At 45.4% G+C, this 71,196-nt stretch overlaps 5 protein-coding genes across 5 annotated transcripts in view; 4 read left to right on the top strand and 1 right to left on the bottom strand.

Annotated features, from left to right (window-relative positions):
- LOC311184405 (membrane-spanning 4-domains subfamily A member 4A-like) overlaps positions 1-5,289 on the bottom strand; it is a gene marked incomplete at both ends in the record, with an annotated part of 6,284 nt that extends 995 nt beyond the window's left edge. The window contains 5 exons of the mRNA XM_084254389.1: positions 954-1,055; positions 1,235-1,390; positions 2,781-2,837; positions 3,749-3,877; positions 5,155-5,289. Coding sequence (XP_084110515.1) covers positions 954-1,055; positions 1,235-1,390; positions 2,781-2,837; positions 3,749-3,877; positions 5,155-5,289 — 579 coding nt within the window. The remainder of the gene's footprint in view (positions 1-953; positions 1,056-1,234; positions 1,391-2,780; positions 2,838-3,748; positions 3,878-5,154) is intronic.
- Positions 5,290-19,314: 14,025 nt separating this feature from the next.
- On the top strand, positions 19,315-30,838 carry LOC311184399 (membrane-spanning 4-domains subfamily A member 7-like; the record flags this gene model as incomplete). Its single annotated transcript, XM_084254364.1, is given in 8 exon segments — positions 19,315-19,420; positions 22,822-22,997; positions 23,453-23,587; positions 25,204-25,260; positions 26,873-27,274; positions 29,247-29,327; positions 30,753-30,797; positions 30,800-30,838. Coding segments are annotated over 8 exon segments (1,041 nt in total).
- A 3,505-nt stretch (positions 30,839-34,343) lies between these two features.
- On the top strand, positions 34,344-52,287 carry MS4A14 (membrane spanning 4-domains A14; the record flags this gene model as incomplete). Its single annotated transcript, XM_084254352.1, has 6 exons — positions 34,344-34,481; positions 36,507-36,635; positions 39,241-39,291; positions 40,252-40,401; positions 43,009-43,107; positions 52,264-52,287. The coding sequence occupies 6 exons, from the start codon at positions 34,344-34,346 to the stop codon at positions 52,285-52,287; spliced, it is 591 nt and encodes a 196-aa protein (XP_084110478.1).
- Positions 52,288-52,463: 176 nt separating this feature from the next.
- MS4A5 (membrane spanning 4-domains A5) lies at positions 52,464-57,764 on the top strand (the record flags this gene model as incomplete). Its single annotated transcript, XM_084254340.1, has 6 exons — positions 52,464-52,620; positions 52,736-52,749; positions 53,391-53,519; positions 54,607-54,663; positions 55,861-56,013; positions 57,654-57,764. The coding sequence occupies 6 exons, from the start codon at positions 52,464-52,466 to the stop codon at positions 57,762-57,764; spliced, it is 621 nt and encodes a 206-aa protein (XP_084110466.1).
- Positions 57,765-66,874: 9,110 nt separating this feature from the next.
- Positions 66,875-71,196, top strand: part of LOC311183912 (B-lymphocyte antigen CD20-like) — a gene marked incomplete at both ends in the record, with an annotated part of 6,751 nt that continues 2,429 nt past the window's right edge. Inside the window, 3 exons of the mRNA XM_084253605.1 lie at positions 66,875-67,033; positions 67,457-67,576; positions 68,677-68,733. Coding sequence (XP_084109731.1) covers positions 66,875-67,033; positions 67,457-67,576; positions 68,677-68,733 — 336 coding nt within the window. The remainder of the gene's footprint in view (positions 67,034-67,456; positions 67,577-68,676; positions 68,734-71,196) is intronic.

Genomic DNA, 71,196 nt, shown 5'->3' with positions numbered 1-71,196 from the left:
GATTTGGGGGGATGACATTAATGAGAGGCTCTTGGGGTTTTAATACTCATTTGGTCGTCCTGGAACCCTCCATTATTAGAAGACATCCTTGTTCTCTTCTTCCTAGTGACTCTCGGGCTCACTTCCTCTCCCGTTTCCCAGTCCTCTCTCTCTGGTGTTCCTTCTGCTGAGCAGCCGGGAGAACCTGCTGCAGGTCTCATATCAGGCATCAGACAGATGTGCACACAGGGAGAGAGATACGGAAACCCTGACTGTCTTCGGTAGCCCAGGGAAGGTTGTTATCATAGAATTGTGGAGTAAAATCTCGTTCTCTCTGGACCTCTCCACTGAGAAGTGTGCTCTGATCTGGACTGAGAGAGGAGACCCTTTGCGGGAGTAAGGATAGAGAGAAAACAGCTTTTCTTCATCCATTGTGGTAGACAGAATCCTAAGATGACATCTGTGACCCATTGTAATGCCCCACTGTAATCCCCCCCACCCCCGAGCATGGGTGAGATGTGAATATGAGACATGATGATATCCTATGGTGTGACATGGAATGTGCGTGTATGTGATATATTGCTCCTGTGGATTCACTACTAGCAATCAATTGACATGGCGTCAAAAGGATGCTTGACCTAATGGTGTGAATGAACCCTTTCATGGGGCCTTAAAGCACCAGAGACTTTTACTTTCTGTTGGCCCCAAAGTAAAAGTAGATTGTTGTGAGTTTGACAGTTGAATAGAAACAAGATCTGAGGACTCAAGGATCACAGAGATCACAGCTGACTCTGCAGCCCTAGAAAAATCCTAGATGACAGGTTTATAAGACCCTGAGCAGAAGACCCAGCTAAGTGGTTCCCAGACTCCATTCATGGAAACTGTGGGATAATAAATATGCATTGGTTTATGCCTCTAAGTTTGTCCAATTTATTGCACAACTTTAGAAAAGCAATAAGGAATCCAATACTCACTCCACCACCATTACAACAGGATATTTTGCATCCAAAGGCTGAGAGGGACACAGCTATGCAGAACTCCAGCACACTCAAAATCAGCACTAAGCCATCCAGACCCTAGAACAAAGTCATAACAAAGACTCCTAAGTAAAACATTGCCTGTCCTATTTCTCAGTGACTTCCAGCTTCCCAAACTGATCCATTCATCAGGGAGAACTGCTTGTTACTTCCACCAGAGCCAAGGCTCCTTTGACTTGCTTCTACCACACTATCCAGTGTGATGAGGAACCACTCACCATTAAAATGGAGTTGATCATGAAACAATGATCCTTCTGACCATAGTGACAGTAATGATAGTGAAATTGTGATACACTTAAGCTGATTGCCAGGAGTATGATCCCTAATGCAGCAAAGATGGAGCTGACGATATTCACACCCAGGCTGCCTTGGACCTAGAAAGGAATGAAAACCCATTAAACAGCCCAACAGCATCCTCAGTATGTCTTGCCAGTCACTTGCACCCACTACTTCTTGCCTGACATAGCATCTTGTCTTGCTCATTGCACTGTCTTCTAACCGATCTCTTTCTTTAGAGTAGTTTCAACTCTAATCTCTTGCCAAAGCTTGAATCTTTCAGATGACTCCTGTGGGCACATTGAGGTCAATGCCAGACTCCTTTGTAGAACTATTAATACCCTTACTCTTTAGGAGACAACCCTGTTTGTCACATCTACCACACTCAGCTTCCAGCAGGTGGCTTCCTGTGATTTTCTTTTTCTTTTTTTCCTAATCACTGTTTGCCTCTCATGCCTCTTTGTCTTTTATGTGTTATCTCCTTCTGCTGTGAGTTCCCCTCCCTATATTCTCTTCTTCTTCTTCTTCTTCTTCTTCTTCTTCTTTTTTAAGGAGTTATTTATTTATACAAGCACTGGGTGCAGTCAGAAGCGCGGAAGGGTAAGAGAACTCACCAGAGCCAGAGCGGGGACAGAACAGGCAGACTGACAAAATACACTGCTGAGGGGAGCAGCGGGCGCAGCAGGAGAGGTCTGTGGCACCATGTGGGACCCTAGCCGGTGGCCGGGGATTGAACCGGCGCTGCAGAGGCTGCGGGCAGCTTCACAGCCCAACGCTCAACCACTGCACCACCAGGGAGGCCACCCATATTCTCTTCTTATGGTGAATTTATGGAGACTTTGTATCAGAATTAATATCCCTCAAGGAAGTAGGAGAGGAGATGCAAAGGTAGGCAGAAGAAGTCAGATGGTGAGAGTCACATTGATAATTCTCTGTGGTTTGGTATTTATTCACTAGGAAAAGATGATCTTTGGCAAATATGATCTTTGGCAAGGAAAAAATCTCTTGAGATATGGGCTTTGCCTTCTAAGGTGTCCTGGCATGGAAGTTATGTTTGAAATTTGCTGCTTCTTATTTAATAGCCTTATTGTATACTTCTGTTGGTACAAACTAAAACAAAAAATTTTTGCACACAGTTGGAATACATATTTTAATCAAAAAATCAAGAAATATTATGCTACACCAGCATATGGTGTCATTGTCATGGGCTGGAACTCAAGGGTTTGTTTAATGTATCCTGCTTGACATTTGTTCTCAAGATTTTCTCAGCAACTACCTTCCCAAACTATTCACTCTTCTGTCATTAATTCTACTATCAGCTAATTTTATTATTTTTGAAAGACCAGTTCAATGTAGTAAAGGTTAGCATGTCATGTGTTTTGTTTTTTTTTTTTTTTTCCTTAAAAAGCAAACTCTATTCTGGCAGAATACATACTTGGTTAATCCTTCTTTTGGGACAACTCCACCAACAAAAAATAGATTACTCACCATACCTTTTGTAGTTCTAACTCCTGCTGCGACTGATAAGGCTCCTGAAACAATAAACTAGTAAAAAGAGGAAAAATGCAGGTAAAAAACCTTAAACTGATATTTGAGGTCATACGGACTAAAACGTATCCAAAATGTGATAAAGATATACAACAAATCAATTTTGTTAGAAGAAATAGGAGCATTTGTAAATACCTGTCCCTCTTTACCAAAAACAAGAGAAATTCTAGCGGATGGGTTCACAGAATTTATGAAGCCTTTCCAAAAATATTCAACTGCATTGGTATTTAACTGTGCAAGGACATTGAAATCTAGAAGAAAGTTTCTAAATTTCTCATGTGAAATAATCTTAACATAGTACCAAAAATTGAATAAGGCATTATAAAAGAAAAGAAAGTAGAGATTATTTTCATTCAGTGAATCTTCCCAGTCACAGAAATGAATCTTGATTAGTCCAACCCAATAAAGGTAACCTCTTTATTACCTGCTGTTAGTTGGCTTGGAAATATAAGACATTTATGCATATAAAACATTTATTAATGAGATGTGTCTGCCATAAGTCCTCAATGAGACCTCTCTACTACTGAATTAACAACTTCAAAAATGCAGAGCCACTCGGTTTCTGGTGAAATAATCAGTTTTTTCAATGTTATTTCTGCTCTGGCTGGGGCCTTTTGCTATATGCTACTGTATTACATCCTAATTGATACATAGTAAATACTTAATCTTTCCAGCTTTCCGTGAATTTTATATTATTGTTCCCATTTTAAATATGAGAAAATTTAGAAAAATGAGAAAATTGAGTCAAAAGGTTAGATATATTTAAAATGAGAAAACTAAGTCAAAGGTTAGCTCTATTTTTCAAAGTTACAGCGCTACAAGATAAGGTTAGGCTGTGATTCCAAAGCTTAGCATAATAACAATTATGCTGTATTGCCTCCAACCATATCAGAAGGTATCCTACTCACCATCACTGACCCCCAAATTGTGTAGCCTGTATACACTGAAAAGGGTTGTGGTCCGTAAAATGGCAACGTGGCAGTCATTGCTATGATTCCAAAACTGATGTTCATCAGGGCAATCAGGACCTGCACAACCTGGAAATGATGAGCACAGCTTGTCCACTGCAAAGGTGACACCAAAGCTACTTTCCCCGACCACTGTTACCCTCACCCTCCATTGTTTGAAGAGTCAATGGTCTTCTTGCTATTCTCTTGTCACTTATTTTTCACATAAAGAACCATGGATATGCTTTATTTACTCACTTCTTGGACTATTCCAATTGCCTCAATAACTTCAAGGTAACAGTAGCACAAATACCAGGACCTCCCTAGAGAGCCTGCATTAATGCCTGTGGGGCTGTTCTACCACAAATGTTGCTCTCCATTGCACAAGCTCAGACAGAAATTAGGAAGGAAATAATTATTCTGAAAGGATAAATACTCTGTAAAAAGGAGAAATAATCTATACAGGGGAAGAAAAAGAGAAGAGCAATAGGACATTCTCTTGGAGCTTGGGGTTCAGGGACATGAGTGAGCATGGGATCTAGAAATACAGGAGTTGGAGGACAGATACCCTGTGGCATTAAAAAGGATCCAAAGTATCAAATGACTTTGTCCTCCTGGTTTAAAGCTTGAGTTACAGATAAAACTCTATTGCCACTATCCATCCACCTGTCGTAACCTGCCTTTCTTTAAACCATCCATTTCTTTTATACACACTCACCTGAGAATCCAGACACACACAAAGGAGGACTTTCATCCTCTAAGAAGAAGGCTAAGGAAATTCCCCAGAAAGAGACAGTAATAATATGGCCATCAGCTCTAGACCTCAAGAAGGTCTGGAAGGGACACAGCTAGCACATTTGAGACCATTTATTTTGTTACTCTTCCATGTCGAAGCTAAATAAAGTCATCATGGATGACTCACAACCTTAGACTAAATCTGAATCTTAGACTAGAACCTTATACTAATCCCTTCTCTGGAAGGGATTAGATGAACTAATATCTATTCTCAAAATCTTCCCCCCCCCCAAAAAAAAAAAACAACTGAGAAAGAGGGAAAGCTTTGAAACACATATTATGAGGCCAACATTATTGCCCTGTTACCAAGAACAGACAAGAACATCACAAAAATAAGAAAACTACAGACCAATATCCCTGATTCACATACATGCACTGTATTTTAAATGAAATTAGAAGCATGATATAATAAATTAGTGTGTCAGTTTTCAAGAGAATATCAAATATTGATGTCTCCAGGACTAGCTGATATATTGTGAGCTTGGTGGGACAGAGTATTTTTGAGCATTAGGTGTGATCAAGTTGTGATTTTACAAAACCATTTGTTTTCCCCACATTGGCAAATGACTTACCCCAAGGATTTTGGGTTCCCCCTTCAAGAACTTCTCTGACATCTGTTTCCACAGACGTGACTTGATAGTAGTAGGCTTCTCTGGCTGGCATGCCGCAGGGCCATGCTCTGACACCATCTGTTCTAATCCTTGCATGGTTCCCATGGAGTGGAAAAGGTGCTACAATAAGGAATGTAATTTAAGATGACATCTTGGGGGTGACAGGACAACCTCTGGTGTGCCTTCCCTTCCTCTATTATAACAACTATTAGAACATCTTCACAAAATTTAATTATTGCAAAGGGATCCAGGAAAGTAGAACAAAAAAAATCTTAAGGAGAGAGATACACAGAAAAAGAAACTAAATGCCACACGACTTTAAGATGCTAGAAAGACTTGAAGGAAGGGAAACGTGGATACAAGTGAGATGAATATGCTGGGCCCCTCAGCATATTCAGGGAGATGTCTTCAAATTCATATATCAAGTCTGCACTCAAATTTGATCTCTACTCCTATTCTCTTAGTATGGAAATTTCCCCTTTGAAGGATAGCTTTTATAATTGTAATAAGCTACACAGAATCATCTGCATTCTAGGGTATCAAAAAATATTTTCAGTCTGTCCCACATTTCTAATCAGAATACAGTTATAGTAGTATAGGTAGAACCTTCCCCCAAATTCAATGATTTATATCATCTTGGATTGTATCCTCTAAACTCTGGACTTTGAGGATAGAATTATGATTTTGAGTCATATCTCTGCCACCAAGTATTTAAGTCTCTTCTCCAACTAAGATATTTTAAATCTTGACAATGTAAAACAAATAAAATTATTTTCTGAGATTCGAAGCACAAATATAAAACACTTAAGTTGCTTCCTACCCACAATAATGACCCCATCAGTTTACGAGGAGGTAGATTTCAAGCACATGACTATTTTTATCTATTTGTTTAATTCCACATTCAGATGCTGTAAGGCCCACTTCTATAAATTTTGAGGGAAGTGAAATCTGTTACGATTCTGCAAGTAACATTCAGTTCTGATGTTGCTCCATCAAAGCGCCAAATATGGAAAGATGTACCCTTTTGTTGGTAGCACAAGGTAAACAAATGTTCCAGAGGCACACATTTTCTAAGTACTGGAAAAGGATTTGGATTTCTCTGGAAGGGATTAGATGAACAAATATCTATTCTCAAACTCTTCCCCCCACCAAAAAAAAACTGAGAAAGAGGGAAAGCTTTGAAACACATTTTATGAGGCCAACATTACTGCCCTGTTACCAAGAACAGACAAGAACATCACAAAATAAGAAAACTACAGACCAATATCCCTGATTCACATACATGCAAAAATGCTCAATAAAACCTTAGCAAGCCAAATTCGGCAAAACATTAAAATTTTAAATGTATCATACATCATGACCAGTCCAGTCCAAAATCTGCAAAATGAGCAATATAATTCACCACACCCACAAAATCAAGATAAAAACCACATACTCATGTCAATAGACACAGAAAAAGGATTTAATGAGATTCATTTATGAAAAAATTTTTTCCAAAAAATGGGAATTGCAGGAACTTACCTCATTATAATAATGGTCATATATGACAAACCCATGGCTAACATCACACTCAATGGTAGAAAACTCAAAGTTTTACCTCTAAGATCAAATACAAGACAAGGATGTCCATTTTCACTGCTATATTCAATATAGTATTAGAAATCCTGGCTAGAGCATTTAGACAAGAGGAAGATATAAAGGGAATCCACATTAGAAAAAAAGAAGTAAAGTATCACTATTTGCGAATAACATGATAGTACATAGGGAAAAATCCTAAAGACTCCACCAAAAAAGCTATTAACAATAAATCAGTACAGTAAAGTGGCATGTTACAAAATCAATATATAAAAATTGGTCACATTCCCATATGCAAACAATGAACCAGACAAGAAAGTAGTCAAGAAAACAACCTTATTTATAATTGCATCAAGAGGACTTTTGGTACCTTGATGGCAGGTGTGGTTTTGTGACATACACCTAACGTTCCTACACCTCTAAATCATATACAACATTGTAAACCAATGTTTCATAGATAGATAGATAGATAGATAGATAGATAGATAGATAGATAGATAGATAGACAGAGTTGAAAACAAAAAATAGTTGTACTGAAGACAAGGATAACATTTTTTTAACTTATCTTGATGTTAGCCACTGTTGGCTACATACTTAGGCAAAGAACATTTTCGAAGAAAGTATGCAATGACTGATGAGCATACTTTAAATGTTCAACATTTCTCATTAAAGGAATGCAAATAAAAACCACTATGAGACACCACTTCACACCCATTATCATGGAAAAAATAAAGACAAAGACACAAATGGTAGTGAGAACATGAAGAAATTGGAACCCTCAAACGCTGATGCTGAGATTGTAAGCTGGTGTAACCACTTGGGAAAATAGCTTGGTAGCATCTCAAAATGTCAAGGATAGACTTCCCTGGTGGCCCAGCACCCCCACACCCGGGAAAACACCCAAGAGAAATGATAACACATGTCCACACAAAAACAAAAAATGCACACCAAAAAATGTATATGCATGTTGTTAGCGGCATTATTCATGAATATATTTGACTTATTTTAATATGTCCAAAGCAGGTATTTCACTCATTGAGGAGTGAGCCCATTAATGGGAATGGTCTGCCACCTGCAGCAGCAGCAAACTACCCGGTTTGGTTCTTATCCTACGCTGATGGTACTGTAGTCTCCGCTTCTCCCAGGCACAGTTCTCCACCACCCCACATGCATCTTACTCAGTCTACGACGGTCAGGTGCAGCTGAAGAGCTCTCTGTTATCCTCATCTTCCATCTTGGAGGCCAAACGTGTTAACAAAGTAGCTACCAATGGTAATTCTTAGCCCAGTTGAATGTGTGTTTTACTTGATTTCCCTTGAACGCCAACGAACCCATGTATTGCTCTTCCAGACATATATTCAGATTAAGGCTTTAGGAAATGTAGGTTATGCCTTATCAAGCCCCTCTGGGGCTTCTTCCTCTATAATTAATATCACTGAGCTTCTTCAGGACAGAGATGCTAGATTAAAATAACATTTTCAAATGACTCAGGGTATTTCCATACTTCTGACCAGCATTCTGGTCACGCCTCTGTCTTTGTAAAGAACTCTGTCTATAAACTCATGTCATTTCTTCCTACTTTCACACCCAAGACATCCAGGTGTTAATTACATAGGGAGGGCAAATGCCCCCAGGATGAGCATTTGTGCTTAGTCTCCAGGGTTCAACTTCCCTATATCCAAATACCAAGGAAATCAGAACAGCAGAGAACACTGCATAGATAAGAGGGACGTTTCCTCCAGAGCTGGGAGACTGATGGCAACCTGTCACATCGTCTGAGACATGTATTGGGTGATTGACAACCAGTGTCTTTCTGTAGTTGTTCCTACTACAGACACAGAAGAAACCTAGAAAACTCCCCCTTCTCCCTCCACCTGCTCCAACCCCTCTGAGGACCAGCTTTCCACCCATCTTTTGTCTCCTTATTCCTAATCACGATCCTGCTCGTGGGTCACCATTGCCAAACAGGGAGCAGAGAGAGGTGGTCTGAGGCTCTCCCTCTCCCTTGTCGAATCTCCTTTGTGTGAAACACAACAGGTGTCTGGAAGGAGCCTGAACTCGAATGATCTGGAGGAGGAGGATGGAAAGTAGAAATGGTGGCCTGGGCCAGGAAAAGGCATGGGTTAGGAATGAAGGAGTTTGGGTTCAACTCCTAGCTCTTCTACTGACTGATGTGACCTCCGTAAGTCCTTTTCCTTCTCTGGGTTTCGAAAGAATGCACTGGGAACAAAGACTTTCAAGCTTCTCGCTGGCCCCAAGAAGGTGAAGAATTTCCTCTCTTCCTTCAGTTTATGTCTGGGGTGTCTCAGGCATGGTGACAGGTGGTTGGAGAGCTGGGTCAGATCAAGTCTATCTCAGGGCCTGCATAAAACCTGCTCTTTGCCCTACAACTTCTGCACCAAATTCTGCAGGGGATCAACCTTTCCTTAATTGTAGCATTATAAAAACAACACGCTAGAGACGGAAGGAAGGATATCAAGAATATGTGAAGTAATTAGTCAAAAGTAAAATACTGCACTCAGCTTCTTGATAGCCAGGAGATTTATTTACTAAACAAAAGTAACTGAAACAATCTAATACAACAGCTAGCGCCAGCCTTCAGGTGCCGTCCTTACCCAGATCCTCTGCAGCAAAGATTGTTCCCCAGGGCCCCCTAAATGTGTAATTAACAGAGCACACAGCCCACCCCAACCCAGAATACCAGCGTGGGCCCAGGATGGGGGCTCATCCTTTCTCCTCCCACTCCCAGGGGTCCTAGACCTGTGGATGAGAATCCCACCATCCCCAAAGCCTAGGAAGGCACCTCCCTGGACCTACCTTGCTTCAAGTCTGCAGTGCTGCTCTGTGTCAGGGGTACAGGAGACCCTGGCCAAGCGCCTTCGTCCAGATAACAGTCACTTCCCCGACTCCACACCTCACTCCGTTGAAATCTGCATTCCTCTTCCAGTGGTTTTTCTGACCCCCAAAGGCTGTGGTGAGAATTTGCTGATACTCATAACTAGTTCCTTTTTCACGTCGGAAGCGCTAACTGATTTTGTCTCTAACGTGAGTGTGGATGTCTGTTATGAAATTTGCCAAACAAGCAGTGACGGCCTCACACAGTCTTTTCCAGGAAAATAATAGTGGCCGCAGCCCTGGGTATCATGGCAGAGGATGGACTGTGTCACAAGTGCTCAAAGGTCTGTGTGCCCAGATGGATACATGGCACCTGGGAGTCATTTGCAAAGGCCTTTTCATAATGTCACATCTTCACATGTGTTCCTTGTCTCCTGGACAATCGTCGATGCACCTGCACACGTTCTGTATGTGCAATTCCACCAGTGGAGATGGGTGGCAGGAAATTACGTTTCTAAATCAAAGAAGCAGCTGGTGTTTTAGAAAGAGTGTGGATCTGGACTTTGAGGCAAATACAGATCCAGTTCATTCTTATTTTGCTGAACCTAAAATTCTTTCTTTGTAAAATGGAATCAATAATAACGGATGTGGAAGAGGAAAGCAAAGAGGTATTTCCTTCTCATTCATCCACATTTTCCTTTTTTATTTTTTGGCTTCACTGCCCTCTCATGCCATTTTAGTTATCGAAATGCTATTATTTTGCATCCTTGCTGGCAGGATCCCTCCCCCCAGGGCAGTCGGCGCAGCCCTCCCATGGCCAAAGCACCTACGGCCTCCACCACAGTCCATTGTGTTCTCCTCGTCCCTCCTCGCTGAAAGCCATAGAAAGATCCATGGTCAGTTTTCAAGGGTTGGTTTTTAAGTTTACCTTTGTCTGACCTTTTGTTTTGTTTTTCTATTACCGCGAAGCAAGCAGTGTGCTATGGGCTACAGATAAAAGGGTGAAAAATGATGGACACAGTCCCTGTCTCCAAGATGCTGATAGGCTACGGGACACACAGACAGGAAAGCACAGTCTGCTAACCCGGGATCGCCAGAACCTGCCAGGAAACAGGGCATTCCAGAAGAGCCCCCAGGAGGGTCCATTAGCCCAGTGTTGGGCAGGCAGAGGAGGCTTCCTGGAGGAGGGGGCATGTCCCTGGAGAGCAGATGCAGGCACAAGAGGCAGACAGATCACAGACGAGGACGAGTAGGAGATGGTGAGTGAGGGGAAGGAGAGTCAGGGGCTCCAGGCGGAGAGAACAGAATGAAGAGAGGCCACCGTTCAGAAATGGGAAGAGCTTCTAGATCACGGAGGCCAGACCAGGAGTGAGAGTAGAAACAGTTGGATAACTCATGGTTCAGGACTTGGCATTTATTCCATGAATAAGGACAACTCATAAAAGGTCTGCAAGTTCATTGATGTGATCACATCTATATTTAGTTCATCGATGTGATTGTGTCTATATTTTAAATGATTGAATGTTTACCATGTTCCCAGCCATTGCCTTTGGATATGTCTGTCTGGTGTCTGTCAGAGAAACTGAAGTTCAGGGACATTCAAAGAGCTGGTGGAGAGACATTTAAACCAGCTTTGCTTAATTCAAAAACTATGCTGTTTGGACTCTTCTGGAATTACCATTCTCAAAAAAATTCCGAAATATTTCTGACTCCCATGTGAAGTAACAGTGGAAAGAAACAACAATGGACACAGAGTTAGGCTCAAGAGGCTCCAGTTACCTGGGGCCATGATGGTCACCTGGGCTGCTGTGGGTGCTCCTACAGGTGAGATGAGAGAAGGGGTCACCACAGCTCCCCCACCACCAGAGCACCCCTGGCCTCAAAATTATATTTTTATAGAACTGTCTTTCTTACCAGTTTATTATATCGCTGAAGACAGGCATGTACTTTTTTTTTTTTAATTTCTTCATTTAGAAATATCTGTGCAGGAACATTTCCTTGAAATGCTATTGGATGAGGACATTTTAGTCATGGACGGAGTGGATGTAGGAGCAAGCTGAGATACATTATCAGAGAAAATTCCATTTCAACCTCAGCCAAAGAGAAAGGAAAAGCCCCAGACATCTGGTAGGAAAGATTAGGGCACAAGAAAACCTAAAAAACAAATATATTAAGAACTAAGTTCTGGTGACTCGAGGCGCTCTCTTAAAGCACTGCTCCTCATTATTTTCAGTCTAGGAAGGATATTACTTTGCTTTCTCTTAATAAAAGATTTTTTGAGAGCTTGTATAATTCCAAATAACAAACACAAACCTTTTTTTTTTTCCTGTATGGTTAAGAACTGAAAGTTCTATAATAACAGATATGTGGCAAGAAAATTATTATTTTTAAGAAATCAATCTTTTAACTTTATATATGCTAATATATAAAATAAATGCTAGAAACTCCCAAGGGCCCTCTTCTCAGTGACAATAACCCACTGCTTCCTGCCAACATGGAAATGAGGCTCTTCTCTGTCATTATCAGCTCGCTTGATTCTGTTCAAGTTACCCCTCTGCAGCCATTTTACTGATTAAGTCAATTAGTTTCTTAATCTAAATTCTTGGAGAATGCCTTTCAGGCCAATTAAAACACTCAGGTTGAAAAAAATACACTTTTAAAAGACAACAAAGAATTGTTTCCTTTTTTTTCCCGTAAGATGAATTCTGATGACCTACAATTTCAGGGAAATCCGTCTCACTTCCTTTGAACATTGATTTCCACAGGAAGTAATAATCACCAAGTCATTACTCAAACACTTCCATTTTATTTAGAGTCAGAAAAAACATGTTTTGGGTACATTGGGTTTTATCTTGTGATGTTAGAGAAGGGAAAAATAAATGCTACGAGAAGTTAAATAAAATCTCTGAGCTTTTCTTCAAGTCCAACTTCAGCAACAGGACACAATGTTCTCATGGGTTATTTCCTTGGAATTCTGAGCCCAGCATGATCAGCTCTGCCAAGCTTGCTGGCCGCATCTTCTCTAATTGAAACAAAGCTTTTCTTTGGCAGTCGTTCATTATAATTTGTTTTAGTAAACTAATGACTTAAAACTATATTGCGATGTATAAGACATATTTATTGGTCATTCAGAAATGCAAAATATGTTTCTAGCATGTGCTTGGTCCTCATCCACAGTTTCTGCCTTACAGCTCCCCAAAGCCTTGGAACTCCCAAGTGCTGGGGCAGATAAAGGCATCTCTTGCGATGTGAATATGGTGACTTTGGAAGCACCTGAGGATGGGGGCTGGTTGCCAGGATCACCACGGGATTACAGGGCCAGGACTTCTTTCAAGTCAACTGCCAAAGGTCAATGATTCGGTCAATGATGCCTGTGAAATAAACCCTCCATCATCCCCCAAAAGAGGTGAGTGAAGGAGGTGAGCTATGGGGGTGCCTGAAGAGTGGTCTCCTGGAGTGGAATGGCAGCTTTCCCCAGGCATGCCCTCTGCATCTCCCAACTAGCTGTTTCTGAACAACAACACTCTTTGTAATAAGTTGATGAGCTCGTGAGTAAACGGGTTTCCTGAGTCCTGTCAGCAAATTCCAGCAAATTAAGAGAACCTGAGGAGGGTGTCCTGGGAACCATTCACCTGCAGCTGGTTGGTGAGAAGTGCAGTAACAACCTAGGCCGGCTTCTGAAGCAGGGAGGGAGGCAGTCTCAGAGACTGAGTCCTTAACGCGTGGAATCTGGTGCTATCTCTGGGCAGATGGTGTCAGAATTGAGCTGAATTCTCAGACACTGCACTGGTTTTCAGAAATTATTTGTTGGTGTGGGGGAGACGTTACAGACATTCGCCCTGGAATTGGGTCCAGAAACACTTGTCCACATGTGCAAACTCATTTTCCTTAGGAAAGTGAGGCCGTGGATTCTTCCCCCAAATATGCCAGTGCAAATAGGAAACGGGCTGGGGCTTCTGGAATCTGGGGTTAGTTATTGAGGGGCTGTTGTGAGCAGGGAACAGAACAAGTGGCTTTGCAAAATATCTCCTTCAATCCTCATCCTCTACAGGGAAGGTATTAGCCCCAAATTGCTGAGGTTCAGAAAAAGTAGGAGGCAGAGCTACGATCACACAGCAAAGTGTGGAATTTGGAACTTGAGAAATGGCTCTTTGAGGACCCCCCCTCCCCGGCTCTTTATCCGTTAGATTCTCTGCCTCTTTCTTCATAAACCTCCTCCCACCCCCTTAGGAATCTACCTGCCCTGATAACTGGGCTCTGGTGAGGGAGGACTGGTGTTTGTTAATAGAATGAGACAAAGGAAGTGAAAGTGGTTTGTAAATCGGCAGGTGTTCTGTAAACACAGAGGAGTGCAATTTATTTTCCTCACGAGCCCAAGAACTCTACCGATGAATGGTGAGGTTGGATCTTTTAGGCACACAACACAGACACTCGGCATTTGTCCACAATGGGAAGTGATTGCCACGATAAGTCGAGTTAACAGCCACACCATGCACAATTACAACATGTTTGGTTTTTTTTTTTTTTTTTATGGCAAGACCTTTAGGGTCTATTGTCTATACAGACATTTTGATGGATCAGTGGTTCAACTGGAGCTTCAGCTCTGCCCTTTCTTGAGAACCTCCCAGAAGACAGTGAGAAGGGCGTTCACAACACATTTTCTTGCCCATGGACGCCCTCTTGTGTCTCCACTAAATACATGACTTCACTATCAAAGAAATGAAGAGACTATTCTGCCCCTCCCAGATCATAAACCGCGTGATGACAGCGGCCACCATTCTTCAGGAATTAGTTGGCGTCTGCTACATATTGGGGCTGAAAATGTATCAACTAATTAATACCTACAAATAGCATATAGTTTACGTTGGATAGGTCAGGGGAGCACAGGAAGCAAACCACCAGGAGTAACTGTTAAGATAGGAGACAACAGTGGTGTCCTGGAATCTCCAATCTGCATCTGGTGGGTCACAAACACAGGTGACAAACTGGGCTCAAACTGACCCCTGAAGTCAGGGTGGGGTGTGGAGGAGGGCCGTTGTGTAGGCCTGAACCTATAACCTGGGAACCTGGTGCTGCTCCCAGGTAGAGGGGATCAGAACTGAGCTGAATTGTGGACACCCAGGTGGAGTCCAGGGCACCCAGCTGCAGTCCAAGGCACTGCTTGGTGGCGGTGTGAGCAGTGTCCTCTCCCACACGCTGAAGAATTGGGTCCACGAACCCTATATAGCTGGGTACAGGAGATCCTCCCAGGCCCTATTTTCCTTGAACCACACCACACATAGAATGTGCCCTTCTGGTACTGTTCCTGCTAGAGCAAACAACAGCAAAAGCAAACGGCAGGAATAAAAATAAATGGCAGAAAATGTGAATCTTCATTTCTTGTGTCTTAGATGATGCTCCCCGTTCCATCTGCATTCTGAAAGTATCACGCACACGTACCCAAGAGCACCACGAGTGTGCAGGTAGATGAACTTGTGTAGTTCTTATAATCGCCCAGGAGATGGCAGCAGAGTCCTGAGGCGGGGCCTCTGACTCTAGCCCTGCCTAGACCTTGTAAAGCCTGCACTCTGAGCTGTCTGTGTGGAGGTAACACTTGATCAGGCAGGAGAGCCTGGGTGCTCAGTGCACCTGAGGTCCTGAGACCAGATAACAAGGTGTCATGGCAAGGGAGGGGCTGTTGGAGGAATCCGCCCGAGATATAGGTCAATTTTTATCAATAGATTAGAATTTAGACCAACAAAATATTTCCCTTCCCCAGAGTACTTTGACATCAATATTATTTACAATTGCTTACACATGGGTGATAAAAGGCAGATAGGGTTTGTTATTGTTATAGAGGAGTCTGCAGACAATACCACCCCTTATTTCCTGCACCTGGAGGGGCCCCAACCACCACCCCATTTCTGATTTGCCCCAGACAAGGCAGTCGCTCCTTTAATTTATTATAATTATTTTTTTCTCATCCCTTGTTTGACCCCCTCCCCCCCCAACATTCCTTCTATAAGTGAAACCATCTGGTATTTTTCTTTTTCTTTCTGGCTTATTTCACTGAGCATGATCCCTTCCAGCGCCATCCATGTTGCTGCAAATGGCATGAGTTTATCTTTTTTGGTTGCTGGGTAATATTCCATGGTGTATATGGATCACATCTTCGTGATCCAGTCATCTGTTTGGGGGCATTTGGGTTGTTTCCATAGCTTACCTATGGTGCACGGGAGAATTGGTGGGAATTTTACAGGGACTATACCTCAGAGGAGAAAGCATACTTTATAGAGAAAGGAAGAATGATGTCAAATATATGTAAAATTAAAAAAGAACACTTTTAAAGAAATTCAGACTCACAGATACAAACAGAACAAAGGTGTCCACCCTGCAACAAAAACACAAACAGTGTTTTTGTTCTTCATAGCAGTCAAATTAGTGGCCAGTGTCACGAGAGCAAAACCATTGTCATATTTGATAAAATCTAGTTTATAATTTAAAAAAATTAAAATGCAAATTTCTAGGTGGCGTTGTCATCTAGCAAAAGTTAAGGTTAATGTTAAGTATATAGAAGATGAGTTAAAGTTAGTATTTTACAAGATCACTGAGAATATGGAGAGGATGAAACTGGTAACCTACATGGCTAAGAGTTTTGCTGCATCTAATAAAGCAGATTGATGCAAATTGCATTGTTTTGGGGGGAAAATCCTTATTCTTATAGGTGTATAAATGAGAGCCAAGTGTGTCAAGAATGAATGTTTCGAAAGGAGGCATGTTATAAACAAGCCAACGGCATCAGAACATCCACCTTGGGACTGACATCCAGAATCGTTTCAAGATTCTCACAACTGGCCAAGGAACAAATTTTTAAGTAAACCCATCCAAGTGTGCTTAATCTTTTTCACCTCAAGAGATTCACTTCAAATCATAGTCTTAAAATTGCTCTTTTAGCAGTGAGCTGAATGTAGTATATGCACAGGTGGATTCCCAGGACACCCCTCTGAAATTTGTTATAATGCAATGTTACTACCATGAAAAAAAATTTTTTTGAAAATAGTTAAATATTCTTTTTATGTATTTTTGTTAATGGTCGTCAAGAAATTGTCAAGGCGTCATTGAGATAAATACCCCATGAACCTGGCACCACCCCAGCCACTAGCTCCCTGAGTGAACTTTGGGCTTTGGTGTCTTCCTTGTAAAATGTGAGGCTGGGAAAACGTTCTTTAGCTTTCAGTCTGCTGTCTTGAGGTGAGAGTCTAAGAAGCAGGGAAAGCCCCGCGAGGACTGTCAGTAACCACAGTCAAAGGTCACAGAGGACTGTGGAGAGCCTTGGGGGACCGCTCAGCCACACCCCCATCCCTTATTTCCTGGAGAAAAAACCATCTCAATCCTCTGTGTTCAAGGTCAGCAGCTGTCTGAGCTGTACTTCCACTTTTCTTTTTAAGATTTATTTATTTATACATACAAGAACTGGGGTACAGGTCAGAGATGGGGGTGGTGAGAGGATTCACCAGAGACAGAGTGGGGAACAGAACAGGCAGACTGGCTGAAATACACTGCTGAGGGGAGCAGCGGGGAAGACAGGAGAGGTCTGCTGTGCCATGTGGGTAGCTCCCTGGCCTGGGATCGAACTCGTGCTGCAGTGGCTGCAGATAGCCCCACAGTGCTGCACGCAACCCCCTGCGCCACGGGGGAGGCCCTACTTCCACTTTTCTAACTCACGGTCAGCTGGGGATGGGGAAGGTGGGATTCGGGAAATTCCAGGACGGCACCCTTGAGCAGGCTGAGCGTCAGGAGTCCTCGACAGTGAGGGCCTGGGACTCATGAGAGGCGCTGAGGATCTCCCGGTGAACGCAGGCGGGTGGCAGGTGGGGGAGAAGGCATTAAGGTAAACACAGAAAAATGACACAGACCACACATCAGTCTAGAGATAAAGGCAGATTCGTTCTCAGCAGGAGGTCGGCCGAGATGTTAGTAGCAGATTTTCCCTGAAAGTTAATGTACGTCAGATTCTGTGCTGGGTGGTTGTGTACGTGACTTCATCCTCACAAAAACTCTCCAGGCCTTTTCATTCTCATTTGGCTTGGGAGAAAACTGACTGGATATTTAATCGACGTTCCGGCAAACTCCTTCTCAGGCTCGGGTGTGAGAGAAACACAAATCATCAGATTCTTCTTCAACGATATATGTGTGCCAGAGAAGAGCTGGGCTGTGAGGGGCTTGTAAATGAGGACGATGCTGGTCTGAGGGTGAAGTGGTGAACAATGACCTATTGTCACATGTGTGGGGGGAGTGGGGGGGTTGCAGAGCTACTTTGCTCCCAGCCCTGCCTCTTCCCCTAACCTGACATGGGACTTGGCCTTCTTCAACAATACCCTCTCGCTTTATGACCTTCCTGGCTGCCCACCCCCCACCCCCCGAGATTCACCACTCTCAGGGGACTGTCCGGCCTGCCTTTGGGACTTTGAGAAAGTCAGGAGCCATGTTTCCCGCCTGTGCTCCCCACAGCCCTCCTGCCCGCACCCCCATCCTGAGCAAGCGCTCTTCTCTGAGGCGCCCAAAGGAATGTGAGAAGGGCAAAGACTTCTTCTCAGCCAGCCCTGCTTCCCCAAGTGTGAGCTTGTTTGGACCCCCCAAGAGCCCTGCTTCTGATTCCAGTCCACTGACACCCCTCGGGCGGAGCCTGGACTTCCCCAAACATGACTTTGGGGATCCAGGAAGACAGAAAGAATGAAGACACACTCCAAAGTACTAGCCACTGGGCAATGGGTCCCCACAGGTGACCGAGTTTGCCCAGATCCTTGGAAATGGGGAAGGAAATCAGCTCTCCCGAAGGCAACATGAACACCATCGCTGTGAACTGCCGTCAGGTGCCTACTTCTTGTAAACTCTTTCCAGCCTTCTTTTTAACTCTCCCAACAACCATGTGGTGGAATTAGGCGCATCCACCCCATTCAGCAGGTGAGAAAACTCTGGTGAAAAGAAACCAGTCGACCTATTAGAGCAATGGGGGAAACTGCCCTAAGTAGCACAGCTGCTCAGTCTCCTCACGCTCTTTCCCTTCTGCGCCTTCTGTTGCATGCCGTTTTCCAGAACTTGAAATTCAGAAAGAGGAAGCAGAAGTGTTTTCATGTATTAACTGTAAGAACAGTGAAACTTACATCCTTTATAAGTTTCATCGATACTGGTCTGAGGAAGAAGCAGGAAGTCGCGCCAGACGGGAGAGCAGAGCCTCCTGGCAGGAAGAGCCAGTGGGAAGTGCTCCCAGAAGGCGAGCTGCCCCCCCCCCCAGCACAGTGGACAGGCGGTGACAACAGGTAGGCGCCTGGGTTTGGACCATGACTTTGCGGGGTAGGTACTGGCTTGTGACCAGCCAGCCAGGGAATCAGTGTCTTCCTGTCTCTCTTGCTCCCCTAAACAAACCTGTGGGTCAGTCCCCTCGCTGAGCTGCATTTTACTCACTTGCCAAATAAGTGAACTGGGTGAAATCATTCACGATTTTAGGCGATGTTTTCTACAACCCTCTGCATCTCCTGGGGTTGTCCCTGAGTCTTGCGCTCTCAACAGATACTAGACAACTAGGCTGAGTCCTGAGGAGACCCCGTTGTTCTGTGATGGTTCTGTGATGGAGGACACTGTCCCCCAAACTGCCATGGGTCTCCAAAGTGGGAGCGTTAGCACTGTCTTGAGAAGTTGTGGGTTACCCAACACTTTCTCCACTTGGTGAACATGAAGACGTCCTCTCAGACTGTGGGGGCTGGAGGTGACGGCATTGATCTGGAGACACCCTGTGAAGCCATGATGAATCGTGGTGACACAGAATTCCTCCCACAAGGTAGCCGTGTGTGTCAGAATTTGACTGTATGGCCTCGAACTCAATAAGTTCACTCCTAAAAGTTACTCTGAGGAGATCACTGAATAGGTGAGGCAGCAGAAAGGTGCAAACTGGTCACTTTTGCGTTGTTTATAGGAAATAAACAGCATAGAACGTAAACAGTGTAGTAAATAATAGCACAGAAAATAACAGCATAGAAAATGAAACAATTTAAATAACCGGGACTATGGGGATAGCTAAGTTCATGTTGAAACTCCGTTCATTTATTAATTTTCTAGTATTCCATCTCATGGATTCATTTTGAAAATCAATGGTCAGTGAAGTATAAAAATAATATTAAAGGGCCTCCCCAGTGGCGCAGCGGTTGAGCACTGGGTTGCGAAGCTGCCCGCAGCCTCTGCGGCGCCGGTTCAATCCCCGGCTGCTCCCCGGCCCCCGGAGGAGGGTCCCACATGGCGTGCAGACCTCTCCTGCCGCCCGCTGCTCCCCTCAGCAGTGTACTTCGGTCCTTCTGCCTGCTCTGCTCCCCGCTCTGGCTCTGGTGAATTCTCTCACCCTCCCGTGCTTCTGACTGTACCCAGTGCTTGTATAAACAAACAAACAAATAAATAAATCTTTGAAAAAAAAAATAATATTAAAAATGATTAGGTGGAAACAGTTGTTTATAGTTCCAGAGGAGTAGGGTCAAATATTTGTATATACATACATGATCTACCTTCTTTCTTTATTGTGATAAAAGATACATCACCTAGAATGTAGCATCTTACAAGTGGCCTTTAATGCATTTGCATTCCTGCGCAGTCAACTCCAGAAGGTTTCTTCTTCCCAAACTGCAGCCCCACAGGCCTCTCCCCTAATCCCCGCACCTCATCCTGGCTTTGGTCTCCTGACTGAGCTTCTAGCTGCATCCTAGTTGGAGAATCCCACAGGATTTGTTCTCCTGTGATCTCTTCCACTTCCCACGTCAGCTTCCAGGTTCGTCTATGTCATCACCAGCATCAGAACTTACCATCTGGCTTTTAAATTTAGGGTTTGAGTTATCTGCACTCATTAGTCAATGAGGTCCATAGAATAATGTTGAACTGAAAAAGATTTTTAACTGGCAGGAGGGCAGTGGCTGTTTATGCAGAGTTATGAACATATGTAACCGTGGGTAAACAAAGAGGAGACAGACAAAAGGAGAGCAGAGCGAGAATGTAAAGGGTGGGTATCCAACAGTGCTTATCATGTGATAGTCGAGATTTAAGGAAACTTTGTTTTCTTCAAATCTCCCCTTTTTTGAGTGGCTTTGCTGTTTTATTCACCCTTGTAAAGAAAACAATTTAAAAATGATAAAAGAAAAGTAGCGAGAGGGTCGAAGCTGGGCTTCTAAACCCTAGCTTCAGGCTTAGAATTAAGTAGATATTGGCGCTATGGGTGTGAGCTCTAAAAATACAGGAAAAAATTCAGAACTAAGGAGACTTTTTTTTTTTCAATCTTAAATTGAGGTCAATCATTTTTACTTTCTTCTGAAACTCAGCTTTTTAAATGTTTTCATTGTGCTAAGAATTCTTAATATAATATCTACCCGGCTAGCAGGCCTTTAAGTGTCCAATCCAGCGTGGTTCTCTGTGATGGCTACAGGTCTCTGGAACTGATCTTGCAGAACTGGAATCTTATGCAGTGAACAGTCCTGTTTCCCCCGCCCCAGATTCTGGTGACCGGTCATCTAGTCTTTGCACCCAAGAGTTCTAGTAATTTCTATACCTTCTGTAGGTGCATCACACAGTTTTTGTCTTTCTGTGACTGCTTATTTCACTGTCACAAATCCTCAAGGTCAGTCTTTAAAAAGAAGTTAAGTCCTGTAATATGGACCAATATGGATGACCTTTGAGAGGCTGGCTAATAAGACCAGAAAGAAGGGGTCCAATTAGCATGCTGGAACTCAAACCCCAAGAAGCAAGATAGAAGCCAAGTTACCAGAATGTGGAGACAACTCTGGGGATAGAGACCATTGAACCCCATTTCCTGAGATCAGAAATGTCCCTGGGGGTGAATATGAAGCTGAAGAGGGGCAGCCGATGAACTTTGGCTGTAAGGGAGGAAGGATACAGGGGCTGAGGGTCACGTGCAGCTAAATAGCCTAAACCCACAGGGGTAAACACCACTGGCATTCGACTGCCTAGGTCTCATCTTGCCTCCATTACATGCTAGATACACCATCCCATGCAGAATTCTAAACCTCGTTTTTCTTCCCTGCAGAATTCAAGTAAGCCAACACCAACCTCTGAGTATTGTGTAGATGAAATGAGACTCCACAAAAGCTCTTAACTGAGTCCCAGGCTTATAGTAGATGCTCAATAAATGTTAGCAATCATTATCATTTTTCCAGAAACTGCTGCTTGATTTGGAGACCTGGAGTCCTTCCAAACCTGATGCATATCCTACTCTCCTGGCTTCCCATTTGGGCGAGAACACTGAGCACAGGGCCCTGAACTGTCACTGGCTTCCTTGCCCAGCTCTCCTGCGAGGACTGTGTCCACAGCGCTCCCCTCCCTGCTCCTCTAGCCTCATCCAGACTTCTACTTGCAAGAAATGGAAATTAGTTCCTTCGACATAGAGACCTTTATTTTCAATAACTCTTGATGCCCAGGGAGCACAGGGAACCTGAATGAAGGCATAGCTCTAGGAGTGGAAATAAGGTGGAAATATTTGCTCCCAAGCATTAGACTTTCAACGTGCCAAGTGCTGCGTGAGACAACTTCATTTAATGCAGTTCACTTGAATTTATTAGTTTTGAGTTTCAAAAGCATAAAATGGATTTAATAACATCTAAGTTGTAGAGCAGTTGTAAGGATTAGGTTAGTCTGGCCTAGTGCCTGGAAGGCAAAAGGAGCAAAATAAATGTTGATATTAGCAATTATTAGGTTAATTGACAAATGGAGTCCGTCTAGGTGGGACTAGCCCTGTACAGGAACACGGGGAGAGGAACAGGATCATTAGCATCTTAATGGAGAGAAAGTAAGAACTTGAGAGAACACAGACCAGCAGCAGGATGTTGTAAAAGCCCACTCCTGTAAGATGTGGTTTTGGGGGTACCCCAGGTGAAGCAGAGGTGCAGAGTAATGGAAGAAAGCTGGAAGTGGGGGTTATTAGAGGGAGGGGGCTACAAAGCAAGTTCTATGTGAATTGTTCACCTCTCAATTGTGGGGCTCCTTGACAGAACTCCTTCCCCGCCCCCAGACTTGCTCCTGCCCACAGCGGTGGGACGGTGCCAGCATGCCAGCTTCCCCTGCACCCACATTCAGTTATGCTCCTGAGGGGCAGGTCACCCCTGGCATAATGGAGGAAAGTCTCTTTTCAGCTCCTGCCAAGCCTGGTCCGCGCCCTATCTTGAAGTCAACCGTGGGTCCTAACTGCAGCCGCTGGCCCTTCCAGCATCACCAGCGCCATGCCATCCCAGCCCGAGCCCCAGGGAGCGTTGGCGGCCTCCCCTTCAGAGGGGGTTATCATCCCCACAAGAGAGAAACCTGGACACATCTACCAAGAAGAAGACGACTTGAAGGAGAGTCTGCAAAAAGAAGCCACAGTTCTGGGGGTAAGTTTATCTCGTTATCAGGGAAACGCCAGGGAAAGCTGTGTGATCTGGGAGAATCATTCGTTTTTTTCCTGTCTGACTCCACGCTCATTAGGACATGAAAGGGAGCTTTTTGGGAAGACCCTGTCCTCCTCAGGCCTTTCTGTAAACTAACTAAAAATTCTAGGTCTTTCCCACCTGGATGCTCCACAATAAATCTCTTGTAATTTGCCTTTAAGATAGCAGCAACTGTGGGTTTTAACTCGTTTGCTATCTTAATAATCTTATCAGAAAAGAAAAGAGGTTAATGTTGCATGACTTCTTAGAGAATTTTGACTCCTTAGAACACTTTCTCTTTCTAATATGACAAATTATAACATATCTTGATAATCTTTATCATTTTCCCTACACATTCAAAATAATCGCTTTCGCCAGTTTAAAATGTATTCTAGAATTTTCCCTCTTATCTCTTGTAGGTTATCCAGATCCTGTGCTGCTTGATTATTTCAAGTTTGGGGGTCATTTTGGCTTCTGCCCCATACTCTTCCCACTTCAGCGCAGCAGTTTCCACCATTTTGATGTCTGCATACCCCTTTGTAGGACCTCTGAGCGTGAGTAGAATTGGGTCACAAAGAGGGAAATTCTTTAGGAATGGTAACTGGGTGCTAAGCCGTGGACAGAGTGACTCAGTCCCAGGAAGTGACTGGTTGGGATAGGAGGAAAGGTAACACTAGTAGGAAATTCTAGTATAGCATTTCTTATCTGACCTTATCTGACCTCTGGAAATGCGGAAGAGTTTTCACACCCTTCTTTAGGGTTTAAATGAGGCCATTGGATTCCCTCCATTTTAAGGCTCAACCTCTTGACAGGCAGATAGTGAAAAGCTTATTTTTAAAGTAAAATAATGGCCATTAGTGGGTTTCCAGAGAATTGAGCTAGCAATGTGAGAGTCATAGAAGGCAAGGACACCCTTTCTATGTGCTTAGATGCAATCCTCAGCGCTTGAAAACTCTTTTGCAGCCTTCCATCTAAGAAGGACCCACTGGACCCTTTTCTATGGAGAATCACCAGTGTAGGCTTACACATCCCAGAAAGGGTCACCTTTTCCATGTAGTCATCTGTGCAGAGGAGGCAATGGTGCACATTCTAGGCAGATGGATTATGCCAAGTCACCACATCTGGATGATACATTCCTTGTGTGAACATGGAATGCATGGAGCCCCTGCACCTGCCCCCAAAGCATGATTTGTTCCTGACTTCTCTATCTAACCAGAATTCTGACACCCCCGTTCTCATGAGAGCTGGGGTTATCTCATGCAGAACGCCTCTGTCTGTGATTACTCAATCCCTAAGCCACAAAACTTAACCGATGCTTCATCTTCTCAGTACATCTTCCCTCCACCAGCTGGACACTCACCACTGACTCATGGGGCATTATGATAACAGATTCTTCACATCTGACCTACTACTTCCCAGTTTCCTCAGCTCCCAGTCTTACTCAGGCCACTTACCCCATCTCAAGCCCGTGTTTCTGCACATTGCACGGTCATAGCCTCGTTCCTACATGCTGTTCTTGGCTGCTGCCCCTCCTGGCCCTTCAAGCACTGGTCCCTGCCAGCTTCCTCCCTGTAAGTCTGGTAGTTTAGCAACACTCTCCTCCCTCCCTTTTCTGCAGGTTTCCTTAGCTCCTAGTGATTTTTTTTTTAAGATTTATTTATTTATTTATTTATTTATTTATTTATTTATTTATTTATTTATTTATACAAGCACTGGGTACAGTCAGAAGCGCAGGAGGGTGAGAGAATTCACCAGAGCCAGAGCGGGGAGCAGAACAGGCAGACTGATGAAATACACTGCTGAGGGAAGCAGTGGGCATGGCAGGAGAGGTCTGCGTGCCATGTGGGACCCTCACCCGGTGGCCGGGGATCGAACTGGCTTTGCAGAGGCTGCAGGCAGCTTCGCAGCCCAGCACTCAACCACTGTGCCACCAGGGGAAGCCCAGCTCCTAGTGATTTTAACTAACTTCAGTCCAGCCCCTCTGTGCACCTGCTATTCTTCAAAGTCAACGTAGGCACCCTGAAGACAGAGATCAGGTCCATCAGTCCAGACCACATCCCCCAGTGTCATCTCCCTAGAAGTTCTATATTTCTCGTTGATTGAGTGATGGACAGTACCATGGTAGTCCCAGTTGCATAGACAACTGACTGCTTCTCTCTTTTCTGAGCAGTTTGCCATTGCTGGAGCCTTCTCAATTATCTCTGGAAAAAAGTCAACTAAACCCTTTGTAAGTATGAGAACAAACACATCTCAGCCTGTTAGGGTAAAAAGAACCTCAGAATTAATTCTTCCAACTCAAAATTCTTCTGACACCTTAGGGAAATAGTCTTAGAGCAGGTGAGGGATCCAGCTTTTCCCCACTGGCCCATGGGCAGACCCATAAGAGCCTGAATTCCTTGCTTTCTGGACAAGTGCTCTTTTATCTACGAAGTGCTGTGCATGCCCCACACCAGGCTCGGGGGAGACTTGCTCAGCTGCTTAAACAGTGGAAATTGTGATCTATATCCTGAACCCTTTATAACTTGTTATATTGGACCTTAATGGGAGAGGTGACCATCCTAGCTAAAGCCTAGAGGTATCTTTTCTGGAAAAAAATTGCCTGACAATGAGTCAGTTTCCTTAAATGCAAGGGCAGAGGCCAAGGTGTGTGGTCTTAGCTCTGTGGCTATTTCCTGAACCTCCTCAGGAACAGGGAATTATTAGACTGTAACCACTTTGCTGACAAGGGTGGGGGTCAGGGAGGAAGCAGTGGAGGCTTTTGAGCCCGTCCTTAACAATCGCACCCTCTCTGCTCCCACACGCCCACAAAGACTTAGTGAAATGGCACATCCTGACCCGAGAAGATCCAGGCTCTGGTTAGTCTCAGATGAGGACACACAGGATCCATGAGGCTGATGCGTGACTCCAACACGTGCTCCTCATGCTGACAGCCAAAGCCGAGGCCAGAGCCTGTGCAGGCTTCTGAGGGCCTTGGATGGGGTCGGGGTTCTGAGCTGGGAGTCAGGAAGCTTGAACCCCAACCCAGCCCCGGCGCTGACATGTCTGAGTTCTTGAGAAGGTTGCTTCTTGCTCTGGGTTTCAGTTGTCTCATTTATAAAATGTGGGAGATAAACATGTGTATCTCAGAGGTGGCTCCCCAAGTGCCCAGAATGCCCAGAAAGGGAAAACAGCCCTTGGGGTGACCTGACATGATGGGGGGCCCACACATGGGACGCAGGCCAATGTGTGGACTCCACTGCCCAGGTGGCCGTGCAGTCTACTCTTCCTTTGGGACTCGGCCTCTGAGGCTGCGGCTGCAGGGCCAGGGAGAAAGGGCAGGTGGCCGCCCCGGCACCCGGGGCCGCCAGTGGCGCTCACACAGCAGGGAGCACAGACACACCAGTGTCTCTGCAAAGGACTCATGGCCTACGAGAGCCTTTTCCCAGAGCAGTGAGGTGAGTCTGCCACATGCTCGTGGGCCTGCTCCACTGTGAGTCAGGCTCCAGCCTCTCCAGTTGGCCTCTGCTCCTTCCCTGAAGCTGCTTCTCAATGGAAGGAGAAGCCATAAATGGGTTTTCCCAGAAAGGACCAAAATCCACATTCTAAAAGCAATAGAATGGTTCCAAAGCTGTCGAGGGAGGTATCACAGTGGCCTGGGCAGTACCGCCTCTGTCCGCAGCACCGCAGAGAGTGGAAGAGCCAGATGGCCTCCCCTGGAGAAGGAATTACTCCTACGTTTACTCTTTCACTCATTATATCAGGTGTAAAAGTGGGGATACAGAGATGAATAGACCACAGTCTGTGTCCCCGGGGGTACCCAGACTAGAGGGGCAGCCAGGCCCAGGGGAAGCCCCTTGCAGGGCCACGAGGGGAGGGGTGGCAGACCCTGTGCTGCTTCGAGGCTGCATGCCAATGCAGAGCTTCTCCTCCAGGCGCTGAGCAGCGTGGCCTCCAACATGGTGAGCGCCATGGCTGCCGGGGCAGGACTCTGCCTCCTCGCACACAGCCTGGTGGCCCTGTGGACGCTCTCTCGACAGTGTGACTCAGAAAAGGACTCTCCACCCTCATTGCCTCATGCGGGCTACTATCATTCAGTAGCTGAAATGAAGAACTGCCTCCTGGTGGGTGTCGGCCTCACAGTAAGTGCTTCGGATTGCATATCCTGTCATCTGCAGCCTCAGCAGTCTTGTTCTGTTGCTCTGGCTGTCTGGAAGCAGACAGGGAAGAGGGTGGTTACAAGCGACCTGTCAGGAGACTGCGGCGTATGAAGACGCATGTGGTGTCAACTCGAAAGGGGAAATCAAGCAGGGCAGTGGGTCACCTCGCCCCTCCGGAGTCTCTCTTAACTCATACGCCATCTGAACAGGTTTTACTCTCAAAGTGCCCCCTTTTGTTGAGTAGGAATTTCCCCCTTCAAACAGGCAGGTGTATTCCTTTCCATGTGAATTTTATTTAAATTTGGGATCAGTGTATTCTCTATTAAGTTTGGGCACAGAATTTGCACCTTTGGCCTAAGCACACAATTATTGTACTTTGGCCTAGAAGGGCTGCAGAGAATGAGGGGGTGGGAGATGACCCACCAGTGACTTGACTCTTAGCAGAAACGCCTGCATTTCTGGGCAGCATTTTCCTTGCTACCTTTCTCCCGCACTTGACAGTCACCACCTGTTGATGGTGATGGCCTCAGCTTAGTCCGTCCTCTCTCTACAGGCTCCAAGGGTTAGAGCCCTACACCTGGCCCTTTAAGAAGAAAGATTCCCTTCTTTGTGAGTCCTTGTGGCACAGGCAGGGTACGCAAAGACACTGTCTCTCATTCCTCTGGGCCCATCGGCGCCTTCCTTTGGGTCCGTGTGTCTCATGAATGTGTAAGAGTCAGGACTTGCAGCCTCCCCTGGGTCTGCCTACAGGACGAGGTATTGCCAAGAGATCCAGGAGCTTGAAAAGTAGAAGAGCAGAGAGCCCCGCCTGCTTAGAAATCAGCATCAGGAAACCCACAAGGTGGTAAGGCCTGGTGTGGGGCGTCATTCAAGCAAAGCTAAGTCTGTGGGACAGCTGTCTCCCCGCTGGGAGACTGGGGCTTAAACTTGGTACATCCTCCAGACTCATAACTGTCTGCCACATGAGAGAGTCTGCAATTTGGGAGACTAAGTGGACCCCAAAGTTCCATTCTTTCTTTAACACAAAGATTACCTAGGTGAAAGTCACAAAAACATAAAAAGGTATCCAGGTCGGAACATGGCAGGAAGTGTGAGTGGAATGAAGAAACCAACAAGAAAATCAATGCTGATTCCAGAAGTGACGGCTCCTAAAGTCAGGTATCCTACAAGCGCTGAGACCAGAACAGCAGGGAAGCCTGACTGGGAGCGAGGGTGCGAGAGGCTCAGATGGCTGAGCACCCAGTCCAGGATGGGACTTGAGCTGCTCAGGCCCACAGGGAGCCCAGGGTCAGTGCCCCACAGTGGGTGCCCCACAGCAAAGTTACGATTTGAGATTGAATGCTTACCTTATTTGTGAAAAATAGACAAAAAACCCCACAAAAACCTCTGCCCAACCTCCCCAGAAGCTTCTAGAAATGGACATAAAGCTTTCTAGGATGAAATCAGCTCCCCATGCCTGGTGCAGGTATGCTGTCCAAATCTGTAGTTACATATTAAGTAAGAGAACCTCAAATAAAGGGGTTAATTTAAAAGTGGCTCTCGGATCTTCAGAACTCCTCAGATTCTGTCAGAATCAAACCTAAAACACCATTTGGGAGATGTTCAAAAACCCAACTTTTGAATCCCCTGCATAGCAAAGGACACCCCCTACCACCACCACCCACACACTAAAATTCTCTACGAATAAAAATATTACGAATACTGAGGATAGCAGAAAATGGAATACACGTGAAAATGATCAGAATTAGAAAGACTAAATTTCAACCTGAAAGAATGCACTGAGACTAGGGTAGGAAATAGAAAACAAACCCACACCTAGAAACACCATTGTGACAATAGAAACACCAAAGACAAAGAGAAATGAAAACAATTCGAGGTACACAACAGATTCATCTCAGAGTGTGGGATATCACGGTTGAGGTGAAGCTGTCTGCTTATTTACCTTCTGTGAAGAGATGCGAGAGAGGAAGCAGGAAACAGGATCCACCCTTTTCCTCTGTCCCTTCTCCACCTCCCAGAGTCCTTCCAGGCCGGCCAGGGCTGGCCGTGGTGCCAACCGTCCATGTTTGACTTACAGGGGGTGCTGGCGATAATGCTCATCTTCACGGTGCTGGAACTCTTTCTGGCGACATACGCGTCTGTCTTTTGGTGGAAACAGGTCTCCTTGAGCCACCCCGGGTGAGTGCTCCGACAGATCACATGATAGCCATCGCATCCCAAGATTTCAGCTAAGATGCTGCAGGTCTAAAAAGTGGCAGAGGGCCTCCCCGGTGGTGCAGCAGGTTGAGTGCAGTGCTGTGAAGCTGTCCGCAGCCTCTGCAGCATGGGTTCAATTCCCGGCCAGCCAGGGAGATTCCCACATGGCGCGGCAGACCTCTCCTGTCTTGCCCGCTGCTCCCCTCAGCAGTGTACTTAGGTCCTTCTGCCTGTCGGTTCTGCTCCCTGCTCTGTCTCTGGTGAATTCTCTCACCTTCCCGTGCCTCTGGCTGGTACCCCAGTGCTTGTATAAATAAATAAATCTTAAAAAAAAAAAGTGGCAGAAAGAGAACAGTTATTGCTCATGAGTTGCCTGTGGAAGGTGACTCTGCCATGATGACATTCTGGTGTCTGGGATAAGTTGGTGCCCTCTGGAATGCAAGCCAGCTAGAGAATCTCTCTCTTTTTAAATTATTTTATTTTTCACATCATAGTTCATTTTGGGATGGTGTTTGATTTCCACCCTCAGATGTGAACCCCGTAGTTCCACCACCACCATGGCCCATATGATCCATGTCCCCTGTCCCTTCCCTTCCCTATGGTGACCCCACTCCCTCCTCCTCCCCTGCTGCAGGCCTCAGATCCATGGTCAGCTTGTAATTGTCTTTTTCCTGACTTTTTGTTTGGTTTCTCTATATTCCACATATAAGTGACACCATCTAATAGTTATAATTTTCCTTCTGACTTATTTTGCTCAGCATAATCCCTTCCAGCTCCATTCAGCTAGAGAAGTTCTTACTAGAAAGCTAGATGGTTTTAGCAATCAACTGGCCCAACCGCCTATAAAAGAACCAGATCTTGGATGATTCAGGCTGATGAGCTGGGAATGAGAATGTCCATCCTCTCACTCTTGTCCTGAACACAACCACCCCCACCCCAAGAATCACCATAGCCAAGCTCCCTTGCTAATGTGAGTGTTTCCCACAATATTATGGTTCTGCTTGTGCTTTCTAGGTTCTTCCTTGCTTTTCCTTAGGTTATCATTTTAAAATACTTTCATTTCCTCCAAAAACTATGGTAAAGAAGAAAACTTGCAAAGGGACTGAATATTATGTCTCAACTATGATCTTACTAGAAATTGGTGACATGATTAGCTCATTGGGGAATGTGACTTGTCTGAAATAATATTGATGCAAGTGATAGTGCTGAGACTTAACCCCTAGGCCACCAGGAAGGCCCCTGAAATAATATTGATGCAATTATGTGTTATGGTCAAGTTGGAGGAGCTACTACTGCACAGAATTTGGAGGGAATACATTATAAATGTCTATCAAAAAATCCACCAAAATCAGAGTGAAAAGCTACTAACCATTTTTATCTTTTCTAGAGAATACTTTCTTCGCCTAAGTCACAAGATCATACCCAGTATGTCAAAAAGAATTCTTCAAAGTCATGGATATGAATAACTTTTGACCTTCAAGGAAAAAGAAGGAGAAACTCCTGGCAAAGTGATTAATCTTTCTGAAATCTCAGCTACTTTAGACCTCTGAAAAAAAACTTCTTAAAAATATCTTTTGTTTTGTACTAGCTCAATGTGAATAGTTGTATTGCTCCTAAAAATAATTTCCCAAAAGCCCAGGTGAGTAAAATTTTATTAGTCTTGCAAAATTTCTGTGAGATGTATGAACTTTTCTAAGTAAATTGAACATAAAGTGACTCTTCTCTCTACAAATAAGAAGAGAAAAATCATGCTCTATGCTGGTGTGATAAGCCATGTAGGTTCTGTTCCTGTTTTCATTTCATACTGATATTGCTTAAACATTAGATGTTACAGATTGCATAAATTTAATTAAAAATACTTTTGCAGTGTATGGTTCCACCTCTGTCAGTTGAATGGGTTAAATTCTACCATGGACTATGATGCAATATTCTGTCTTATGGAGTGACTTTATTCTTGAATATCTAATTTCAAAGATTATAATTTTACAATGTCTTAAACAATATGGCCTACCTAATAAAGAGGTTCCTAACATTGTCCCCTGGGGCTGTGCTATTAGTTCTATCCTACAGGAGAATGTACAACAGAAAAGCATATGTATATTTTCCAAATGACATGTATAAAAACGATCATAGAAGTAATACATGTAATAACCCTCATTGGAGTCCATCCAAGATTTTCTTCAAATCTCCCAGCCTCAATGAAATCCTCCCACTCCCCCTACTACCAACTTACATGAAATTGCAACCCTGTTTCTCCTTCAATTATTATTTTTCTTCACAGCTCTATTACCATCAGACAGACCATATGTCTTAATTGTTCATTAATTATCTATCTTCCTCCACTAGTCTATAAGCTTCACCAGGACATTTACCCCTCCACGCTAAGACTTTCAGCTCATGCTAGTGTTTTCAATTGTGTGTGTGCATTTTTGTGCATGAAAACATGCGTATGAACATTTTAAGCTGGGGGTGGAGAACCTTGGAGATTCCTCTTCATTCCATAAGCCAATCGATGCAATAAAATCATTATTTGATCCAAGATCTATTTCTTGTTTATTATTTTGCTGTTGTTACAAGAAATTTTCTTTGGAATGTCTAGCGAATTATATACAGAACTATCTGGGATAATATTCCAAACTGAGGAAAGATGCAGTAAGGACACCATGTGTCTCGTTTATGACTCTTCTCCTACATCCCCATGACCCCCGCCCTCCTGTCCTTCACAAACAGTGTGGCATCCACTCAGTTTCCAAAATCAGAAATCTGGAAGTTGTCCTGGACTCCTTCCTCTGCCTCATTCACTGTGGGAACCCAACCAGGCAAGAACCGCTGAAGAAAGATCTAGTAAGGTCACGGCCAGACAACAAGTGAATGGTTTCAACCAAGTCCAGTCACTGAAGATATTTACCATACATGCCAGAACTTTGTGTTCCAACTCGTGATTTTTTTAATGCAGATTCACCCAAAAAGTCATCCAAAATTAGTGTCTGAGTTCATGCCTCCCAAATTCTCCAATCCTCCCTCCCACTGTAGCCAACTCAGGTGGCAATATTCCCCATGTTGGTGTGATGAAGTGAATGCTGAGGGAATTCTCTGGGATCTGATCGCAGCCTCTAACCTCCATCCAGCAAAACCCCAGGCCCTAAGACACACAACCCCAAGGGAATATATTTTGCCAACAATCTGAATAAGCTCAGTTCCCCAGTCAAACCTCCAGATGAAAATACAGCCTGGCTGCACTGAGCCTTGATGGCCACCATGGGGTCCCCTGAACAGGGGCTTAGCTGTGCCTCAACTCCTGACCAGACAGAACATTAATGTAACAGATGTGTATTGTATTAAGCCCCTAAGCCACTGCTTAAATCAGTAATACATTCCTAAAACCCACGCATTCTGCTTGAGGACAACTCTTTCCCATAATTTCAGAGGAGAAAAAACAGCACAGGAGGAGCAAATTAGCATCTTGGCTGTAGAGCGGCTACCATCTGTGAGGCCACGATCACCAGGGAGTTAGAATGCCAGCGGGACAAACAGTGGCTGGGTTTGCAGCTGCAGCTGCTGTGAGTCCCAAAGTATTTAACCAGCAGCGTGTCTTTTCAAAATTTCTCTCCGTGATGGGCGATCCGTTCTGCTTATAATTCAAATACAAACTTAATTTCACATTTTGCTTTATTTAAAATGTTGCTTTATTACACTTTTGGAGCATAAATTAAAATTTGCCTGAATAAAAATTGGCAGCATGGAGAAATGCATACCTTCTTGGAAGTCTGGATGTGAAAAACAAGGAGACATTCTACTAGAACAAAATTGACAGAGGACGCAGTCGCAGTTAGGACTTCACATCAGCGCTTCTCATTCTGGTGTGGTTTGGCGTTGTCTGATGACGATTTGGTTGTTACAGCCAGGGACGTGTTCCTAGAATGTAATGAGTACAGACCAGAAATGCTGCAAATCTCACAACACTGAGAACAACTTTCTACAGCAGAGAGCCAGCGGGTCCAAAGTGCCAGGAGTGCCACAGACGAGGAGCCCCTGCTAGCCACAGCGCCACAAGCTAGGAAATGATGTATTTGTACATAGTGTTTTGTTTCATGGAGCCCTTTATCCTTCTGATTTAGTAGTTACTGTCCTAAAACACGTAGGAACATAAAGGGTTGACTTGGACAACAAAATTCCAAAAGGCATTTATGTTGTTTTTATCATATTGGGTAGCTGAAACCAGGGAAACTTTGAGTGCAATTAATCTCACTTGCCTTTCTGAAAGCTAAAACCTGCTGTGTTTAAGTGGCAGCTACATTGGATCCTGCACCTTCTTATCTGATTTTTGTACTACAGAGGAACATACGACAACAAAAGGAATTTTATACTACAAAAGGAACGATTGAATGGGATGATTCATCAGGTTTAAGTGAAAGCTTTTGCAAGAGGTGGGAAGCATGGTATTTTTAAAGAGAAACAGCAAAGATTTTGGAGACAGGCAAGTGGAGTTTGGTTCCTGCCTGTGTCCCTTGGTATGTGGCCTTGGGCATCTTAATCTTTCCCTACCCCAGTTTCAGCACTGTAGAATTATTAAAAGGATAAACATCAATACGTGTTTAAGGAAAACACCTTCTAAGCCACCTGGAATATATTGGATGGTCTCTAAGTTTTACTTCTTTTGTGTTTCATAAATAGAGACAAGGTTCATTTTTACCTATAGCATCTATGTACTTGGTGTTTACATCTGTTTAAAAATAAATTGACACGAGGGTAAGTCTTCTGGATAACTGGATCCTTTGCCAGGAGGACAAGGAGTTAGAGGTGCTCTAGAATTCTAAGACTCTATGACTCAATGCCTGTGATTCTGGAGTTCTGGTGTGTTAGAGGGTGATTGCTGGGGGCTCTTTGCTTAGGACTCCATGTGAAACTGATGGGACACCATGATTTGGCCTGCAATGCTCACCTACTCATTCTTTTAATAGGGTCTTGCCTCTGAATCATGGAGTCATCCTCCAGGGTCAAAAAATCGACCCATGCCATCACTGTCCAACCAAATGAAACCATATTGACAGCAATTCCTTTTGGACCTCAGAGCTCTCTGCTGGAATTCTTGAAGGGAGAGCCGAATGTCTTGGGGGTAAGTTCCCTCCCATTCTTGAGTCATCATGGAAATGAGAAAAGAAGTCATTTCTCCATGGGTGTCTGCAGAAATGCTTTTCAAAAAGGAGGCTAGCTCCACTTCTTTCCATCGACTCTTCTCTTCAGCCTCTCCTTATTGCTGAATCATGAGTATTTCTAATCATGAGTATTGACTAATCATGAGTATTTCTAAGTATTTCTAAGTCATTTGTTTGTGGAAATAATTGGATCATCAGAAGGGTCAGCCTGTAGCCCAGGACGTCACTTCCCTGAAGTTTAATAAACAAAAAGTTCTGTGTAGAAATACACAGCTCACCCCATGTCTTAGAAGTGCTTCTGAGATGGTATTTCATGCTGAGAAATAGGATATTTAGCTGTAATTCATAACTCCCCTAACCCTGAGGCACCCCTAGAGCTGTTTCATGAGGAGTTAGTACTGTCTTTGAACCCTGACAAGGGGATGCAGGCATCTGGTGAAGTGGTCACCTCAGGGTGTGGTGGCACCTCCCCTGGATCTAAAAGCCACTGGAGAAATTAAATTTCTCCTTGGTGCCATCAAAGGCACTGGGAATTCTTTGAAAACCTTGCAAAGTCCCAGCGTGGGCAACCAGATGGATACACACGCAGCCAGAAACACACCTAAGGGGCAGCCGGGCAGACAGATTCCATCTTTAGTACAACCAAGGTGTGGCCTGAGGAGAAAATCACAGATGGCTAGGGGAGCTGTGCCCGCTGACCCTGTGAGCCCGCCCGGTTCCCTCTCCCTCTCCCCGCGGGCAGCTAACAGGTATGTCTGTCAGCTCGCTGGGTCACTCATCTCTAGTCGGCCCTCAGGGAAGAGATGAGACATAGCTTCTCCCCGCTGTCTCTGCCCTGGAGAGCAAGCCTCAGAAACAGGAACTTTTTAAATCAGATTTCATTGATTTGCCAATGGTTTATGAAACTACACAATTGGGGGATCATTTCCCACCTGAACATATGCACTTGCTTCTCTCACCCTCCACTGGCCCCCCAAAGCCAGTACATGCTCATCTCTCCTCTCTTCTCCTTCCCCCCTTCTCTCCCCTCCTCTTTGGTAACCACCTATTTTTCTAGAGTCTAGAGTTATTTTTTGTTGTGTTTCACCCATTTGTGTTCTTTATTTATATTCCACACATGGAGGAAACCACCAGTAACCTTCACTTTCTAGCTCATTTCACTTAGCATCCTCACCTGAAGACTCGTGCATTTTTTTTTCTTTTTTTCCTCTCTTTTTATTCATTTTTTTTACATTGTTATAGTCCCCACGGTTCTCCCACCACCATATCACCCATAAACCATCACCCCAGTCCCTTGTGCTCTTCCCTCCCCGGTTTTGATGCTTCTCCCTCCCCATCCCCTGCTGTAGGCCTTAGATCTATGGCCAGCTGCTAGTTTTCACCTTTCTTGACCTTTTTTTGTCTATTGATATTCAACATATAAGTGAGACCATCTGATATTTATCTTTTTCTTTCTGACTTATTTTGGCTACCATAAAAAATTCATGCCTTTTGTCTCAAAAGGCACAGTTTGTCTTTTTAATGCCTGAGTAGTATTCCACTGAGTATATATCCCACCGTTCATAAGCATTTAGAGAACTGGGCTGAGCCTCAGTTTCCAAAGCAGATATCGAAGGTGGACAATGTGTGTTGGCGGGTGAGCCTGTGCTTCAAAAGGGCCAGTTGCCAAAGTGAATAGTTTGCAGTCTCTGGTCTTAAGAAACTTACAATGTAGGAGTAAAGTCGGCCTCTACCTGTGTGATATGAAATAAATTGGTAACACCAGGGGATGTAATGGTGGGGCAAGGATGAAGGGAGGGTTTGAATCTGAAGGGCCCAGGTGTGTGCAATGAGGAAGGACACACCTTCTTCCTAAATATCTGAGAGTGCTTAGTAAATGAAAGAAGAAGGTAGTCAGATGGAGGGAGGTGTGATGGCCAAGGGGCCGGGATGGTGCCCAGAAGCTGGGGCCCCTGTGACTTCATGGCCCATTTCTCTCCTCACAGGTTATCCAGATCCTGCTAGCCCTGGTCATGGCGGCCATCGGAACTATATTTCTATATAATTTCATCAGTTTCTCCCAAAAACTTCCTCTCGTTTTCCTCACAGGATATCCATTCTGGGGTGCATTTATTGTAAGTACTGTCAGTTAGGAGCTTTTGAGAAATTATAATTAAGATTGGTTTGAAATCCTCAAGTCTTGGGATAAAACCCTTTACAAAGGTCCCCTAAGAGACTGAACAACCCATTCATGGCAAGAGAAGTGATCCTTAGGCCTCTGCACCACCATCATCATGGTACACCCGCTCTTCAGGGTCAGTGTTTACAAGTTTCCAAAGCCCCGTGTGTGCTGTATGTCATTTCTCCTGACATTCTTCAGCATGTTTTCAACATGTAGACATTGAATGAGCAAATAGCTTTCCCCTTTGCAAATATGAAAATGGAGTTTGAGAAAAACTAATAATTTTATACTAGCTATAGAGTCAGACTCTCAAGGCTTAAGGATAATTTTAAGATGATTGCTATGGTTCAACCTCCTTATTCTCCCCAGAGACTATGTTGTGCGTCACTCACAAAACTATAAATACAATTCTTAGTACAGAGTTATTTCCATCCAACCCCTGCTTCCTATTTGGGGCCAGAATATTTAAGGGTAGAGTTATCAGCGTTTCCTCTAGTAGCACACTCCCAGGAGAACAAGAATATTCTTGGCTTTAGTTGCTATTACATTCTCAGGCATGAATGAATGATTCGATAAACAAGTGAAAGAATCAATGAAACTCCATCTCTGTGAAAAACTCCGCTCCCTTTTGATAAACATAACTATCCCACACCTTTTGTATAATCTGCATTTTCACACAGCTAGAAGTGTTTTTATTTGCAAATATGAATAATATTCTCTTGATGATGATTTTCAAACTCCACATGCCACAGGGCAGCCCATCAAACACCACCTTCTCTCCTCCCTGTTTCACAACAGAATTTTCCTGGGGTGATTTTGTGTAATCTGCATTCACAAAAATTAATGAGGCCCTGGCGTAGTGCTTTGTAATGTTTTATTGCTTTACCCTTGGTTTACAACACTGTGTGAGTTTGTGTAGTAGAGCTTCACAAATGTGTCTATATTACAGAATTTGTTCTCATTGAAAAGGTATTTATTGAGCACCTACTGCTTTTCTTCTAATTAAATAGGGTTTGTCACCTACTAAAGAAGCTACAAATGCTGTTAGGTATGTACGCAAAGCGCGCTAAGCGGAGTCCCAGGTGCAGTGCGAGGGCTTGATGGAGGACTCACCCATGTGGGGGTCAGGGAAGTGCTCGCAGGCGTGGGCCGAGTGAGGTGGGAGGAAATCATCCTCTGGCAAAGACAAAATAGGAGCCCAGCAAGGACGTGATGTGAGAAAGAGCAATAGAAAGATGAGCGAGTGGTGGAGGCACAAAATGAGGCCATCAGGCGGCCTGGAAGCAGAGGAGGCTGGCCCTTATGGGCACACGGAGAATGTGAAACTAAAGGACAGCAAGGAAAGAGGGAAGTGACATTTGAAGACTTGTTATGTTTTAAATAGCATGTGTTTTCTGGGTGGGAAATGAATTCAAGAACCATAACAGCCAACCGGGAAGATCAGGTGGGAGGAGACAGCGAGATCCAGGGCAGGAAATATGGTGCCCTGGCCAGTGGTGGCAGAGCGGGACATGGAGGGGTGTTGCTTAGCTAGGATGTTGATCCTAGGAGGGGGTGGTTTCAAAGACTGTGGTTGCCTTGGTAGCATACATCTAACAGGTGGGATCCTGTACCTCTGCTGGAAACCAGTGTTACCTCAATCAATACTAATAACAACAACAACAACAAACTGCGGGTCACTTCTAAGTCCTTGGAATCCAGCACTCAGATGTCCCCAAGCTCCAATATCAGCTCCCGAGGGAGAGGTTCCCATGCCTGGAATATTAATATAAATACATACATATAAATAAATAAATGGATCCTCTTGGATGACTGAGTTCTCATTTTCGTTAACTGGTACTATGCTTTCTATGTTCCTAAGAAAGAAGCAAGTGAAATCGCTACACTAGATAGCAGCCCCCCCTATGGAGCTGAGAAGGTCCCCCTGTCCACTCCGGGCAGACACAGCTCACCCTCCCCTCTTTGAGGCCCAGTGCCCAGAATTTCTTTTCCTTTTGGAACCCACTTGAGCCAAGCATCTTGGGCTTTTGGACCTTAGGGAGGGAGGGACTTGCCTCCTCCAACTGCCTCTAGCAAGGAGCCTCCTGGCACTGTGAATTTTCTGACATCAGTGCCTACTCTCCTGCCCCCCATGGAATGAACAGATGTTCTGTTCACAGACACACAGACGGCAGTATAATCACAGACACACAGGGCCTCCCTGGTGGAGCAAGGAGTTAAGACACAACCTGTGAAGCTATCCTCAGCCACTGCAGCACGAGTTCAATTCCTGGCCAGGGAGCTACCCACATGGCGAGGCGGACCTCTCCTGTCTCCTGGGCTGCTCCCCTCAGCAGTGTATTTCAGTCAATCCGCCTGTTCTGTCTCCTGCTCTGTCTCTGGTGAATCCTTTCACCCCCCACACCTCTGGCCTGTACCCCAATTCTTGTATGCATAAATAAATAAATCTTTAAAAAAAATAATCACAGAAACACAGAGTGCAGTATAATCTGCCGAGGAAATTACCTCGTAAGGCGGTAAGCGCGTTACCGGTTAACCTTTCGCTCTCTTCTCAACAGTTCATCCTTGCAGGACACCTCTCAGCAAACAATAAGATGGAGAAATGTATGGTAAGTCACTCTGACTTCTACATAAGTTTAAATCTTCTATCTTAGCATATAAAAGTTTAAATAAAAGATCTCCTGGGAAAGTCTTCACTTGGCAGCTTTTCAATTCAGCCCATTCCTGTTTGCCAGCATCGCCGTTGGTCGTCCATCCTGCCTCAGTCGGGTTTCCCTGGGTCAAGAAAACGGAGAGATTCACTCCTTACTGGAGGTCATTCTACTTCCTCTACTGCAGTGGTTCTTGATGGGGAGTGGCTTCCACCCCCCCCACCACACCACACCCCACCCCGGGGAATATTTGGGCACTGAGGTCAAGAAAGGAAACTTTTAAACTTACTTCAAATTTGCTATCCACTGTAAATATAAATATATTAGCTATTGGGTTGGTTGTTGTTTGAATCTCCGTGGGCGTGAGTGGAAGCCACATGAGGGCAGGGCCTCAGCTAGAGTATCTGTCTTTGTGGCTCTGAGGTCTCAGGCAGGGCCTGGCACAGGGCTGCTGCACAGTCGCGATGTCTTCTAAATGAATGAGTAGATGCTGCTCTAAAATCAGGTGACATCGTCCTCATTTTTAAAGATGGAAATTGAAATTTCAAGAGACTAGTTACCTTTTCGGAGGTCCTGGTTTCCAAGTCTAATGACAAGACTGAGATCATTGCTAACATATTGGTTCATTCCGTTTCTGAAAGATGGTGTAGGATAAAATGAACATTTTCTTTGCATTCATTGCAGAGCACCCACTCTCGTTCTTGGCTCCCTGGTACCCCCCAAACCTTGCTTTGTCCTGAGACATTGATGAATCCCAGTTTTACTTATCAAGCCTTTCAAGCACATCCATCTGATGGAGAAATTGGTTCCTGAAGTTTATCTGCAAAGGAAAAAAAAAAAAGCACTGAAAATTTCTTGCAAGGTATTTTGGCTTGGTTTGGTTTTTATTTCCTTTTTTGATTTCCAACTGTTTTCCAGGGACGATCTGCCACTGCCATGACTGTTATCAGTTCCTTGGCAGCTGTCGCTGGCATCGTTTTAACCATTATCAGCTACAAATACCAGCACATGTACTGCCAGCTGCTTTCCCCTGATGGAATATGTGAGATCGGTAGAAGTCTTTACAATGTAAGTGGCCTCACTCTGTGCTCTGAAGACATATCTCACCTGACCTGTGTTTACAATGCTTCAGTTCATTCATTTTGACTCCAATAACTGAATTTATGTGGGCATTTAAAAAGACCACTGAGAAACATATTGCAGGTTGACATTTGAGGAGATCGGGAGCCACAGTGTCTGGATTTGCAGCCTACTGTTGTCACTTATACATTGTGACTTTGGTCTGGCATTTTATCTCCTCAGAACTTCAGTTTTTCTCCAATGGAAAATAAAGATAACAAGAATATCCACCTCCTTGGGTTGTTGTAAGGATGGTTTAAATTAAATTGGTCCCTGCACATAGAATCATGGAGAATCTGTTCTGAAACCTCACTTGTGGAATGCCACCATGCCTTGCCTAACCCAAACTTCATAAATAAGCTAACATATCCACACAGAGGACTTTACCTGTCTCCTGGACTGACCTCTGCCAAAGACCAATCCGTTGGCAGTCTACACGGTGGCCAAAGTCACTTAAAATGCAAATCTGAGTACATGATTCAATAACTTTCTTTAAACATGGAATGGAGACCCAAATCCTAAAGGGCTTCCAAGGCCCTCCAGCAGCTAGCCCGCCTGCCTTCCCAGCTCTGTCCTCAGGCTTTCACCTTCGCACTCAACACTCCTGCCGCTTCCTGGAGTTCCTTAATGTATCAAATACCCAGGTCCACAGCTGCTTCTTGCTTCAAATGGTCCCCAACCCAGTGTCTGTTCCTTCCCACCTACCCAATTAACTTCTCAGTCTTTAATCTCAGTTTAAACATCGTAATTTTGTTGTTGCTGATGTAACATTGGTAAACAACACTCTGTGATTTAGGGGAATAGGATCACACCTCTTCAAATGTATGTTAAAGAGGCCACCCCCACCATCAGGACACCCCTAGTCCTCCACTGCAGCCCACTGGGCACTCCCAGCCTCTGCTCCCCACCATTTATTCCCTCCCTGCCCCAGGAATCTCAGTTCTGTAGTCAGATTTCTAGGGTTTATTTTGGTTTTGTAAACTGGTGTCCTCAGTTTTTATCTGCATTTTTTTTAAGATTTATTTATGCATACAAGAACTGGGGTACAGGCCAGAGGTGCCAAGGGTGAGAGGGTTCACCAGAGACAGAGTGGGGAACAGGACAGGCAGACTGACTGAAATACACTGCTGAGGGGAGCAGTGGGCGAGACAGGGGTGTTCTGCTGCGCCCTGTGGGTCACCTCCCTGGCCAGGGATCGAACTCATGCTGCAGCTTCACTGTGCTGTGCTTAATCCCTTGTACCACCAGGAAGACCCAGCTTTTATCTTTAAAACGATACCACTTTCATTCCAAATGCCATATGTTGGCAAATACTCTTGTTTTGTTTCTTTATATTCTACATATAAGCACAATCGTACAGTATTTGTCTTTCTCCTGACTTATTTTACTTACCCCTCCAGTTCCATCCATAAATATCACTTTTTTAAGAAGGGCCTTCCAATTGTATTTCTACCCTTTCCTGGTGCAGACTTGGTCAGAGAGTACATGGCTTCCAGTATTTTTTTTCATAGTACTTCTCTCAATTTAGTTAAGTAAATAAATGTGTAACTTGTTTTTTTAATTATTTTTTTTATTTAAAGATTTATTTATTTATTTATACAAGCACTGGGTACAGTCAGAAGTGTGGGAGGGTGAGAGAATTCACCAGAGCCAGAGTGGGGAGCAGAACAGGCAGACTGTCGAAGTACACTGCTGAGGGGAGTAGCGGGTGGCAGGAGAGGTCTGTGTGCCATGTGGGACCCTCGCCAGCAGCTGGGGATCGAACCAGCACTGCTGAGGCTGCGGGCAGCTTTGCAACCCAGCGTTCAACCGCGGCGCCACTGGGGAGACCCATAAATGTGTAACTTGTAATGTCTACCTCCTTTTCTATGCTGTAAGTTCTGCAAAAATAACACTAGGTCTGTCTTGCTCAACAGCTAAAGCCAGTAAATTTACAGTGAGCTCCTTATACCTCTCAATTTTACCAACAAATGTCTCACTTTCAGAGGCATTTCACGGAAACCAAGATTCAGAGAGATTCAATCGCTGGCCCAAGGTTAAGTTGACTTTGAACCCAATTATACCCAGCTCTGTCTGTCTGCAGAGTCTAAGCCTTTGTACCAAGCCATTTCTTATCTAAAGGTCACTTTAAACCAGAGTGTGAAAAATGGCATACTCCCCCCCACCCACCGCCCACCATAGCTATTGTTTTATTGCCCCCATGCCTGTTGCACTCATTTAAGATAGTTGCCAGACTCCTACAGGAGTTTGTTACCCTGCTTATCAGAACGGCCTAAGAAGAAAATTCATTCTCTTTCAATCACTGCTGGCTATAGGGACATCTAAAATGGATCTGCCTGTTCTGCTCCCCACTCTGTCTCTGGTGAATCCTCTCACCACCACCCCTTATCTCTGGCCTGTAACCCAGTTTTTGTATGCATAAATAAATAAATCTTTTTTTTTAAAAAAATAGTTTTCCCAGACGTGGTCATAGTGTGTAACTGGTCCTTGGCTTATATCTTTAAAATGATACCGCTTTCATTCCAAATGCCATACACTGATTCTCATTATTTGTAGGGAATCTTGGCAGTCTTACTGATCATCAGCATTGTGGAGCTCAGCATCTCTGTGACTATCGCCTCCTTTAAAAGCAAGTGCTGGACAAGGTCAAATGAGGTGAGTTCATTGTCCTTATAAGAATAAATTCCTAATGGGACTCTCCAAGGTGACTTTGGGCCTATGGGTGGGGGAACAGTATTCTTAGAGGCTGAACTAAAACTTCTAAATTTAAGAAGTTCAGGGTGGGGGTAAGCTTAAAATTGCGGGCTTATTCCTCCCTTTGAGACAGCTGTGCTTCCTTTATGCCCTACCTCCTAGTCACAGTCATCTTCAGTCAGACATAGTCCTTAGCTCCCTGCCAAAGTACACCAAAGACCAGACTTCATGGAACCCCTATTACTTGAATGTGGGGAGCTTTTACCTGGGCCATAAGGGTATGGAAGGTAATTCCCTCATCAAAGAGGAGGCAGTAAAGGAAAAATATTTAATAGATATATATATATTTACATTAATTAATATAGCTTACAATTACTGAATGCTTACAATGTGGGGCATTATGCTAATCACTTAGTACCTACTTACAAAACTATTAAAACATTTATTTTACATATGAAAGAACAAAGATACAAAGGTAGCCTCTCCGGAGTCACAGGACATGACAATTCTGACTCAAGTAACGTGGTTCCAGAGTCTGCCCTCTAAATATCATCCTGGTTGCAAGCTTTGTTGGGTGTTTTCTTCTCTTTTACATCAGTTTCATAGAATTATAATTTACCAAGAATGAAAGTCACCCATTTTCAGTGTCCTCTTCAATGAACTTTGACAAATCGTATATATATATATACGCCTATTTAATTAGCATCACAATCAAAATAGAGTGAGTTCCTATCGCTCTGGAAGTTTCCCTGAATCTCTTTGCAGTCAATAGATCAGTTTCCTCGATTAGTTTTTACTTTCTCCAATTTCATATACATGGAATGGTGAGGACGCTTTGTATCTGGCTTCGTTCACTCAGTGACATGTTTTTAAAATTCATCCATGCTGCTGCAGGAATGAACAATCCATTCCTTTTACGTATCGGTTCACCATTCACCACCATTTGTTTATCCATTTGCTTCTTGATGGACATTTTTTTGATCACCTGGAACAAATTACAAAGAATTGGAACCATTGACTAAAAGTTGTATCAGATACTATTACTTAGCTGTTCAAAAAATTCCAATATATCTCACTTGTTTGTAAGGAAAGACCAGATCTCCTAGCCTAGTATCCTAGTCCATTCAGGCTGTTATAACAAAATACCCTGGACTGGGTGGGTGGCTTTAACAAAAAATATTTCTCAGAGTTTTGGAGAATGGGAAGTTCAAGTCAAGGTATCAGTAGACTCAATGTCTGTTGAAAGCCTTCTTCCTGGTTCATAGACAGCCATCTTCTCTCCTCTCAAGGTTGAGGGGCAAGGGAGATGTCAGGGATCTCTACTACAAAAGCATTAATCCTATTTGTGAAGGCTCCACCCTCATGATCTAATCACTTCCCAAAGGCCCCACCTTAAAATAAAATCACCTGGTGACCAGGTTTCAACAAGACAACAAGGACAAAATAGAATCAGTTCATCTCTAGCACCTGCCATCTACCAGTACCTCACCACCCACTGTCATCACACTTTGCTGTACCACACCTTGCATTTTTGTGCCCACGGTTTCCACTCTGCTACTGGGAATTTCATATCATCTTTCCTCATCTTTTAGCCTGAGGAATTCTGACTTAACCATCAAAACAGATCAAATAAGACCCCTTCTGTGAAGCATTTCCTGTCTCTCTCAGAATTATATCACCTTCTGCAGTCCCACAAGACATTCAGTACCAATTCCTATATTAGCATTTACCAAACAACATTTTGTTAGCTATTTTTTTAAAGATTTATTTATTCATGCATATAAGAGCTGGGGCAAAGGCCAGAGGTGGGGGAGAGGGGCGCGTGGTGAGCGGATTCACCTGAGACAGAGTAGGGAGCTGAATAGGCAGATTTACTAAAATACACTGCTGAGGGGTCTGCTGCACCATGTGGGTCAGCTCCTTGGCTGGGGATTGAACTCATGCTACAGTGGCTGCTGATAGCTTCATAATGCTGAGGCTTAACCCCTTCTGCCACCAGGAGGCCCCTTGTTAGCTATTTAGGTACTGTTCTAACTAGAATTATAAGCACCTTATGGACAAAACCAACATCTAATTATCTTTGACTTCCAGCATCTAGTTCATCTAATAGGTGACCAATCAATGATTATAAATCTGAACACATGAGCATTGAATGGATGATTTTAAATGTCTTAGAAGTTTTTTAATATTATTTTTTAATTATTTTTTAATATTATTTTTTAAAATTATTTTATTTATTTATACAAGCACTGGGTACAGTTAGAAGCGCGGGAGGGTGAGAGAATTCACCAGAGCCAGAGCGGGGAGCAGAAGAGGCAGACTGACGAAGAAGTACACTGCTGAGGGGAGCAGCAGGTGGCAGGAGAGGTCTGCGCGCCATGTGGGACCCTCCTCCGGTGGCCGGAGATCGAACTGGTGCTGCAGAGGCTGTGGGCAGCTTTGCAGCCCAGCGCTCAACCGCTGTGCCACCAGGGGAGGCCCGTTTTTTAATATTATTATGGAGAGAATATTTCAGATAATCAAATTCTCCAATTCAGTATTTGAGATAATAGAGGGGATGCCTTATCCAAAACGAAATCAGTGATGTGATGACCAAGTCAGTATTTGTTTACTGACTCACCATCTAGATGTTATTTCCCATCTGCTGTCTTAGGACAGAGATAAAGTGGTTTGGGAATGCACAAAGAAAAAAATCAAACATGTTTCTGTTATAGTAATGTTTTTCTCACCCCCTTGGCTTTTCAGATAGTGTTTTTCTTGCCTTCTGATTTTGCTCAAGATAGTGAACTATCTGTAACAGATGAAAATGCTGTATTACAATTTGAGCTTCAAGAAGAGACTTCCTCTAGGAATGATGAGATTATAAACATACAACCTGTTTTCTTTGGAGGATATACTTTCTACAAGTTAAGACTCGCAAGAAGTCCATTAATCTGCCAACAGACAAGAAAGAAAAGCAGCAATAATTATTATATGCCTTCCATAAATTTGCTAAATGAACAACAAAAAAATAATCTTTCACCTTCGAAACCTTCTGAGGCAGAAACTGGGATAAAATCTTCACGTTCCACATTACTGAAAACACTCTCAGGAAGTAATAGGAAATCTAAAGAAGTTGATGATGAAGACCTAAAATCTGGTATTGGACAACCTCCAGAAACACAAACCCAGTCATCAAAGCATCAATCCTTGCAACATCAAGTTGTTTCATCCCATAACGTACAACTCCAAGCTTTCCCACGCCAAGAATCATCATCCCAATTTCTGTCAGCTGAAACCCTGTCAGTACAAAAGTTGCTATCAGAAGTCTCAAAATCCCAAATCAAAAAGTCTCTTTCCATGTTCTCTGATGACAAGCCATTCCAAGAACTGTTATTCCAAGACAAACCATCCCAAGTGAGACCATCCCAAGACAAAGCATCCCAAGTCAGACCATCCCAAGACAGAGCATCTCAAGACAGACCATCCCAAGTCAGGGCATCACAAGTCAGAGCATCCCAAGACAGAGCAACTCAAGACAGAGCATGCCAAGCCAGAGCATCTCAAGATACAACATCACAAAGCAGAACATCTCAAGACACAACACAAGGCAGAGCATCCCAAGACACAACAACCCAAGGCAGAGCAACTCAAGACAGAGCATGCCAAGTCAGAGCATCCCAAGACACAACATCACAAAGCAGAGCATCTCAAGACACAACCCAAGGCAGAGCATCCCAAGACATAACCACCCAAGGCAGAACAACTCAAGACAGAGCATGCCAAGTCAGAGCATCCCAAGACACAATATCACAAAGCAGAGCATCCCAAGACACAATATCACAAAGCAGAACATCCCAAGACACAACAACCCAAAGCAGAGCATTCCAAGACAGAGCATCCCAAGATCCACTATACCAACTACAGTCCATGCCAGCAAAGGCCATGATGATTGAAACCCAGGATATCCTGTTAGCAGACAGTGTGCAACATGTAGAGCAGCAATCAGATCTGAAACTACAAAAGATCCTACATGATGACCAGGAAGGTACACATATAGACTATCAAGACATTCGATCAGAAGTAATGTTGCTTACCCAAGGCTGGAAACATAAAGCAGAACACCACAGCAAAAAATACTCAAAACAGAATGCCTTAACTGATAAAGACAAAGATCAGCACCATCCAAAGAGGAGATCCCTAGAACAGCAATACAGAGGCAGAGTGTCGCCAAAGAAACATTCTGCAAATAAGTACGTCCAAGTAGAGCAAGATTTAAAGCAGCCCTCAGATGAGCAAGCTAAGTATTACCTGGTTCAAAGCGACCAATCCCTACGGGAGCAACCTCCAAGTGGGGAGGGTGAGGAGAAGACCAAGATCAGTGAAGAGCAACCTCCTGAACAGGAGCAACAGCCGACTCAAGAGGACAGATACGAAAACTGGCCAAATGCAGAAGAGCAAGCTGAAAAGCAGGAACCTCCAAAGCAGCCAGACCCAGACGGGCAAGCTCCAGACAAGGGGGTGCAAGACTTGCAACAATACCAGAACTGGATAGCTGAAAGCTGGAAAACCACAGATTGGAAAGCACAAGAGTTGCAACAAAAAATGCTGCAGTCCCTAAATGTGGGAACCAAAGACTGGCAAGCCGAAGCTCTATTAGAGAAAGAACTCCTGCAGCAGAAAGCTCTGTTCGAAGAAGCCCAAGGCGCGCGCATAGTAGCTCGACAACACGCAAATCAGCAATTACAGAACATCCCATTTCCATACAGTCTCTATCAAGATAAGGATCAACAAGATGTTCCTTCCAAAAGGATCCAAAAAGAAGATACGCAAACAAGAGACATCAGACTAGGCGACCTACAATTCGAAGACACGAAGTCAGATTTTCGTTGTCCCTCTGGTCAAAGCTCAGTGCAAACCTGTTTGTCCAATACAGATTCGGAACGCAATGAGCGACAAAACATTTCCGTCAGCTCCTCTTCATACAAAGATGATTTGCCTTTGACGTCTACCTCATGCTATCCAAAGGAGCAATCTGAAGACTCTGACTAACACGCAGAATCTATCCAAATACCATGTGGCTTCCAATATGGAACCAAAATGGGGAAAACCAGTATCATCTCCTCCAACCTCAGCTGGCCGTTACCGTATTCACACACGTGAAAATGAAGGGCATGCAGAACACCCAAAGGTTTTGTTCTTAATGAAAATAAAATGGCAACAAACCAAAGATTAACACTCTTAATGGAAATTTCTGGGGGGTGAAGGAATAATTCACATTTAAACTCTGTAATCAATGTTAGTTTTGATTCATGATCACCAGTTTGCTTCACAGCTTTGTGTTTAATGGACCTACTTTCCTGTGGCGCTTACAGCACTTATCCCTCCTCTGAGTATGACAGCTCAGTGAGTCAACCGGGAGGACACTCACGCAGGCTAAGAGCCAAGAGAGTCAGCAAGGAATCAGAATCAGCACTACCATTCCTCTCCCTCGCTGTTTCAACCCCCTGAGCTCCCCAACTATACTGAGGGTAGATACTCTAAATTTCCTGTTATTTATGAGATAGAATGTGGTGATGAACACAGAATTTAATGTAGAGAATTTAACGGAGAGAATGAAACATATACTTAGAGACAAGCACGTGGGGAGCAGGGAGGGACAGAGACGCGGATGCTATAGTAGAAAGAGTAAGAGTCTCTTACTCTTAGGAGTTAGAGGCTCTAACTCCTTTCTTAATGCCTGTTTCTAACTTTACAAACCTTGGTCATATCATTTCAACCTCAGTGGGCCAAGGAAATTGCGTGATCGAGAGCCATCAGGTGCCCTCCACCCTCCAAGCCTAAATACTTTTTTTTGTGTCTTCTTTCTCCTTGATTCTTTGGTACACTTGGAATCATTAACCACCTGTTCTTGCTGCAGCCTTGTTGGCTTCTGAGTTTCTCATATTTCCAGAGTTATTTTTTTAATTCAATACATTACTAACTAAAGTTACCAAGCAGTATGTTACATTCCCCTATGTTAATTTATAACAGTAAGTTTGTGCCTTTTGACCCCTTTCACTCATTTTGCCCACCTCCCACAACCTGCCTCTGACAGCATCAACCTATTCTCTGCATCTGTGAGCTCATTTTTTGTTTTTGTTTTAGATTCTGCATATGTCTGAACTTACAAAGCATTTGTTATTTCTGACTTACTTCACCTAACACAATGCCTTCGAGGTCCATTCATGTTGTCATAAGTGGCAAGATTTCCTTTTTCAGGACTGTATAATATTCTATTGTGCATCTATACCACATCTGTAGCCATTCATCCATCAGTGGACACATAGGTTGCTTCCAAATCTTGGCTACTGTAAATAATGCCATAATAAACATGGGGGGCACATATCAAGTTAGTGTTTTCATTTTCATCCAAGAGTATCATAACAAGTAGCCCATTGAGAACTTTGACAGATAACTATAGCACCATACCGAAACCAGGAAATGACACTGGTATAGTATAGTTAATTAGACTAAAGACCTTACTAAACTTTCGAGACCTGTAATTAGCAAGGAACTAAATTGTTACATTAATGCAGCTCAGAGATCCTCTTTAGAAAGAATTATCTCTGTTGAAGTAATGCCTCCCTTGTGCTTCAGAAGCCTAGAGAGCAGGTAGGTATCCCATTCCCAAAAAGGTAATCTTGCTAGTGGTGGATCACAGAGTCCAGAGGAAGGTCCTTTTTACCTATTAAACCATCAATTCACAAGATACACTTTGGGCATTTGGGAACCTTTATCTCTCACTCTGCTGTCCCCACCAACACACACACACACAGATAAGCCTTTCCTTTCCCAGATAAGTCTCCTTGGTGCTGTTCTAGCCCTCTGCCCTCTCCTAGGATTCAGAAGTGCATCTGCAGGTCAGAGACGAGGTTTTATGTATCACACAGAGATATTTAGGTCCTCAGGGCAAAGCTCTGAAGTATCAAACCGAGTCCACAGCATTAAATCCAAACCAGCTGGTTCATACTTCTGTTCTGACACACTACTTTACTTTGTGGTAAAGTTCCTTAAAATCTTTGTGCCTCCGTTTCAGTGATAAGAGATGAAGAATAGTATAGCCAGCATGGAATTGTTGTGAAGACGAAATAACTGGTACCTCCAGGGTTTGCAAGAGCATCTGGCCCAGGGCAGGCATAGGAGACATCTGTACACTTCTCTACTTGGCAATTGCTGCTGCTCATAGCATCAGTTTCATCTATTTTATGCCAACCAAGTATCTCTTTATTCTGAATTATACAAATTATCTCCCAACTAGGGACTTTATTGTGTCCACCCAAAATTTACCCATCAAAGTCCTAACCCCAATGAGATGCGATTTGGAGACAGGGCCTTTGGGGGGCAATAGTGAGGTTACGAGGGTGGAGGACTTCATAATGGGGTTAGAAGAGGAGACACTGGGGAGGAGTTCTCTCTCTCTCTCTCTCTCTCTCTCTCTCTCTCTCTCTCTCTCTCTCTCTCTCTCTCTCTCTCTCTCCCCGCACACACACTGAGAAAAGGCCAAGTGAAGATGTGGTGAGTTAGCAGCCATCTGCAAGCCAAAAAGAGAGTTTGCACCAGGCACCCAATCAGCTAGCACTTTGACCTTGGACCTTCCAGCCTCCACAATTGTGAGAAATAAATTTCCACTGTTTAAATCACCCTGTCTGTGAATGGCATTTTGTTATAACAGCCCAGCAGTCTACTGCATGCCTTTTATTTCTTGAGGGGTGTGGAAGGGAGCAAAGGGGTAAAAGTCCTGTCTGAACCCATAAAACCAAGTACATTTGCTCTTAGAGAGAAAAATTCCCTGGCTAGTCTCAAAGGGAAGTTCTGATAGCTCCACACAAGGCACAGAACAGGAACTAGAGATTTGATGTCAGCAGAGAGCCAGTGGGAAACCCCAAGTGCCTGACTGTGCAGATGCTGTAGAAGCTTGATGTTATTACTTTTGAAAATATGCTGTATAGGCCATGGTGTGCTGACACTGCTCTAGGGCAGAGAAGATTCTAGTGGTGGCCTGTATCACCACACAGTGAGGGAAAGAGTTGTCATACCTAGAAGCCCGGACAGGCCGTGAAAAACTACAAAAGCCACAGAAGCAGGCAATCAAGAGGCTGAGACCACACGTTTTCCAAATTTCTAGCAAAATAGCAGCTCCGGCGGCTCCCTTCCCTCATGTCTACTTGCTTCTTCCAAGATAATAGCTGGACCGTTGGGGAGGGGGGTGCACCGGGTTTAGCATGATTCATGGGAGACCATTAAGGATTCTATGTCTGAAAAATTGAACAAGAGAAGGTAAATTTAGAGAAAAATTGGAAGGGGGTGGTCCTTTCCAGCCTTCTCACAGGCAAGTGGCGAGAGGTTGTTACATCAGGATTTTTGATTTAGGAAGACCCAGTCTTATCAAGAGGATGACAAGCTGCAGTATATAAATGGACATAGTCCACCTCCCTGCGCCTGTCCTTGCCATATAACAGTACAGACCCTCCCAGGAAAATATGGTCAATTACCTTCCCCTGGAATCGGGGCTGGCTCTGCAAGTTGCTTAGGTCAGAAGGACATTCGGTAGAGGTTTGAGAAACATTTGTGAATCAGAGGCGTGCCAAGAGCCCACCCACTGCCTGACGACTGAAGCCACCCCAAAGTCTGGTGCGGCCACACCCACAGCTGACCGCTGATGGATGAGAAAACCCGGCAGAGAAGCGCTCAGCTGGACCAGATCAGTAGACAGCCCATGTGACCCACAGAATCGTGAGCAAAATCAAACGGCAGTAGTTTTAAGCCACTGTGTTTGGGGGTGGCTTGTTCACAGCTCAAAGGGGACAAAGACCAAAGTCGACAGACTGAAGGGACCCTGTGTGTACTTCAAGAAGGAGCTTATCAATTCTGTGGGATGAGAGGTTTTGTCCTCTATTTGTCTGAAGACAGAGAACAGGAATGAATGTTCATGACACTCACTGGGGAATTTCAGCGTGTGTGCAGGTCAGTTAGCCCAACCTGCTCATGTGCAGAGAAGGAACCGGGAAGATGTGACTTGCCCAATGTCTCAGTGGGGTCCTGACTGAATCAGGATGTTGATCAGGTCCTCTGGCCCCCCTATCCTACTCCTTTTAGTCACTGACGTTCTTGAGAACTTGACTGGTCCAGAGATTCCGTGACTGTGTGACTCTACGGTTCTATAATTCCAAGACAAACCACAGCAATGCCACTGCCCCGCACGGCCTCAGTGCCAGAGAAGAACATGGTCTAGACCAACCAAAGTGCCAACTAAGGCTTTTTTTTTCTTCCCATTTCAAAATATCAACTACACCATCATGTATTCAAGCGTTGCAGACACACCTGTGTTTCTGGTATTTCCTCCAGAAGTCACCGTTCCAGAATTTCAGTCAGTGGATGTTACAGAAACAAGCTATGGTTCTCACATCCCTAATCCAAAACTGATTTCTGCAAAACTGAAAATCCTCGGGGTAAGTAAGGATTTGTCCCGATGTATACTCTACTGAAGTTGTGCTTGGCACTGAGTGCTTGTGGTCCCCCAAATTCATCAGGGAAGCCACAATCCCAGTACAATGGTGTTCGGAAGCAGGGTCTTTGTTTATCGTGAGCAAAGCAGCAGTGAACATGGCAACACAGCTATCTCTTTGAGATAATGATTTCATTTTCTTGACTGGATCCCACTTTGAAGTGGAATCGCTAGATCATATAGTAGCTCCATTTTTAATTTTTTTGAGGAGTCTCCATACTGTTTTCCATAGTGGCTGCTCCAATTCCCACTCCCAATGACAGTGCTGGAGGGTTCCCTTTTTCTACATGCTTGCCAGCATTTGCTCTTTCTTATCTTTGTGTTTTGACAGAAGTCAGATGATAGCTCTAGGTGGGTTTGATTTGCATTTCCTTGGGGCTTGTAAAGGTTTAGCCAAAGATTTCTCGGCCTCACCTGGAGATTCTGTTTGCTAAGTAAGGGCTCCAGCCTGATAATTTGCATTTCTAATTTCCAGTGATCCTAATATTGCCAATATATGAATGACATTTTCAGGACCGTTTAGTTAAACCATTTTACACATCACCAAATACCAGGTAGCAGAATCAAGAAAATACATGAGAACATCACAAAGGGGCTTCTATTATGTCTTCCCTTATTATTTATAAGAGGGCAATTGCCTAATCCTCTTAAACCAAATCTTAAGTTTTCAAAGGGAGTCCACCATTTTGCTCACCATGATCTTTTCCTCTATTTACAGAGTATCCAGATCCTGCTTGGACTAATGAACTTCTCTTTTGGAGTTCTTTTGCTTTTCATTCTTGAAAACCCACAGCCACGGTTCCCCTTTATATTTCTTTCTGGATATCCATTCTGGAGCTCCATTTTGGTGAGTATGGATAATCCTGTTCGATGTGAAGCCATGATGGGGTTCAGGCAATGGGATTCAGTACGTGGGATTCTTGGGTCCCCCTGAGAAAGAATTCAGCAGACGGTTCCATGCATCAGCAACACTAAGTTTATTGAGGAAAAGAGAACAAGGAAAGAGACACACCTGCATAGACGCAGGCGGGCAGTCTTACAGAACAGTGTGAAGGGGGAGTAGACTTGGCCTCAAGGTTGCCGTTGAGCAGAGAGTCAATTAATACATGGGAACACACAAACTGCCTCCATAGGCCAGGCACCTACAGGACAGGGTCCCCAGGGACATGTCCAGCCTGAGTTGTGAGGAATATGAGGTCAGTCAGGTGCAGACACACAGTGGAAGAGTGGGGAATGGCTGGGAAGGGGGAATGGTGCAAGGCGTAGGGATAGCTTGCTGGAGCCAAGGAAAAACACATAGGGCCCATGGTGTGGGGAACATTTTCTATTCTGAGTGCTGTAAGGGTTCAGTGCAGAGTGAGAGTGGAGCCATTTGTCTGAAGAAATACCAGGCCCTGGCAATCAAAAATTTAAAAATGGATGTGCAAGCATCAGACTGAAGAGTCTACTAGACAACAGTGCTGCCACCTATGACTCACGTCTAAGCAATTTCTTGGGACTTTTTTAGCATTCCAACATGGTAGCTGAGCTCTGCCTCTGTTCCCACCCAAGAGAATACACTGGATTTCAAATGGGTATGCAGGATATTTCTTGTAAGAATGATGGGGATGGACTTAATGGTGTGGTAAACTGACCAGACCTCAGAGGGCCATGGCATCAATGCTGTGTTCACCCCAGCTCTAAACAGATGATGGGTGAGAAAATGAAAACCAATAAGGTTTTTAAAATTCTCATGTTCACATAAGTAGTTCAGGTTAAATCAAATTCCTAGTCAATTCCCTGTGACAGTCACATAGAACGGCTCACCCTCCCCACTGCCCTGAGGGCTGAGCCAGCCAGGGCGGGAAGCGAAAGGAACATGTACAGGCTTGTTCTGTGGGAACTCCAGGGCAGCTCAGCCTGCCCACCACTAAGAGATGTGTTCTTCTTAACAGTTCATTAATTCTGGAGCTTTCCTGGTTGCCCTGGAAAGAAAACCCACAGAAACTCTGGTGAGTTCTATTTCCCCTTTATCAAAAATTTCTAAGTCTGAAATAATTCATCTAGCCTTGAAAATGACTTTGGAAAATCATGAAGCCACTAGAATTGCACAGATTGACAAATTCCAATCAATGGAATTTGCTTCTTCTCTTCCATAGAATCAGAAAACATTTGTACCAGAAGTAAGTTTTCTAGTTTAATCAGCTTAATTCTTATGTAGAAGACACTGAGGCAAGTTCCCCAGCCAAAGGTAGGATGAGTCTCAGTATTCCAGTAACTCACTCATTCTTTCTTTCTGTAAGTCATTTTGGTGCCTACTAAGCACCAACGACAGGTAGACAGGCACTAGTTCAACTTATATGATAGGCACACAACCCAATTGAAACTTCGCTGACAGGATCTTGGAATAAAGCCTATGTTAATGAATGCAAAATGTTAACTTACAGATATCTGTTCATAAGTAGAATATGTTTACTTCCTCAAAGAATCAAAAATAGGAAATATGGGGCCTCCCTGGTGGCGGAAGGGGTTAAGCACCTCACTATGAAGCAATCCACAGCCTCTGCAGCACGAGTTCGTTCCCCGGCTGGCCAGGGAGCAACCCACGTGGCGCAGCAGACCTCTCCTGTTGCACCCGCTGCTCCCCTCAGCAGTGTATTTCAGTCAGTCTGCCAATTCTGCTCCCCACTCTGTCTCTGGTGAATCTTCTCACCCGCCCCCCACACACCTCTGGCCTGTACCCCAGTTCTTGTATCCACAAATAAATAAATCTTTTAAAAAATAGGAGATATGAATAAACCAATAAATTACTTTCAGCAAAGGACACCTGTAGATTTGTAGTTTTAGGAAGATATAAAAATTGCTTTGAAATATACTATTTTGTTAAATACAGAGATAACCCAAAATGTAAGTAGGTCATGACTTTAAGCAGAGCAATAAAAGGCCACCTGACATGACAGTATTGCCCGGCAGGAACCTCACCTCCCAATTAAATGAGACTGAATGTAGGCACAGATTGTGGGGGACAGGAGTGTAATGAAGAGCCCACTGGATCCCCCAATCTGTGAATGAGGGTCCGATGCTCAAAGTGGTGCAGTGACTCTCACAAGGTCACGTAGCTGCTCTGTCGAGAGCCCTGCGCTCCCACGCCATCCATGGCCTTCTGGAGACTCAGACTGCACCTGCACTGGGCTGTTGTTCTCTTTCAGATGAAGATGAGCCGGTTCATGAATTTGATTAGTGCGATAGCAGCCATAGCTGGAGTGTTCCTCCTCACCTTCGCTTTCATTCTAGATCAAAACTACTTATGCGGCTTTTCTAAAAACAATCAAGAGTGCCATTCTGTTACCACCTTATTCATTGTAAGTACGCTGCATTGTAAGTATGCTGAGGAGTAATGGGGCAAATCAAAGCTGTTTTAGCAGCCAGTCAGCACCTTCCAAGAAATGCTGCAGACACAAGTATTTTCTTTCATTTAGAAACATTTACAGAAACCAGAGTCTCTGATAGACAGTCTACCAGGCATTATGGAATAGAAAAATTCACACATTATAGCCCCCCATCTTTAGGGACTCACAGGTGAGTAGAGGACATAAAATATATACATTTCATAAAAGATAATATTAAATAGTGTATTATGAAAGATGAGTATAGTATAAAGATGAGAATAGTATAGATAAAGCCATATACTAAAAAGAAAAGAGGTTTAGCAGGACGGTAGTAATTCATAGTCCTGGGTGTACTTTAGAATCCCGAGTGGAGTGTTTTGATAGTTTTGTTTCCAGTGTCAGAAGTCAACCAGACTTCTGATACTACATGGTAGACTGAAAATAGGCATTTATTTCCGTTCTTTCCAAAATACTGCTAATATGTAAAAGATGGGAATCCACACCGAGATCAGAAAAGGTCCACAAGACCCATCAAAAATTGCTGAGGAAGTGGAAAACTACCCACCTTACAAAAACGGGCCTTGAAGAGAAGAAACAATATTCAGAGGGTAATAATGAGAAAGACCAAGGCCTAGGAAGTGCTAAGACCACAGAAAACAGGGGAGAAAAGAAGAAAACAAGAGGTTGGGTCTGGCAGTAGTCAATTGGGCTAAAAGGAATGAATGAAAAGCAAACAGGAAAATACAAAGAAAGTGGCATGAAAGCACATAATAGGCAAAGGGTTCAAGTGGGGATTGGGGGAGGGAACATGAAGAGAAAAACCTAAAACACAGCTGAAGGAGGGGGTGTGGGGAACACACCACAGTCAAAGGAATGTACCAAAACCTCCCACAGATGGATCACCTGGAGGCCTGACAGAGGCCAGAAAGCAAGGACATGACATCTTGAAGATGCTGAAATACTGGAACTGGGAGTTCTGTGTCAGTGAAATGCTCTTCAGAAGTAAAGTTGCAATAAAGATGACAGAGCACAGAAGGGGGGAAAAAATGGCATTGGCAGACCTATACTAAAATTATATTAAATGATTCCTTTTTAAAATTATTTTAACTGAGATATTAAGATACCCCCAGCAAGCAGAAGGGAAACAAAATGTATCAAATCAACATGTTGCGTAATTTAAATTTATACCACTGTTGTGTGTCGCTTATAGCTCTTTTTTTAACTAAACTTTTTTATTTTCTTGCACGTAAACAGAAAGCAGAAAGCAAGGCACAGACTGGGAGACGATCTCTCCCGTTCGTATATCTGACCAAGGACCCACATCCAGTAGATATTAAGCACCCCTGAAAATTAATGAAAAGGCAAAAATTGCAAAATTTGAACAAGGACTTCACAAAGGAAGCTATGCCAGTGGCTAACAAGCATTTATAAAAGCCATCAGTAGTATTAGTTGCCAGAGAAACACAGGTGCCACTGCACACACACCAGGATGGAACCTGACGTGGTGTGGGTGGTGGTTCTCCCCTGGGCTTGGCGACCTCATTGTATTCAGAAAAGCCACCACTGCCCCACCTCGCCAAGCTTCCTTCATCTTTTCTCTTCTTCTGTTACAGGGCATTTTGATTATGTTGATGGCATTCACCATTATGGAATTATTCATTTCTGCAACCATTTCGATTTTGAGTAGCCCCCTTGTCTGCTGTGATTGTGATGGAGGGCACTGAGCAGCGCTGTGAGAATAAAGACTTGTTATAATCTCAATGGGGGTGAACCGTGCTGGTGAGGAAAAGCCAGAGGGAAAAGAGAATTAATTAAGGCTTTAAATGATGTAGGGAGCAGCCCTCCATCTCTTTTACCAATTCTTTGAAACCAACCCTCACCCCCCCCCCGCCCCAGGTAACTCTGGGTGCCAGTGCTGGCTGACCCGTGGGGACGCGCCACTTTGTCACTTCGTAGCCCCAAGTGGACTTGTGATGATTACCTGGGTTAAAAGTGAGTCCAAGCAGTGCCGTCAGCCTCCGCAGCCTGCAGAGAGCAGAGCAGCAGGACACGGCCTGGCTCCCAGGGACAGAGATCAGCGGTTGAGGGAGGCAAAAACAAGTCATGACGACAGGAAAAGCAGTTCTCGCAAGATAGGCAAGAAATATCAAAGTGCCAGAAGGTGGGAAGAAATAGTAGCAAAAGTTTAGTTAGTAAATGTTTACACAGACTGGAAGAGACGAGCGCTGGAAGCAAGCAGTCGTTGGATAACAAGATAACTCGGAGAGAGAGACTTGAAATCTGTGTTAGACCAGGGAGCCTGAAATATTCCCGAGGGGGGAGAAAGATGGAACAAACCCAGATTATAATCGGGGGTTCAATGAAGACAAGCCTGAAAACTCAGTCGATCCAAACCAGCAAAGATCAAGGTGAAGTTTATTTATTCCCATCAGTTCAGGTTTATGCAGGAAGAATCACACATCGAGTGGCCTAGGTGATTCCACTGGCCACAAAAGGCAGAGTCACCAACTCCCCGAGACAGACGGAAAAGGCAGGGTGCAGGGGCAGGAAGGGACACAGAGCAGGTTTTCTATGATCCGAGCAGACAGGACGGGTAAAGGAGAGTCCTGGAGCCCCCAGAGGCTTTCTCAGGCTTTTATTGAGCTCTTCCACGTAGTGCAGCAACCAGGTACACCGCAGGCAGGGGTGCCCGGGGGCGGGGGGCAGGAGGCAGGTAGGCCTCCAAGCCCCACCACAAGTCTTCACTCTGGGCCTCTCTGGCTTTCTTTTCTCCCCTCTCTCCTGCCTCTCTCCTGCTTCTGCTTCTCTGGGTGACTGTCTCAACACTCCTCCTGTGGCCCACAGAAGTAAACCACACAGCTTACAACAATGTAACAACCGCAGGTGCCCCATCAGGCAGGGCAATCCGAATGGTGGGAGGGCAGGAGAGCCTGAAAACCACTTACCCTGCACAGGGCCCACACAGAAGGAAGATCAGCTTGGCAGCTCTGAGCTAGGCCTCCCTGATGCCACCCCAGGACCAGGTTCTGGCCCCTCCCATGCTCACAGCCCTCTGACCTCCCGTCACCCTGGACCACAGCCTCAGACCCCCATCACCCCAGACCCCCAGAGCAGACCCCAGCTCTGTAGCCTCCCTGCCACCAGCACTGAAGCACGTCAGTCTCCCACAAACCAGACCCACCACCAGAACCTGAAAGGGGGGGTGGTCTTGTGCCCCAGCCCTCTCCTCTCTAGCTAGGAGAGGTGTGTTCTTGATAACGTGAGTTGTGCAACTGATAGCTCGTTCCACTAATGAACAGCTCCAGTGGAAGGAAGTGGAAGCTGGCACTTTTTTTATATTGCACTAAAACCGGCCTCCCCAGACCTACATCTACCCATCGGTTCTATGTCCCTGATTCCAAACCATCTTAAAGAGAGAAAAGAGGAGAGAAAGAGAAAAGAAGTGAATTAATCTCGGATTTAGCCCCATTTCCACCCTTTAGAAGGGGCAGACAGATAATTACCTTTCAGTCTCTAATGCAATAAAGCACCACACGAGGAAAAGAAAAAGCAACGAAAACGCCAACATCTGAACCTAAGGGACTTATGGTGGGGGCAGGGCTACATCTTTAAGCAAAACATTGATTCCTCTCCCAAATGTTTACACTCTCCTGGCCACCAGCTCCCCTTCCTCCGCTTCCTGCCTTGGTCAGGCCCTGGGCTGGTGGCCGCACAGGCTGAAAAAAGAGGGGGCATCAGGGACCCGACAGAAGGGCAGAAAAGGTGGCTTTGTAGGTAAAGGCACTGTTTCAATTTTCATCCCTAAATTAGGAGCTTGCCTCCAGCTTCCAGGTACGTGATCTGCAGCACCAGGTGTATTTCGGGGCCATTTCTAAATCCGCCACAAGACCTACATGGTCCGCCAGGCACCCTGAATGTGAGCAAGTGGGGGTAGTACTTGGGGCCATCCACATGACCCACTGGGGATACAGGCTTAATGCTTCTTGACTCTCTCTGCATGAACGCCTCCTTCCACCTACTTCTCAAAGCGAAGTCAAAAGGTAAAAGTCCTACCAGCCCATCTTTGGAGAATTTCTAGAGCCCTTCGTGCCCTTGGGGACCTGCGGTCCACACCTGCTCACAAGGTGGGGGCTGCCGAGTTCTTCTAATTAGGGGAGCGTAAAGTACGCCAGGCGGTCCCCTGGGGTCTTTTTTAAGAAGTGAAACCTCCTGGTCAGGCAGAACCTTCTGTAGACCCTTGGGCTCACGGGGAAGTGGGTATTAGACCAGAGTAATTGGGGCAAAAGCCACAGTAGCGGCGGGCGCAGGCTTCCTGTCACCTGGCATCGATCAGGGGCCCACCCCGGCCCACCTCCCACGTCCTGTGTGCGGGAGACCTCGCAAGGGAACCAGCAGGTGCCCCAGTTGCCGCTTGAGCCCCGGCCTTGGAGACTCAGGTAAGGGATCGTTTGTTCTGTTTCGGTGACCAAGAGGGAGCAATGGATGAGGCAGGGGGCAGGTTTTAGAGGCTGGGGGATCTGGGCTTTGGTTCTAAGGCGACCTGGGCCAGGCGTCCTGAGAGGGTTGAGACTGGAGGAGGAGGAAGAACGTGATCAAGTTGGCTGCCTGCCCTCCGTCTCTCTTTCTCTCAGAACGACCTGGCCACTCACATCTGTGTGAGTCATTCTAGAAAACTGGGCGGAAGCACTGCTGCCCACCTGCGGGGCTCAGGCAGGTGGCTGCCACTTACACGGTGTTCTCGGGCTGCGCCTCTGTGAAATGGGAGCGTTTGATACCCGCCGTGTTTAAAGGTGGAACGGGCCATGTTCCTCCAGCTGCCCGAGACCAGATAAAAAATAATCAGTCATGGCTGATGATAATGAAAACAACGCCAAGCCTCTGGCTTTAAATGCACGTGTCTCCAAAGATATCCCGTTAGACATAAATACCCCTAGATGTTGAGCCTCTTGGGCTAGTATTTTCTGGAGGGGCTGGAGATGTCAAGCAGCACAAAATTCTGTCTCAGATCCATAGCAGAGTGTGGGTACCGCGGACGAGAGGGGAGCAAGATGAATGTTAAGCGAGCATAATTGCTCTCTGCAGCCAGTGCCTCTGGAGCCCCGTCCCTCAGGGTCCCATAAAATGACTTCATGGCACTAAGAGATCATGGTGGGGGGATGAGATGCTGCCTTTGGGTCTGGCATCCTGAGTCTTTGCAAACTCACAAGGACGCAGCTCAACTGATGTCCAGTGTAACGTTGACTGAGCTCCTGGAGGGCCAGCAGCGGCTCCCAGGTCAGGCCCCTGAGGAAGGCACCCCCCATAGAGGGCCTACTGCGGCACTAGAGAGAAAGCAGCTGCCGGTGGGGAGGCCCAGAGCCACGGCTGGGCAGAGGAGCGTCAGGTGATGTGAGTGTGGCTGGAAGTGAAGGGCGGAGGATCCATCCAAGCTGAGAGGATTCAGAGAAGAAACCTTGTCCCCCACTTCCTCACCGCCCACGTGTTTGTCACTGCTTTGCAGCGGCTGGGGGGGTGGGTGGACTCGAAGTTAGGAGGTGATGGGTTGCTGGACGGCGAGGCCTGGCGACCACGACCGAAGCTGTGGCTGGGGGAGTCTGGCCTCGCCGCCTCTTCAGGGCGGATCCGCTGAGAGCTCGAAGGCAGCAAAGCAAGACTTAGTGTACTGGCCGGGAGGAGAAATGAGGATCAAACTCACAGGCTGGCACTGGGGAGGGAAAATGCCCCATGCCAGAGGTAATGACCCGGCAGAGAAGGCGTGACCTGGCCACTGCTCGAGCAAGGCTGGTGAGGAGCTGCCCTGGAATATGGCTCCCGCTTTTTAAGTCTGGATGAGGGGAAAACAGAAATAAAGGCCTCTGAGGGCCGGAGCCTGAGGACAGGCCCGCACCCCGGGCCGGGTCCCTGCAGAGAGCCCTCCGGCTGGGCGCTCCGGCAGAAACTCGTTGCAAAGCAGTGACAACCGAGTGGGCGGTGAGGAAGTGGGGGACGAGGGCAGAACACACCCTTTCAAGAAGCGGGGGGAGCGGGGCGGGGGAGGAGAGGGCACGAGCAGGGACACTGGAAATCACTAGAATAAAAAAAGGGCTCTGGGATCGGGGAACCTGGCAAGACAGTTGAAGCATAAAAAACGGGGTCCAGCAAAATAACTATTCTTGGAGCGTTTAGGACTTTATCCATGACAAGTTATGTTGTGCTGTCAAATTCTGCTTTGAACAGAGAGATTGCAAAAGTATCAGGCAGTGTTGCTGGGACACGCTAGCACTTTCTGCTATTTGACACCATGTGGACAGAGGAGACCCCGCTTCTTTGCCGGACCAGCATCTTGGTAGAAGGAGATGGGCTCTGGGGTCCAAGCAGAGGGAAAGAAAGGAAGAGCTTTCCTCCTTCAAGATAAACTCACAAGAGGCCACAAAGGATAAAAATGCAGAACTAGGGCCTCCCTGGTTGCGCAGGTGGTTAGCGCCACTCTGTGAAGCTGTCCGCAGCCTCTGCAGTGTGGGTTCGATCCCGGCCGGCCGGCAAGAATCCCACAAGGCAAAGTAGACCTCTCCTGTCTCACCCGCTGCTCCCCTTAGCAGTGTACTTCAGTCAGTCTGCCTGTTCTGTTCCCCACTCTGTCTCTGGTGAATCTTCTCACCCTCCCGTGCTTCTGGCCTGTATCCCGGTTCTTGCATAAATAAATAAATCTTTAAAAAAAAATGCAGAACTATTATGAAGTCCAAAGGAGGAAGTGGAGGTAACAAGAACTAGGTCTTCTTGAAGTTCTCTATAAAGGATGGAATTATTGGACCTAAAGGTAATTTATTCAAAGCAAAACCCATAAAGATTGTGAGCTCTCCAGCAGATGGACACAGAAACAGGGTACCCTTCTAAAAAAAAAAGATTAGCACAGTAGCTGGTCAACAGAATCTTGATTTTAATACCATTTCCTGAAAATAAAATCCTCCGCTGCTATTTTGGTGAATTTGGTAACTCCTGCTAATATACTAACAGGTTCTTTGAGTATAACTGTGTGCTGGACACAAAGGTACTGAGAACAGTATTTTTTTAATATGGCAAAGCTTAGAAACACGTGTCTAGTTTTATGTCTGTCAAATGAAATTTTTCATTACTCATTCAATCTACAATGTCTGGGCATAAAAAAAAAAATACATGGGCCTCCCCGGTGGCGCAGCGGTTGAGCGCTGGGTTGCAAAGCTGCCGCGGCCTCTGCGGCGCCGGTTCGATCCCCGGCTGCTCCCCGGCCATCGGAGGAGGGTCCCTCATGGCGCGCAGACCTCTCCTGCCGCCCGCTGCTCCCCTCAGCAGTGTGCTTCGGTCCTTCTGCCTGCTCTGCTCCCCGCTCTGGCTCTGGTGAATTCTCTCACCCTCCCGTGCTTCTGACTGTACCCAGTGCATGTATAAACAAAAACAAACAAACAAACAAATAAATAAATGAAACATGCCTCTATTAAAAAAAATACATATACAATTTTAAAAAATTATCTCCATCAAACATAAAGTAGCTACTTTACAGTAATATTTGTTCAAGTTTTTGTAGAACTATAGTTGCCATAGTGAGGCATCATTTTAACAGAGAAATAAAACATCCCTGGGCCTCCCTGGTGGCTCAAGGGGTTAAGCACCGCACACTATGTAGCAATCCGCAGCCTCTGCAGCACGAGTTCGATCCCCAGCCAGCCAGGGAGCTACCCACATGGCACAGCAGACCTCTCCTGTCTCGCCCGCTGCTCCCCTCAGCAGTGTACTTCGGTCAGTCTGCCTGTTCTGTTCCCCACTCTGTCTCTGGTGAATCCTCTCACCCCCACCCATAGCATCTCTGGCCTGTACCCCCGCTGTTGTATGCATAAATAAAAGGAAGGAAGGAAGGAAGGAAGAAGGAAGGAAGAAGGAAGGAAGAAGAAAGGAAGAAGGAAGGAAGAAGGAAGGAAGAAAACATCCCCACCTCCACCCCCATGCCGTGGTTATATTTAGCATTAACCACTGTAGATGTAGCCCAAGTAGAACTTGCTTACCTTACAGGTTTATCTCACCAATAACAAAGACTAAAAACACAACCCTAAACAGTTGATGAATAAGGCAAACTAAAACAGCCCAGCCAGCTCCTGCTGTCTGTTGACTGATGGTCTTTGACCTTCAAGTCAACCTCACTGAGGTGAGTCTGCTGGCAAGGAGGGTGGTGATTCCAAATTCACTCCTTAATGGGGGACATTAGCTTCTCTGAACCCCCCATTTCCACAGCCACAGAACCCCCCATTCCACATCCATGTCAAAGGAAGGCGCTGGGAGATTGGAACTAAATGCCCAATGTCCCTGCCACACAGCAGGTGCTCAGCACACAGCCATCAGAGCAAGGCCCCTGGCGGCCAGCAGAGCGAGCCCTAGGCTCAAGCCCTGGGACAGCGGCCTCTGGTTTGGCTCTGTCGTGCAGGGCGGGGTCTGGGACAAGCAAGTCCCATCCCTGGGCTGCAGTTTCTTCGTTTGTCATACGAACAGGATGAATCTGAGGTTCTGACTGGCTTAAAAACACTGCTGCTTGGGGAACCCCTTAGTGGACTCTGTTAATGCATTTCTTCTTTGATGATCTTCTGGGGTGTTTGTGGTGCCAAGCAGATCCCCAGGACACACAATGTCTGACCATGCAGAGCTGGGGCCACGGCCAGTGTGAAGCACCGTCAAAGGAGATTCTCTTCCCTTCAGCCGTGGCCCAGACTGATGTTCTGTGACTTAGAGTCAGCCAAACAGCACAGCACACGAAGGGAGAAGGGAGAGATTTACAAGTGACAGGCTGAAGTCCTCGTCCCCGCAAGGGGCAGAGCAGTCTCTCCACAGAGTCCTCACGGAGCATCCAAGGCCTCATTTTAAATCTCTGTCACATCACTTTGGACAAGCTACCATTTCTGTGCCCTTGTTACGCTCCACCCCTGATCAGATCTGTGAGACTCAAATGCAAAGCCAGATGTGAAATCTTCATAACTACAGAGTGAGTACAGGGACCTCCCTGGTGGTGCAAGGGGTTAAGTCTCAGCATTATGAAGCAATCAGCAGCCACTGCAGCACCAGTTTGATCCCAGGCCAGGGAGCTGACCCACATGGCACAGCAGACCTCTCCTGTCTCCCTGCTGCTCCCCTCAGCAATGTATTTCAGTGGATCCACCTGTTCTACTCCCCACTCTGTCTCTGGTGAATCCTCTCACCCCCTGCACCTCTGGCCTGTACCCCAGTTCTTGTATGCATAAATAATCTATTTAAAAAAAAAAATGAGTGAGCACAAGTTTGAGGCCTGGGGCTCTGAGCCCTGGTCCCATAGCAGCCTGGGAGCCTTGGCTCTGTGTGACTTCAGTGAACTGGACAATCTCAGGTCCTTGCCTGACTTACAGTCAAAGAAGACAGGGCCAAAGAGAGATTTCCAGGGCCCCAGGAAGCCCCGGCAAAAGGTGAGGAAGGCACCCACATAAACACACACCAAAAGAAAGCACAAGTCGAAGGAAGATGAGCATCTTGAGGTGTTTGAGCTGGAAATGGTCATCGCTGTCATCTTCAGCAATGAATGCATCGGGAATCCTAAGGCCAGAGAGCACTGCCTACTTTTTTCCTCTAATTCAGCATTTCCACTGATAGTTATTTCTCACACTCTGTCTGCGAGAGGGGTATTGATCTCATTTTCTAGACGAAATAATAGAAACGAATGCTCCTAAAAGTAATAACACTAAGAACCAGAACAGCAACAAATGGGCAGTCTTTGTCAGACTTTGGGGCTTTGCACGCTTTTATGTCCTCAGTAACAATTATTAAATGGCTAAATGCAGGCATATGTTTAGAAACTGAACAAAAGATAACAGGATCTCTGCTTTGATGGAAAGATAGTCTGTTTGGCAGAGACAGACAATAAATAAGTAAATCATCAGGAAAAATTCTCCCCGGTGGTAGGTGCTTGAGACATGATTCAAATCATGGGGTGCTGGGGAGAAAGAAGAGATACGGCAGAAGGTGGGCTCAGGGAAAGCTTCTCTGTGGAGCTGCCCTCTGAGTCCCACCTGCAGAAAGACAAAGCCCACCAATCCCTTCAGGTGTCTCAGCAGCCCCAGGAGACCAGTTTCCTTAGGAACCCCATTTTACACTTGAAAAGAGCTTGAAGAGCTTGCCTGGAGCATCACAGCAAGTGGAAGGTCACATAGCTGGAGGCAGAGGGAAAACAGGGTTCAGCCCCTCTGGATTCCAAGGCCAATTCCTCACCATAATCTGCTGCTGCTCCTGGTGGTCCAAGGGGTTAAGTCTCAGCACTGTGAAGCTATCAGCAGCCAATGCAGCATGAGTTCGATCCCTAGCCAGGGAGCTACCCGCTTGGCGCAGCAGACCTCTCCTGTCTCCCCGCTGCTCCCCTCAGCAGTGTATTTCAGTAGATCTGCCTGTTCTGCTCCCCGCTCTGTCTCTGGTGAATCCTCTCCCCACCCCAACATCTCTGACCTGCACCCCAGCTCCTGTATGCATAAATAAATAAAATAAATCTTTTTAAAAACCAGCCAAGCAAGGGGCGAGGACAAGTGAGTACAGAATACTTTCTCCAACATTAAAGCAAAGCAGCCAGAAATGAGGGGAGAACAGGCAGGGACTTGGGGGTCCAGGGTCCCTGCCGGCATCCTCTACAGGCGTGTTTGGATGTGTTTTATCTTTGTGGAGGTCACCATGCTGGCCTCTCTGTCTGTACGTCTCCCATGGGGGGAGGAGGAGGAAAGGATTCAGGTGCCGGCACCGGGTGACAGACTGCTGACAACCCGTCCTCGTTTGCCCCTTTTTATTATTATGTTTTACTTTTAGGGGGTTCGAGAGTGGGATGACAACACCCAGGAATTCCATGAGTGCAGCTTTCCCGGCAGAGCCTGTGAGAGGCCCTGTTGCCATGCACCCGGCCCAGAAGCTGGTTCCCAGGAAGATGCCTCCCATGGTGGGCCCCACACAGAGCTTCTTCATGAGGGAAGCTAAGGCCTTGGGGGTAAGTCTGCTGCCCTCACTCCTATCCTAGGCACTTTCTGGCCCTCAGAGGAGACACTTAGGCCAGGTACAGAAGCCAGTCCACCTCGAAGGTATGGGCCCCACCTGCAGTGGTCCATACCTCTGACACAGCGGCCCAAACTGGGGATGTAGCAGACCGGTGGTCACAGCGGCCTTAGGCCGCCTTTTGATTCTGAGGCTCACCTGTGCAGGGCTTGCCCATCCCAACTTGTCCCCAGCATCCCAGGCACAGGTGCCTTGGGATGCCTGGACGTTGGGGGTGGATCTGAACAAGACAGGGGTCTGGGCGCCTTCGCCACGGCCTTCCATTTTACCCAGCCCACGTCAGGAGCCAGGGCTTCCGGTCTTCCCTTTGCCTTCTGACTTTGTTCAGTTCACCCACCAGCGCCCCTACCCTCCACAGGCCGTGCAGATCATGAACGGGCTCTTCCACCTTGCCCTGGGCGGCCTCCTGATGACCCACGCGGAGTTATACAGCCCCATCTGCATGGTTGTCTGGTACCCTCTCTGGGGGGGCATTATGGTGAGTTAAAAAATAACCATTTGGGGAATGATATAGCCAAGATTTGTGTGAAGCGACACAGGAATATGCCAGAGTATTTCTGCATTGAGGAAAGTATTTGGGTAGGAAATAGGTTATCTGCTTAAAGTGATTTAGAAGAAAGAGTTTGACTAAGTATGAATCCCATGGTTCAGAGCCAGTGGCCACGTTCTATGTGCTTCAGAGGAAAATGTCCCACAAAAAGCTACTGGGGAAGGAAGACCTGTCAAAGCAGGACCTCCCCAATGTCGATTTTTTTTGGGGGGGGGCTGGAATCTGGACTGTATGAACATGGGTTTTCAGAAAGCAAGAGGGAGCAGGAACATCCCACTATCCCCCACCTGGCCCTTCCCTACACGTCTGCTTAGTTATTATGCATCTGGTGAACTCAGTCCTGTCCCAAAAATGCCTCCTTGGGCTCCTCAAGAGCAGTCCTCGCGGCGATTTCGTGTGCACATTTCCACACTGGAGCCTTACGGGGCTGTGGATTTGCCTTGCCAGTCCACTTTCAGAGTTGCTGCTCTAGCGGCCGGGATGGGAGTCTTCAGAACAGAGAGCTGGATTATAACAAGTTTCCTCTGTTTTGTTTTGTCAATTGAACAGTAGAAAAGGGAATGACCACCATCACTTCCTGTACCGCCAACATTTTCACCAAGAGCCGGGAAGTTCAGGCCCTGTATTTCCTTCCACTCCAGTTCACCCTTCGGTGGCATCAAATCCTTTAAATCATTTTAAGTGCCAAAGAGCAATTCCACAAGTTTACAGAAAGAAAGTTGAGAAATAAAACCTTTATATTCATCACGTGCATATTAACTGATGCAGAAATGTGAGTTCTGCCTCTTTGATCTTCTGCCAACACGGTTCCCGGTTGGCTGAAGCAAAGGCATGGGTTGAATGCAGCGGAGTCTGAGTAATAGAGAAACGGGACTTGAGTGAATCTGACCAAGGTGATTGGATAGTTTAGTGAAAGTGGCTGCAGGTGTGGGTCGTGGTTTTACAAGCCGCTCTCCGTTTGATGTGATCTCCCTCTCGATTTTCCCTCCCTCCCCTGCCCCTACCTCCTCGCCATCTCTTTTTGACAGTATATCATTTCTGGATCACTCCTGGCAGCAGCAGAGCAAAGCTCCAGGATAAGTCTGGTAAGTAATTGTAGGGGCAGGAAGGGACAGAGCAGGTTCTCTATGATCCGAGCAGACGGGATAAAGGAGGAGAGTCCTGGAGCCCTCGGTGGCTTTTCAGGCTTTTATTGGGATTTACCAGGTACATGGCTGGCAAGGGGTGCCAGGGGGCTGGGAGGCTGCCAGCCTCCCACAAGTTTACAAAAAGAAAGCCGAGAAATAAAACCTTTATATTCATCACGTGCATATTAACTGATGCAGAAATGTGAGTTCTGCCTCTGATCTTCTGCCAACACGGGTCCCAGTTGGCTGAAGCAAAGGCATGGGTTGAATGCAGCGGAGTCTGAGTAATGGAGAAACAGCAAGTCTTCACTCTGTCTGGGCTTTCCCGCATTCTCTGGGGATCTCTGCTTCTCTTTCTGCTCCTTCTGTTCTCGTGGTACTGCTTCTGCTTCTTCAGTGGTTCTGCTGGCCTCCCCATGATGCCGCCCTTATAAGCCCAGTCTCTCAGGGCCTCCCCTACTGGCGCAGTGGTTGAGCACTGGGCTGCGAGGCTGCCTGCAGCCTCTGCAGTACCAGTTCGATCCCCGGCCACCAGCGAGGTCCCACATGGCATGCAGGCCTCTCCTGTCTCGGCCGCTGCTCCCCTCAGCAGTGTATTTCGTCAGTCTGCCTGTTCTGCTCCCCGCTCTGGTGAATTCTCACCCTTCCGCGCTTCTGACTGTACCTGGTGCTTGCATAAATAAAAAAAAAAACAAAAACAAAAACCCCAGTCTCTCAGTCCAGGTGAATCCCATCTACATATGCCCACACCCTACTCTAGATGTCCGCCATCAGGCATGCATTCAGGACTGCAAGGATCCATCATCAATCCTAATGGTGGAAGGGCAGAAAAGCCTGATACTTTTCATTTACCTTACAGTGATCCTACGCCCTTTTCCACATGGTGGAGAAATGGCTATTTTCTCAGTTGAGAACAAGGACTTTTAAAGACCCCTGGCGTTGTAGTAGCAGAGAGTATCTCTCAACCCTTACAAGGAAAAGATCTTCTACAATGCCATTGTGATTTATTTTATTCCTTAAAAAGTAAAGCCGGAAATGAGAACTACCTCGAACATGTCCATAGAAGCAGAATGGAAGGGGCATGAAGGGGGAGCCTGCTTATGGTCTCCAGATTTTAGATGCTGGGTGACACCAGCCATCTTCAAAAGCGATGTCCTTTCTCCCAAAGCCCCATCCCGCCATTGAGGAAAACTGTCTCATGAATGATTAACTCAAGTTCTGGTTGACCTTGAGCTGTCACCTTGAGCCAGTTCATCTCTATGCACCTCTGAATTGCCCCCTACACAGTGGAGAGAATGGTCCTTGCAGCCTATGACACTGTCGTGAGGATGAAATGGAGTAATATACATGCAGGTGCCTCAGAGGCCCTACAGAGCCACAGAATGGCCCAGTTCCTACCACCTCTAGGGACAATTTTATACCCACGAACAGCTCCCAAATCCAGTGGGTCAAGAGTTCACCAGTAGATTTCCTCCCCCAGCATCTTCCAGCATCTTTGTTCTTACTAAGTTATTCCCAATGGAGTCACTCCCAAAGTCAGCGAGGGACTGAGTGGGTTGAGAAGGTTCCTCTCATGCACGGTGGTCTGAAAAACTCACTTATTTATTCATTTTATCTCTATATGTTTTACATCATTGTTCATTTTTAAACAATGTTTGCCTCCATCAGGTGTAGTCCCCTAGAATTTCCTTCACCAATGCACCTGTGCACCATCACCTTAGTCCCCTGGGCTCCTCCCCCGTACCCTTTGATCGCTCTCCCTCCGCCTCCCCTGCAGGATGTCTCTGGTTTATAGTTGTCTGTTTTGATTGTGTTGTGTTTTGTACTGTTATTATTTTTTCCCCTGCTGTCTTATTTGGTTTTCCTATATTTCCTCCTATAAGTGAAATCATCTGATATTTGAAAAACTCACTTTTGGAAGGAAAAATTGTTGATGAAGATCAGGTTGTTTTATTTTCTAAATATAGCCAACCCTACTGACTCACCCTGTGTCGGTTACATAGCGAGGGATGAAATAGGTGTGTCTTAAAGTAATCATTAATCCACACCATTGCCGTGTTTTAATCCTTCACCCTGGCTAGGTAGAACATTCACAATTGCCTTGGCACCCACAGGCTTCAGTCCCACTTGTATTTGGAAAGGTGGTTGAGGGGGGCTGATTAAAATCAGTCCTCTGGAGAGTAGATGTTATTTTGTTTTCTGGAGGGCAGAGACCTGGTGATCTGTTTGCTCTTCCCTCCCACTTCACCGATGGAAGAAACTCCTCCTTGCTCCCCTCCACCTTCTTATATAAACAGTTGTAATCTGAATACCCTTTAATTTCACTTACTCAACAGGTATTTATTGACATCTCCTAGGTTGCAGCAGGAACAGGAAGTAGAAGGATCCAAGATGAAGGGTCTCTCGGAGAATTTTTTTCTG

Source organism: Talpa europaea (genome assembly GCF_964194135.1).
Source record: "Talpa europaea genome assembly, chromosome: 1".
Classification (NCBI taxonomy): Eukaryota; Metazoa; Chordata; class Mammalia; order Eulipotyphla; family Talpidae; genus Talpa; species Talpa europaea.
Note: the sequence above shows the minus strand (reverse complement) of the source record. Positions and strands in the feature narration are given on the sequence as shown.